The 72,089-nt window shown below is 40.0% G+C and overlaps 1 protein-coding gene across 1 annotated transcript; it reads left to right on the top strand.

The window, feature by feature from the left end:
- The first annotated feature begins 26,260 nt into the window (after nt 1-26,260).
- syt10 (synaptotagmin X) lies at nt 26,261-69,536 on the top strand. Its single transcript, XM_088923554.1, has 7 exons — nt 26,261-26,408; nt 42,015-42,372; nt 49,769-50,327; nt 63,752-63,872; nt 67,205-67,376; nt 67,998-68,127; nt 69,361-69,536. Exons 1-7 carry the CDS (start codon nt 26,261-26,263, stop codon nt 69,430-69,432), a joined length of 1,560 nt encoding a protein of 519 aa, XP_088779680.1. The 3' UTR covers nt 69,433-69,536.
- The last annotated feature ends 2,553 nt before the right edge of the window (nt 69,537-72,089 follow it).

Below are 72,089 nucleotides of genomic sequence, written 5' to 3'. Positions count from 1 at the left end.
TCCATGCAGTTTTATACTGGAGTTTTTATCTTGTTGTTCTACTAGGGGAATACAGTGAATGCAATGAACTCAGTGACCCTCTGGCACGGCTCAGATTAAAGACAAAAAGAAATACAGCCAAGTGAAGCTGAGTCAGTCTTCGCCTGTGGCTGGAGTGGGATATTCTTATACTGTACATTCAGAGATGGCACTTTTACAGAAATGGTCAAGACCATTCTCCATTCAAGACATCAGGGAATTTATTTTCTTAAACAGTCAGACTTAAACACCTATAGTAACAAGAAAGAGGCCACATTTTTAGCCTGTTACAGGGATCAGTGGTAGCAGAGAAAATGTTCAGTTCAATTCAAAATACTTTGATCATCCCCAGGGGGTCAATTTAAGCAGCACATGGTACAACACACAACACAAGACAAGAACAAAGACAAAACACAACAACAATAATAAAAAATTGCTAAGAAAAAAAAGTATACATAGATATAACAGCAAACAGACTATAGAAGTGACTGAAAGTAACAGTGTGTAGTATATACAATAGGAAGGTATTAGTACGTGCACATTTGTGAGGGAAACATGTCATGTCCAACAGATGTCATGTCGATAAGTCTTCGTTTGCAAGCCTGATGGCCTCTGGAATTAAGATAAATTTCCTTTTGTTTGTCCTGCCCTGTGGACAGCTGAAACGTCTTCCTGGGGCAAAAGTTCAAAAGACTGATGAAGGATGTGAGATGGGTATTTGATGAGGGCCCAGGCCTTCCTCAGGGTCTGCTGGGCATACAGCTGTGCCAGGGGTCAGAAAGGCTCCCCAGTGAACCAGCAGGTAAAACAAAAAATGAAAATACTTTCAATAAAACAGCTATAGAATGTTGAAAGAATTTGTGTGAGTATCGTGTCAGAGTGTCAGGTGTGGCAGGGTGTAGTGGGAGGCGCCGTGTGTAAAAAGTCAACGCCCCTGGTGAGGGGACTGAAGCACCGGTGAGGTTAGCAGGGACCAAAACTAATACAAAAAAAATGGAAAAAATGAACAAAAAGCAAAAAAAGAATGCCACTCTGCCGCATTACCTCCAGGCTGGGCTGACACTATTTAACAGGGTCCAGCCTGGGAAAAAAGCACAGTGGTGACCAGACTGGATTGACCCTGTTTAACGGGGTCCAGTCTGGTAGAGCAGGGCGCGCAAGGGAAGAGCAAAACATGAACTGAGCGTGGAACAATAATGCGTGAGTGTGCCTGCCCCAGTGAAAGTGCACTGTGGGACAGGCAAAAAGTATAGAAAAGGAAAAGAAAACCTTACGCGGGTGCAATCCCCTCTGGGACTGTCAGTGTAAACTCCTCCCGTCGGCGGGTGTCCATGTCACGCCCTCTGCAGCCAGAGGGCGCTCCTTCTCTGTCCTGTCCCTAGTTTCCGGTCTGCTGTCCTTCCTGTCCCTCTCTTTCCCTTGGGCTATATATTTCCGGGTCTTGCACTCTGTCCTGGCTCAGCATTGACGTTCGGATGTCCTGAGACCCGCCTAGCACCAGGGCGCCCCACGTCCGCTCCCTGAGAGCATAGGTTTCTATACGGCATTCCTGAACTCTTTGCACTAATGAGCCCGGGCCTTTTTCCCGTCTACGCACATGGGTCTTTTTCCGCTCTCCTGCTCCCCACAGTTAGTCCCTTTGGACGTCCGTGACAGTCCAGTGTGCCTTTATAGGAACCGCCTAGCTGGGGCTCATTAGCTGGAAGCTGGGACAGCTGGGACTACAAAGATGAGGCTCCGCCCTTCTCCCAGGGCTCCACCTCCACCCTGGGCACGCCCCCACATGATGTCACAAATTTTGGGGGGGATTCCAAAGAAACTCAGTTTCTCATACCATATAAGTGCTGCTGGGATTTCTTCACAATGACATCCGTGTTCTCTGTGAACTTAAGTTTATCGTCAGACTCAGTGCACAGATATTTGTAACTGCTGCTGCTATCTTTCAGGTGCCCTTCTTCAGAAGTTTTCTGCCAATTGTAAATTAAAGTGATCAAAAGTTAAAGGTGACTCTAATATATGCTTATTGCACATACTGCTTTGTCAGTGTTTTAAAGAAGACTGACAAGTTTTCAAATTGAATTATTACAAAAGTGGGTACATACTGAGAAAACAGATGTCAACACTTCCAAAGCCACAGCTGAAAATCTGTTTTGACATAATCACAAATAAGTGAATTATTTCTTTTCCCATAGTACACCATGGCTATTTACTTTTCCTAAAGAACTTTTTTAAACCTGGATTTTGTACATGATTTTGGTTCTCACAGTTTAACAAGTTTAAATTTAAATTTAAAATGACACCCAAAGGAAAAGACATTTAATGGGCTTTTATAAATAGCATGTGGGTTAGCAGTATGGTCTTACTGGAAATCTTTTTTAAAGAGAAATACAGTATGAAAGTTATTGTATTCTTTCTAAAAAATACAAATATAATTTTCTAAAATCCTAGACATTACTTCCTAGATATTACTAAAATAATAGACGTTATTTATATAAGCTAAAGATTAATCATTAATCAGTATTAACTGTACTCCTGTGTAGGACATGAAAGTTTATTTAAAGCCAGTCAAAATCAGAGACCTTAGACCATCATATTTACAATACATACAGTATACAGGTATGAGTATCAACAATTTCTTTAAAGCCTCCTGTTATAACTAACAATAAACTGTTATTGATAATGTTTAGTTTGGGAGAGAGGAAAGTACGAAACCGCATTGCTGCCACCAAGGAAAAAAAAATCCTCACCCTTATCTCGAAATTAGGAGAAAATTATCTCATCATTATGACTTAGTAATTTTCGCGTACTTTATGTGCTAATGCGATAGCACAATTGTCGTATCCTACCTATATCAAACAGGTATCTACGTCAGCAGAAATGTTGTGGTACTTTTTTTTCTCTTTATTTATTCCACGTTTATTCCACTCTGAAAAAAGAAAAAAAGTAACACAACATTTAGGCTGTGAAGCCCTCACAGCCAAAATGTGTTACTTTTCTTCTCTTTTTGAAATGGAATAAACCTTTATTTGTTTAATACTACAGCGCCACTGCTGGGGCATGAACCAGCCGGCTGAGCTTAAAGGTGATCTCCCCTCAGCCCAGCAGGTCCCTGCTATTCACAGGGATGCTTGTAATGATTCTGTTCATATTTGCTAAAAATTGCAAGATTTCATTATGACTAAACCCCAGTCGAAATCTGTACAAATTCTGCAGCGCTGGACACAATTATTAAACCGAAAGTGCCCGTTAAGTTCACTGTAGCTTCCACGTGCGCTTAGTGCACAATGTAATGGTTGTACTGTATATACATTGACGTAAGCATTGCTGTCTCGTAATTACGAGATAAGGGGGCGAATATTTTTTTTCCCTTGGTGGCAGCAATGCGCTTTTGTAGGAAAGAGCTTTCCGTTTAGTATTTTTAGTACTTTTACTTTTAGTACAAGTATTTTTAAAAATTATACCAAATTCTGTGGAACAGGCTGTTATGGCAATAAAGTATTGAATTTGAACTTCAACTAGCAATCTTTAACTGACGATGACTCAGTGAACTATAAGCGAACAGCAAATCTGAAGCATTGAAGTAGTTGTTATAGTAATTTATTAAATGGTCAAATATAACAACATCAATAACTTCTTAAACTAGGTAATATCAGAATTGTGAAAGAAGTTCAATGTAGCTAATTAACAATTATGTTCATTAACATTTACTCCATTTTTCTTATCCTCCACAGTTCCAGTTCACTCTTCTATTCTGTACTGGTTTCTCCCTCCAGAATAATTTTTGTGCATATCAATAAAAACAGAAATAAAGAGATGAATAAAGATGGGTTTCAGTGCTCCAGATGAGTTCAATTTATTCTTATTTAAGTGATGACAGTAACAAGAACCTGTATAGCAAAAACATGAGTCAAGGGTGTCTTCATATTTTTGGTTGACAACTCTTGTCCATACATTGAATTTAGCACCGGCCCGAGTTGAAAGGATTTTTGAAGCCAACACAGACCCAAGCTACTGGTGCCTTGCACGAGATCCTAGCTTGCTCCATAGTGATACTTAGGTTGCAGACGTTGTTGTATGTGTTTCTCACAGGCCCAAACCCACCAATTATTCGGGTATTCCCAGCTCCATTCTTCCATGGATTTTGTTCTAGACTCCTTCCTGACAAAACCTTGAATCTTGGATGCAAGACTAGGGAGATGTTCTTAATGTATTTTTCAAGGTGATGGCTGAATGTATCCATTCAGTCAGCCAGGTGGCAATGCTACTGATGCTGATCGATGATGTCACGCCTGACATCCCTCCATAGAGGGCGCTCCACTACTCCTGTTATTGTTTCTGTGATTAAGCTCCCCAGGTGTACCTTCTTAGGTGTATTATTTAAAGACTAGCTCCTCCAGTCCTCAGGGCTCATCATTAGGGTAAGGATGTCGCTTGGCACCAGGAAACCCTACGTCCGTCTCCTGAGGGCATAGGCCTTATCCCCGACACCTCCCGCCCGGGGTCTGGAGGATCTTGCCCCGTCACCCTTGGACCTCCATGTTTTGTCTGTCCGTGTGTTCCCCCCTCCTGGGGATTTTAACCTTGTCGCGTCCCAGGATGGATCACTCACCGCTGAACTCCTGGACTGTCTCCTGACTTGCCTTTGGACCCGTTTTGATTTGGATGCCATTCTTTGTCTCCCCCGTTCACTGTCTCACGGACTGTCACTATTATTTTGTGCACTATTAAACCCCTGTGTGTTTCCTTTTACCACGCCTCCTGTTTTCTCCAGCTGTCACCGCATCGCATAGGGTCTACTACAAGACCTGACACGGATCTCAGTCCGTGTTCATGACAGATGAGGCCCCAATCACAACTTCACCCAATCCCAGCTCAACTACAGTATGACCAGAGCACAGCCGCTTCCTGTGTGAAGTCACTCCTCAAAAGCAAGAATATAAAAATGTACAGTAACAACCACCCAATGTGTTCTTCTGGTGTGGTGAATACAAGCTTTCAAGGGATGGGCAAACTATTCTTTTTTTTTAATTTAAACATGATGACCTCTGTATAGTTTCCACTATTTTTTCTGTCCTTCCACATTCTATACTGAGGACACTTCCCAGCCTCAGAATGATAGTCACTGTTGCTTGCTGGGAGGAAAAAAGAAACCTTCTGGACCAAACCAATAACTAACAATAAACACATAAAATTAATTTTAACTACCTTTGCACATTTCACTAGTTTTAACTTTTCAGTTATAAAATAGATACAGTTTTGAAAGACAAATGTGGTTTTCACATTTACGTCACAGAGCACTGCTGCACATTTTTCTCTAGGACATACCAAAAACGCATTAGGATTTGTCCCATGAAAATACAGTACATTAGTAAGACTGCCAACTTGATTTCAGAATTGTGCATGCCTCTCTATGGCAGGAAAATACCAAGCATGTTCCAACCACTGTTCTAAAAAGAGATAAACCATGTGGTTGACCTTTAAATGTTGGGGTTGAATCACAGCGATTACATAACCTCAGATAAATGTGCACGTCTTATTTGCTGGGATGGAATGAGGCGTGACAGCTAGCCTGTCATTAGGCAAGTGCTGTGGGCACTAAGCACAGCAAAGTAAACTTTATAGAACATCCTCTCATAGCATTGCAAAACACAATTATCATTGCTGCATTTGTAAATGTTAAGAAACCCTTCCAGTAAGAAAACAATGCATAAAACATGAAAGATGCTCATATTTAATTGTAACAAACTAATATTTATTTTTGAGGGGCGTATTAAACATTGCCACTGCAAAACTTTCTGAGGTCCTTGGAAATAACAAATGCCTGAGAACTATAATTATATCGTTATTGTGTGATTTATATTACAGAACAGCCATCCATTAGCTTTTCTTTGCAAAAAGGTTTTTAAATTTTAGAAAGTATTTAGGTTTGCCAAACTTTTTTTTTTAATAAAGAAGGACACTGAAGAAGACATTTTTTTTTACCTGGGGTTAAAACTTTGATCGTTTCCTCCTGTGAACTATTCCGTGAACAAACTTATCTGCGGCGTTGCTAGGAGACTGAGCTATCTACTCACTAAGGCTTTTGCAGACATGCAGCAAAAGTGAACACTCGAGGGCAGATTTTCAACACATCCAAGCACACAGTCCAAAATGTGTTGCTCTGTCTGCTTCCCTGTCAAATAGCACAATTCAAAGTTGCGAAAACAAAAACATCTGAATTACTTCAACTTTCATATACTGTGTGTACACATTGGTTCAGTTACCAGAGCAGAGCTGTTGAACATCAAATTGTTAGTTTTGTGGCTCAATCTACTCTCCTTTTGCTGTTAACCACAGCTGTGTGAGACAAGCTTAAATTCAAAGATAAATCATATATTTTTTACATTATACTGTTGAACCGTGAAGGCAAACTTTATTGGAAAAATAGCTCAAGAAAAATAAAAGCTACCAGTTACCCTTTTTAATTTTCTTCAAATCTGAATTAATATTTGCTTTGTTTAATATAGTTACTGTTTGAATGAAATGATCCTCCTGTTCTTTTGCATGAATGTTCGATTGAGACCTTCAGACTAATTATTTTGTTCTAATATCTAACTCTTATAATAACTCTTTGATGAAGTGTTAGATTGCATTTAACAGTGGACCTGTGGTTAAAGAGAGCTATTGTTAAAGATACACATGGACACGTACTGTATGAGCAGAGTTAAAGTAATATGACTTGGTATGACTTGCTTTTGAGTTGGAGATGATTTTTTTTTTCATTTGTGAATTTTGTTGTTCAGTAAGTACAGTAAAGAGGTCAATTTTCTTTAAAGGTACAGTAGATTACATAGCATTTACTGTAAGTCTTCATAAGGAAACATTAATTGATCTGTTAAATCTTTTTGGTTTTCTCTTTATATTAATTTTTTAACAATAAAAAAATATGTAGCCTGTTTTTTACTTTTATTTCCTGGAGTGGTTTACTTTCAAAATATTTATCTGATTAATAATAATGAATGCACATATTTTGGAATTCTTGTAAGGAACTTCATTCTGCTTTGTATTTTGTGATTATAATTATGGGTTTATTTACACCGATCTAGTTTTTCCAGCAGCTTCTCTTTGCCTTCCTACTGAATGTTTGTAGTAATCCATTTAATTCTGTAAATGTACACTGTATAGTGCTTTCTATCCTGAAGAATCGCCTAGTGCCTCCATTTGTACGAAGAATGCCATGGAACGGCTTTGTTTGACGTGTTGGAATCTGTAATCAATGAGCAGTTGTGACCTTGATTTAACTTCCAGTTGTAAAACAGCAACTTCTACAGCACAGTATCCCATACTAGTTTACCATACTAGATCACCATGCTACTGTAGGGCACTGGCTTGGAAGGTCTGGTCCAGGGCCAGGAACAGGACCTGTTGATTCACTAACACCACTTACAGTACAGGAGAAGTCTGGATTGATCAACCCGCAGTGTGGTAATGCCAGTGTACAGTGTTCGCACAACTGCAATTTATCAACCTTGGTCTCAGATCTGCTTTCACTTGAATGAAGGAGAATACAACAGATTTGATTCTACTGTTCGCAATAAACCTTGCATGAATGCAATTGAATAATCAATTCTAAAATGTAGCAATCTCTCATAAAAAAGATAAAAAATAACTGAAACAATGGAAACAAGAGGCCAAAATGAATGTGTTTTCCTATGCTTGTAGTCCAGCATAAAGACACATTATTCTTATTAATTTATTTTTTTAATGAGCAATGTTTGTATAAGAATAATTGAAGTCATATTTTTACTTCCTGCCAGTACCCTGCTCATTAGATAAAAATTTCTACAACACAGGTTTAAACTTTTCAGGTGTAGATACTGCATGGTCTTCACAGCTATAAAATCTTTCAATTAATATTATTAATACAATGGAACAAGTAATATGTTTTCTCCATGGTGAAAAGAGAAGAAAGAAAACACAACATTTCGGCCGTGGAGCCTTCTTCAGGTGTGAGAAAGACAGGGCAGTAAGTAAAGCACACTTTTCTATTCTAAATGCATGCTTCTTCATCTAGTAATGCAGAGGTAGTAATGCAAAGCTTCACCCGCTTGCAGGAGTGGCATGCTGTCTGTTAAAGAAAGGTAAGAATTTAGCAAGCTTGAGGCAAATGGCAAATAACATTTTTTCAGTTCCGGAAAGCTGTTTAAGGTGGTCCTTGCACTTACACTAGTAGAACAAAAGTACAAACTTGGGGGAAGAACAGTGGCTTGAGGACTATACTGACTTCAAATAAGCTTTAAATGGCCAGTGTTTTTTATGGACTTTTTTTCTTATTGTCTGTCTGCATCCTTACACTAAATGGAGTTTATGACAAAAGATGACAACAATCAGGCTCCTGACAATCCATACCTCTCCCAGACTCTATAAATACCTACGAGACCCCTCTCTCTCTCTCTTGCACGTCTCTTGCCTCCCACCTCCACCTCTGCAGCTGCCCCTTGGTCACCCTGCAGGGGGGTCCTGGCCTCCTTGTCCTCTGGCCAGGAGGCCAGCCCTCAGCCAAGGGGGTTAAGCCACAACTTCACTCCATGACGCTTTATTCTTGGGTGTTTGTAATTCCTCGTGAACTTTTAATCAAGGTCTCCAAGCCGTTCTGCAAGAAACAGTCGGACAGCTGTCAATCAAGGGAACAGAACACAACACTGTGTGCCTAGATGCCTGTTAGTTTCCCCACTATCGAGCGTGATCTGTGGGGCTGTGGTACCGACTGGGCCAGACCTGGATCAAGGGGGCAGAGGAAGGACAAGGAGCTAAGGAAGAAGAGACAAAGCATTGCTACAGCTGGTCAGCTGTATACAGTCACAATTCATGTTCGCCCAGGAGCTCTGGTAAGGAAGGGGACAGTAGCCTCAGTCAGCAGGGAATTGGAACTGATTACACCACTGGACACAGGACAGAACTTGGAGGCAAGGGGAGACTTTACTGGAGAGCAGCAGAAGAAGGGAGGGAGGTTCACATATTGTCTTCCTGCCCACCGACCCTGTATCTGATGCAGAGAGACGAGTATGGGGGACAGGTTTTTTGGGAATAGAAGTGAAAGCTACTGGTAATTGAGGGACCAGAGGGTTGTGTCGCTTTCTTCTGGGTGGCGGACAGAGACACGCTGGGATATCAGACAGATATCAGACAGAGTTTGTTAGTGAGCGCTGTGGATTTGTTTTTTTCTCCTGGGTCTTTTGTATTGGGGACCGTGATTTTATTTACTGAGAACCACAATGTTCATGTGTGTTTCCTGAGTGTGCATGCCTTGTGGACACTACTTTTTTTCTGTTCTTTATGGGTGTAGATGGCGATAACTGATTGTAGTTCTTACTGAAATAAAAAGTATAATTATGCAGTATACCTGTCCTGTTCTGGTTTGTGGGTGCACTGTTGGCTGTAGGGAGTTCAATGAACCTGCTGCGGGGGAGAAGCCTTCTAGAACCCACAGATGTGCTGGTGGCGCAATGCCTGCAAGTCCTGGAGGTCATAAATATCTGTGAAGCCCCTACAGCAAGTTTTCACTAGCATGACACTAGCTTTTACTCTGCTAACTGATATGCCTTATCAGATGCTAATAATATTTCACATTAGAAAAAGCTGAAGATGTACCCGGTGAATTTGGAAAGACTTAATTGTAGTATGCAAAGGAACAATTTAAGGTTTATTCCATGCTGAAAAGAGAAGAAAGGAAACACAGCATTCACACCCGAAGAAAGCTCCACCGCCAAAACGTTGTGTTTCCTTTCTTCTCTTATAAGCCTGGAATAAACATTTACTTGTTCCTTTGCAGCCTGCACATACTGACAGCTCCCTTCTTGAACTACTTCATTTTAGTATTTTGTCAAAACATTAAGACAATGTTGTAAGTGTATGGCTATTCTATTATGTTTATGACTATTTTAATAAGACTCTTAAAGTTTTTTTTTCCCTCAATGCAAAATATGGTTATATTATGTTATGCCCTACTGAACTGTCAAAATTTACTTTAAACATAACAAATGATTGAATAATTCTGCCAATGAGATAGAAGCTGGATCAATAACAAAAAAAATCTTGTTTTCATTTAAAATAATTAAACAGAATTTATTATTACATTCACTGTATTTTTCCAATTACGTATCTTAGGAAAAAAAGCACAGAAATGAAATGCATGTGCCTTATGCTAGGCAGTTACTGAAGGTTATGTGAGGTAGCTTCTTCATTTTGTGTTCTTTCCAATGAAACAAAAAGGTCAGTGGAGCAGGAAAGCAAAAGTACATTATGCCCAAAGAAAATTTTTAATGCATTTTTTCTTAAATTACTTTTTGCACAATGCTTTAATTATATATCCTGCTGTTACTTCTGCTCTGATTCCTGAGTACCATTTTTGATTGTAATTGTAAACTCCTGTTATTATGCACACTGGTTACTATCAAGCATACAGTATGGGTGTCTTACAGTGCAATTCTCTAAATAAAGAGAAATAAGCATAAGTTAACAATGATAAGCAGGAGGAAGAAGACCAATGTTTTGGCAGTGGCATCCTCAATTTTTCAGGCTCCTTCAATAAAGAGAACCACAATGTTTAATGGGCCATACACTCCTCCTACAGCAGAATAAGGGTGTTTGCTTTCAAGATCTCATTTTACTCCAATATAATATAATGTGTGTTTGTTTGTACTGTAAATAAAAATGAAGTTTATTCGAACAATTTCTTCTGGTCTCCAGGATTTTTTTACCCTGTTTGCTCTCTGAGTCTTTTAATGTTAATGTTGAGAACAGACTTCTGTCCAATTGAAATGATGAAAAGTGAAGGTATTCATGATTTTAAATGCATTTTGGCTGTCTTTACACGGCCTCAATAGGAATAATAACTGAATTTCTTTTCAGCAACTGTGGGATGAGCTCAGCTCTGCTCCTGGCAGGATCTGATCACAGTCATTCACAGCTTAGAGCAAACATAACTGAGCAGTGAACTCCACTACAGCATGGGACTGTCTCGTGCTGAGGGAAAATTCAACACTGTCTAGGTTCCAGGGGTGTGAAATCATTCAGTAACAATTCATTCCTGCTACCTAGGCCATCTGTATGCTCCTTCTTCTTCTCTGCAGAATCTTCTGTGACTGATAGTGTTACGAAGCGTCTTTCAGGACCCTATGCAGACAGCACAATCCAGAAGGGGGTGAACAGACATGGGAAGGAGACAAGGAACTGGGCTGGTAGACGAACAGGGGGGCGTGACGAAGGTGCTCGGGGGGGGGGGGGTCCAGGCGAACAGTCCAAAGGGAATCCAGGGGAAAAATCAGGACAATGTCCAAAAGTGCAAAAACCAGGAAATGCACGAGGAGACAAAACAAAACACAGGATCCGGTGCAAGGATGGGGAATAAAAGGGGGAGCGGGACCAGGCGCTCCAGGTCTCGGACTCGGCTGGTTCATGATGCCGATAGGAGGTGAATGCCCCCCGAGCCGCGGACGTAGGGCGACCCCAAGGCAGAGCCAAGAACAGAGTGAGCATCTGGCTTTTAAAGGTGGGCTGGAACAGGGAGCAGGTGCAGAAAATCAACTAAAATGTGAAAGAGCCGGAGCGTCCTTAAGAGGGTGGAATTACAATCGTGACAGATAGACATCACCAATGTCAGGGGTGCCGTTCTGCTCTGCCTTGCCAAGATTCGATTATTATGCTCATGGGCTCAAAGGGGGCACAGAGCCAATCCCAGACAGTAGTAAACAACGCAGTACCATAATACCAGGTCTCATGCTGCTTTAGAATTGTTGAGGTTTTTCAAGGGGCTTACTGCTGACTTGTAAAAAGTGTTTAACCCCTGAATGACAGAGAGAGGTTTCAAATCAAAGCAGATGTGCTTGTCAGAAGACATAGTCATGCAGCCCTTTGGGTACAGAGGTGCATTGTCTTCTGAATTTTAAGTGGACGTTTTCTGAACATCAGGGTCCCGCTACTCAATAAAGCCAGCATCTGGAGTCATTAAACCCAGATGTTGCTGGACAACAGGCAGAGGAGACCCGAGGGAGGTGCGAGCTCCATGCTGACAAGGAACCAGACTGAGCAGGGAGTGCGCACACTGTGGGCAAATTGTTTGCTACTTGCTGACGAATGGCAGCAAACTGTGCATACTGGTGGTGTGATGCTATAGCAGTCTGTGTGCACACACAGCATAGTTCAGGCAGACACAGTGCAGGGTCGTTTTCCAGAATTAGCGAGGGTTGTAACCTGTGAGACACTGTAGTGAAGCACAAAGGGGTATCTGGAGGTGAGGGCCTAAGATAAGATCCACACTGTAGCCAATAAAAAGCCAATAAAACGGGAGATCCAAGAAACAAAGATATAAACAAACCAAGGTCATAAAACTGAAATAAGCAAAGGACGGGAGACAAGGGAAACAAATTCTTGAGGGGCTCAGAGTTCAAACACTATAACAGAACCCAGAGCACAGTCTGATCAGCCCTTAAAAATCCCCTGTATCACCCAGGAAGGATTAATAGTAATTGCCTCCAGGTGATCCAGGTCTCCTGTCAGTTGGTGTACATGGCAACCAGCGTTGAAAGACAGGTGAGTGGAGCAGAGGCCAGTGTCCACATGCAATCTCATCTATGTTATCTCACCCCACAGAGCAGCAGCCAGGGTGAGCCTGATATTGGAAAGCATTCCTTTGAAGACAAAGAAAATATAGCAAAGAACACTGAAGTAATGTTATCATAAAGCACGACGGAAACATGATACAATCAAATACCTTTATGTGATCATTAGATGTGATAGGAATCATTTGGTCTGAGTCCAAATGGAGATTTAAAGGCATTGCAATTATCTCTGGTGGTCAGTTCTTTATTTAACTGGATTTACATGCCTGCCTGTTCACTCTGTTGTTTGGGGGGAATGTGAGGGGCCTAAGACATTTGCAGATTGCATCTTGTCCAAGGACACTGTCAAAAATGTTCCCCACCGTTACTATGGTAAACTCTAATAGGTACAGTAAGTGATACACACATGGAATAAACCTGGAAAAAAAAGATGGCTCTTAATTTAAGTAAACCATAAATATTTTGAGTACATTTGTAAATCATATTATTTCTGCTGCATTTTATTATTGAAACTGGAGTAGAATTGGAGTAGAACAAGGCAAAACTTGTGCTAACACATACTGTAGAACTCGTTGACAACATGAGAACAAGTTTAGAAATAAAATATAGCTGAAATATACTGTACAGAAACAGACTGAAAATGTTCCTGCGTTCAGCTAATACATGTTCACATTTTTCTCTAAAGTATTCGCTTTGGAAATTTTTTGGATAGCATTTATATTCTCTGATAACATTAATGTGTGTCAAAAAACTAAAAGTAGTTCAAGTATAGTAGGTACAGTAGCTGTGTCAGCATGTGTAGACAACAAAGGAGCAAGTAAAGGTTTATTCCATGCTGAAAAGAGAACAAATTAAACATGTTTTAGCTGTGGAGCCTTCTTCGCACCAGAAGAAGGCTCTACTGTTGAAAAGTTGTGTTACTTTTCTCTTTTCAGCATAGAATAAACCTCTACTTTTTCCAAAAAGTTAAAAGGTCTATTAAGTATAAAAACAAACAAGATTAAAATCATAGAAATGTGGGACATGGGAAGTTGCGACCATGTTCAGCCAATAAATCTAATAAGGTTTCAGTAGAACAACAAAATAAAACTGTGTGCACACATCTTGTTTTTATTTTATTCAAAGACAAGACTAGATTTCATAAACAACCAACCCATTTTTTTTAAGATAGCATTCTATTTCAGAAACCAGAATATGTTCAACAGCAGGGCAGGAATGTTTACAAGAACAGTGCTTTATCTAAGACTATAGTCAATCAGGGAGGAATTTTACAGACAATATTTTTTAAGGCCCTGCTCTCACAAGTGCTTTGCTATTATTTGAATAGTGAAGGCAGCACTTAAGATAGTTGTTGATTTTAAACAAATCATTTTTTCCTTAAAATGTTGGGTTAGCTTCAGTGGATAGTTAAATGGGATTACCCCTGAAAACAATAAGTGTAATACTGTGCAATGCTTTTATGCACTGTGAAAGTTTAATGTCTTTGTAATGTTCAGTAAGACTTGCACAGGTTTACTGCTTTGTGCCAAATTGATTCATTGGCCTTAATGGGTCCTTTCAGGCTCACCACTTTATGGATGCTCGATCCAGGTTTTTTGTTTATGAAAGAAAAGGGATTGTCTGGCCTTGCTGCTGAACTTTAAGGGAAAGAATGAAGCAACAGGAGCAGGCAAGAGATGACGCAGAGACCAGCAAAGAAGGACTCGTTGGTCTCTGCAGTCAACAGCTGTTTTATCGCTACAGAATGGGCCTTTGATTCCTGGAACTGCAGCATCCAGCAGGGTGTCCAATGGTAAACTGTCTGTAAATGAAGGAGTTATTAAACAAAGCCTTTTCTATTGAAACTTTTACCTGCATAAAAGCATCCAAGAATGGAGAATTTTATGATGCTGTTGTGATCAGAAGTTAATTCTTCTCTATTAAAAGAATTCTGTAACAAAACCGACTTTTACTCATACTGTATGTGTCACTAGTAAGTTGTAGAAAATCCTAAGAATAATAATTCATCTTACCGTGTATACACTTTTTATGACATATCTTGTGAAATGGCAGGTTTTCCTTAAAATCTTATGTGGACTTGTCCTTTATTTTTTTACATCCATTGACTAATATCATAATTATCCCAGTACACCAGTGTGAGAATGTGAAATTTGAAATAATTTACCAATTAACCAATTAAGCTAAGCACGCCTAATGTGGCTATTTACAATTAATTAAAGGCCCTACAGTATAGTGCCTTCTGGTGGCACATTGCCTGTAACTGCAGTCCACATATCTTTTAATCATTTACCATTGCCATGTACAAGCAAAAGTTCACTTTAAAGTTTATCAGTAAAGAATGTATGAACTTATTTGATTCTTAATATCTTAATTTATAAATGAGTTCAAATTTTCAAAAAGTTACAAAACACTTCCATGTACAAGAAAATAAAAAAGGTAAGACCTAGGGAATCCCATTTCTCCAAACATCACAGATGTGAGTCTTCAGAACCAGACAGTTATGCCCAGTATCAGTCACGTCCATACACTCTACTACAGTATTTGCTAAAACTATGAAACATGGTGCGCTCTTGTGCCTGCTATGCAAATTTGTGGAGTGGTTTAATCAAACTCTCAAGAACATGTCAAGGAGATTTGTCTCGGGAACAGGAAAGGACTGGGACAGTTGGCTGTATCTAATTTTTGCACAGGAGAAGCACCATAATCATCAACAGGCTTCTCAGCGTTTGAGCTGCTACTGTACTGTATATGGCCGTATGCTGAGAGGCCTACTGGATGTGCTTTGGGAGACCTGGGAAGATCCACAGGAGAAAATGAGCCCCTCTGTAATGGATTACATCCTACACATGAGGGTTCACCTGGAAGGCTATACAGGCTATACAGAATTGATGGCTTCAGAAGTCCTACAGGAGGTACAGCGCACTCAAAAGGCAAGGTGTGGTCTGCAAACCAGAACAATAGGGTTACAACCCAGTCAAAGGGCCCTCCTGCTGCCATCTTCCCTGGAGAACAAACTGCTGGCTTCACAACAAGGGCCTTTTAAACTTCTAATGTAAATGGGGCCTATCAGTTACGAACTTCACAGGAAGTGGAGGAGGAGACGCAGATATACAATGTACAGTAAACCTGTTTAAGCCCTGAGAGGAGTCAGGACCAGTTGAAACCATACAACTAGTGCTCCACATCCAGGAAAATAAAGAACCGGAGGAAGAGTTTACCCTTAGCATGGGATATGCTATTCTGGATACATCAAAAAGGACAGAAGAAATACAAACTGGCCAAGTTCTTACACCAGTTCCAACATTTATTAGATATCAGCTAGAGCGTTTTACAGCCATTACTCACTGTATCCAACTTGAGGACCCCCACCTCAATCCAATCCTTCAATGGATGTCATATTCCTGAAGGCATGAGCACCGCTCTGAAGGAGGAGGTCAACACCTCAGCCTTGGAGTAATTGAACCATCTGTCAGTTTATGGAGCGGCTTAGTTGATTTTGTTCCAAAGAAGGATGGGAAGGATACATTCTGAATAAACTTTCAGAATTTGTGACCATGCATTGACAAACTATTAGATGGCTGGGGTAAAATGGCCAATCTAACTCACTATCTATCTAACTCCCTTACTGTAGATCTGGACAAAGGGGAGTAACCTGAGTAAGATCTAGGGTTGTGATGAACTTGGCTTTCCCTAATTTCTCCAGCAGCTCTCCATTGGATTGGCATCAAATCGAGACCCTCCTGAAGTCATTGCAAAAATGCCAGGACCCGTCGGTTTTGGGAATCAGAACGATGGGGCTGGGCCAGGGGCTCATGCTTTCTTCAATGACATCCAGCTCCAGCATCTTCTGAATTTCCATCCAGATTTCCTTGGGTTTTGCTTCAGGTATATAGAAGAACAGTACCCCCTCGATGTGATGCCGAATGAGATTAGTTCACCCCGGTAGGTCGGAGAAGAGATGTTAATTCCGATGTAATAGAGTGTGGGCTTCCTCAGTTTGTCTTGGGAAGAGGTGTGGAGAGAGTGTTACAGTTTCCCAGGCTGAAGCGGTATAGGCACAGGACAGTAAGGCATGGGCGCCCTCCTCCGTGGGGTTCTCTCGCCAAGGTTTCAGGAGATTGACGTGATAAATCCTCTCTTTCTTTTTATAGTTGTTCTTTTTATGATAGATCTTACAGGTCATCGGGCCAGTCCCCTCATGCACTTCATACAGACCCTGCCAGCACGCGTAAAGCTTGCACAGTGCAGGCAGCAGTAGCATTACACGGTCACCAGGTTGAAAGGTCCGAAGCTGAGTGCTGCGATCGTAATGCGTCTTCTGTCTGTCCTGTGCCTCTCTCAGAGGTTGTTCTACTATCGGTTTTAACTGGGACAGCCTCTCCTGAAACTTGTTCACGTAATCCAGGATGTTGGTAGAGGCGTTGTGCCTCCCAGGACTCTTGGGCAATATCAAGGTTCCCCCAGGGTTGCCTCCCATAGATTAACTCGAATAGGGAGAACCCCTAAGGGTTTTGGCACTTCCCGGATAGCGAACATAAGCAGGGGTAAGAGTAGGTCCCAGTCTTTTTTTTTTTCAGATTGAGAGACCTTCTTCAGCATCTGTTTAAGGGTTTTATTTATTAAACCTCTCCACCAAGCCATCGGTCTGCAGGTGATGCACGGAAGTCCTTAAGAATTTTGCTCGCATGAGGTCGGTGACTTCCTGCATTAGCCAGGAGGTAAATGGTGTTATCTGGTTGGTTAAAATTTCTTTAGGCAGCCCGATCAGGTCGAACAAGTTTACCATTTCCCTGGCGATACTTTTACTGACAGCCCTTCAAAGCGCAATGGCCTCTGGATATTGGGAGGCATAGACCGTGATGACTAAGATGTATCCGTGCCCCCAGGCCATTTTGGGTAAAGGTCCAATCACAGGGAGAGGCTGCAGCAGTTCTTGCAGGTGGGGCGTCTGTCACAATCGTAAACCCTTCCTCTTAAGGACGCTCCAGCCCTTCCTAGTTTATTATTTATCTCTTGCACCTGCCTCCGGTTCCAGCCCCCGTCCTGTAAAAGCCAGACATTCCTGCCAATCTGGGCTCAGCTTTGGAAGATGGATGCCCGGAAGCCCACCTACCTGAGAGTCCAGGAGTGACTCGATGGCATAGGCTTCACAACGGCGTCCTGACCATCTGGGTCCGGGACTGGGAGTGTCTGGTCCACTTACCTCCCTTTTATTCCCCAGACCCTTCGCCGGATCCTGCTCCGGCTTTTAACCTTGTTAGTCTGTGTCAGGATGGATCACCCAGCTTTGGACATTGGCTTTCCCTGGATAATCTTACGGACTCCCTTGGACTGTTTGCCCTGGACACTCCCCCCCGAACACCAGCGCACCTTGGACATCTTCCCTGTTCTTCTTCCAGCCCCTATTCTAGTCTTTTTTCCCCGTGTTTGTCTCACTCCCTTCCAGATTTTGCTGTCTGCATAGGGTCCTGAAAGACGCTTCGTGACAGCGTCAATGCTTTTAGCTGACAGTCATGGCAAGCTGTACAGTATCGCCTGACGTCAGCATATACCCCGGGCCAGCAGAATCTTTTCAAGACCCTCTCGCACGTCTTATCTACCCCGAGATGCCCCCCCAGCAGATGTGAGAGAGCCAGCCGAAGTACAAACTGACAGTGCTTCTGCAGAACCAGAAGTCGATCCTGATTTGGGCTGTTGCCCAAGGTCGTTCTGGATGATGAAAGAATTTGGATGTTTCTGACAGTCTTCGTCAGGTTGTCTGTTCAGTTCGACTACCTGGACTCTGGAATGGGTAAGTGTAGGGTCTTCTGCTTGATCTCAGGGAAAATCCGCTGTAAAAATCCCCATCTGCCAGTCGTCGAGGGGGTCCATGCAGGCTGAGGAATGCTCAGATCTCCTAGTTCTAAAAGAAGAAGGAGAGGAGGATTCACTCTTAGGATCAGTTTGAGTGGCCAACCCCTTACCACCTTGTTTTCCTAATGCACAGACCGCGACCTTAGTCTTTACCTTCTTTTTCTTTTCAGCCAATGCTCGCTTCTTTGAAAAGGTGTCACTGTCATTGCATTTCCGAGGGCAGTTGGAGGCAAAAAGCTCCTTAAATTGGGGAAAGTTTCTCCCCGGAATAAGGGGGTGTGGTAGCCCTGGTACGAAGGCAGCCTGGATGTCCCTGAGATCTTATGCGGATTCACAAGTGAGCTGTGGGGTAGTTCTTTTGCTCCCCGTGGATGCAGCCTAGGGTAATCTGGTGAAGTTCCTCGATCTGATGAGACAGAAAAACCCCTGTGGACACCAGACAGAGAGCACTTCCTGAGTCGACCAGGGCATGCAGGGCTTGCCCATTTAAGATATACCGTTTCAACCAGAGGGGCTCGGTCCATGAGCAGGCAGCCACCCAGAGGCTCACTTATAGAGGCATGAACGATGTTGCAGTCTATGTTCATGTCCTCCGAGAGACATTGGTCTGCCTCATGTCCCTCTGAGTCACACCTGGAACAGCTGGGTGGCTTGTGAGCTCCCCCTGCAGTGTGACTCTGGAACAATATGGCCATCCAGGGCTTGGGGCGGACCCCGCAGCTTCTTTGAGCTTCTGTCTTCTTCTTATCCTGGCGAGTTCCCAGATGGATAGTAGAGACGCTCTCCTTGGCGATGTTCACAGCGGAAAGATGTCTCTCCGGAATGTCCACGAAATCATCCATGTTCTGGGAGTCGTGTTGAGAGACTGACTGCCGTACCTGTGGGGGTAATCGCCACAGATATGTATCCAGGATGATGTGCTCCACTGTCTTATTTTGGGTGAAGGTGTCCAGTTCAAACCACTTCTTGGCCAAATAGATTAGGTTGAACATCTGTGAATGGGTAGAGAGTTGGGGATCATATCGCCACTCGTGGAACTGCTGGGCTCGGACATGAGTCATAACCCCCTCCCGGGCTAGATTTTCGGCTTTAAGTCAGTCGTAGTCAGGCAAAAGAGCCGTCCAGGTCTGATTCCTAATATGCCTTCTGAGCCTCACCACACAGGGAAAGGGCTGCGATGCTGGCCCACAGGTTATGGTCCCACTGCGGCAGCTCTGCCGTCCTCCCAAATGCCCGTAAGTATGCCTCCATGTCATCCTCAGGTGTCATATTCTGCAAGACGTGACTTGGCTGGACCTGTACCTCTGTCGGTACTGGTGTGATGGGCGCAGTTATGGGAGGAGGGGCCATAATCTTCTCTCCCATCTGCCGGCACAGATCCTGCACAGCAGTCACTCGGTCCTGCAGGTAGCGGGTCTGTACTGCAGCTGACTCCTGGAGTGTGGAGAGCTGTGCCTGTAATGTGTCTTGACCTTGCCGTTGTAATTCATTGGCCTCCCTCTGGACAGTGACAGACACCGTGAGGGTTTGAACTGCTTCCTCCAGCAGACTCAGATAGTCTGTCATGCTGACTACTGGTTAAGACAGCCCCGCATCAAATGGGACAGAGTGGGTTTCTTTGGGCTGCCTTTTCTCCAATGTGTAGTCTCAGAGAGGTATTTTTTCTAGCCCTCAACTACTGACTAATTGTGAGAGACTCTAGGGCGCTAATCACGATGTAGTATGGACGTCTGCTGTCACCCGGGTTCTGAGGCAAACACAAGGGGAATCGCGTGAGAATGTTTTATAGGGTTTTCTAACGAGGACCCAGGTGGTGCTGATTCACATTCTCACGCGAAACAAGTTAGAGAGGGGCAGCTAGAAGGCCCTCTAGTGGTGGTAGTTCAGGTGGGTAGCTGCGTCAGCATGCGTAGGCTGCAAAGGCTGCACCACTTCTAGTGGTGGTACCATGGAAAACTTTTCACACTGTCACTAGACCTTGACTCCTCTAGATAGATGGAGGTTGAGAACTCCTGTGAGAGTGATGTAATCCTGTCGGTGTACAACTCCACAGCTTGCTTTTTTTTATTCAGGCTGTACCACATTTTTATAGATATAGCGATAGATTATTGTTTTTTTGTGTGTAAGCATTTTGTTTTCATTTTTTTTTGTATTGAGGGATTCAATTAAATAGATATTATTTGGCATTATATGTTGGGAATGTGTTTATTTTTAGGATTCCTCTGACAACACAAGTAAAACACAGGTTCTTTTATCAGACAGATGTACTGATAGGGTTGAACAATAATCTGTAAAAGACTAAAAATTGTGATGTAGAATGATCAAATTTGCATTGCCTGAAAATGATTTGTTGTTTTTACACTGTTATTTACTGAAATTGATTATCATTAGATGGATGTGGATTTTATAATGTTCTCAATTGCTCACATAATGAAACTGCACAAGAATTTGCCATTTTCCTTCTCAAATTAGCTACTGTACCTGGCTTCGAACAGTATGTCACTTATTCAAGTGAGGGTCACAGCAATCTAGATCTCAGAAGCACAGGGAGCAAGATGGAACAGAGAACGTGGGACTTCTGTCTAAACCCTATGAGATGCCACTGCCGGGCCACAGAGAAACGGACACTTTGCTTAGCTAGTTAGATATAACCAACATGTCTTTCTGGGAGGTGAGAGGGAACTGGAGCGGCCAGCAAAAACCCACGCACCCACAAAAACATGTAAACTCCACACGGAAGGCTGGATTCAAACCCAGGACTCATTATCTGGCAACAGCGCTAGCCATCACACCACTGTGCTGCCCTAAAATTAAAAAAGAAATGCCTGGTTTATCTATTGATTTATTTTATTGATCCTATTAAAAAAATTCTTACTGTTCTTCTTAGAGCTATGAGATCAACACGATGCAGCATGCTGTTAATTAAACCCAAGACAAGAGACATACAAGATGCCATGTAATTTGTAGTTGGAAAAAATAATATTTCACTTATTTATATAGCTGAGGATATCAGAATATGTAACACTGTAAATTTATTAAATGATTTGTTTAAAAAAATACTTTCAAAGAAGATTACTGTACAGTACTTGTTAAGAGTCACTTAAATCTATAGAAAACATTGTGCTACTTTTATTAGTTCTGTAATGTATACCAACAGATAGAGCACATGGCATATCTTATTTGTTAGTAAAAGAATGAAAAACAAATCTGCTTAGTTGATTTCTAGGGCATGCCTACCGCAGTGTAATCCGTGTTGATGTTACATTCTCCCTTGCATCCATGCCCAGGGTTTTCAACTCCCACACAAACACCAGAAAGCGAATCAATAGCCAAGTGCTTCACACCACTCTTGTAAGAAGCCATGCAAAAGTAAATTAACTGTGCCTAAAAAATAATCTAATGTCAGTAACAAAGTCCTAAAATTAAAGCTAGCGATAAATCTAAACTGCTGTCCTCCTTGCTATTTTATTCAGAAGACAGAAGACATCATTGATCTGAAACATCTGTGTGCTACTTCTGACCTTAAATAGGTAGACATAATGACACCTATTCTAAAGTGTAGTGTTCATGATCAATTCATCCGTTTTGAGAAAGCAGCTTCTTCCTGGGGAGAGCCATGCCCATCTTTGGCCTGTCCTGGGACTGCAACTGGGATGGGAAGCCAGACCACATTGGGAGGAAATTAATGCAAAATACAGACTCACACTTAGGACAACACCTTTTTACACTACAGTGTTCCCATCACTATACTGGGACATACAATCCCACACAGACTGCAGGGTGAGCACCCCCTACTGGCCCCACTTACAACACTTCCAGCAGCAAACTTTCTCAGGAAGTCTCCCATCCAGGTACTGGCCAGGCTCACGCCTGCTGAGCTTAAGTGGGATATTACTTGTGAGCTGCAGGGTGATATGGCTGCTGGCTGTTTTTGTATCAGTTCTTAGTAAGGTACAGTACAGTATGTTTCTGAGAGTTGCTTTTGTTCTATACACACTTAACTTTAAGCAGGATGTCTCTTTCTACAAACCAGGCTGGGTCATCTCATAATTTTAGCATTTGATACTTGTTAGCATTTGAAAAAAGGAATTGGTTATTACTATTAAAACCAATTATGTGGTTATTAGGTTAGTGCTGTAAGAAAAGAAATCCAAGATCAATCAATATGATCATAATACAGTATATACAGTACATGACCATATACCAAAGCCAGAAGAAGACTGATCAGCATGAGCAATGTTGTGATTCCTAATTACAACACACCAACTGTGAAATGGGTTTAAAGTCAGATTTCCGGCAGCGTGATATCCCAAATTTGCCATTTAATCTGACAAGTGTAACACTTCTTTTAATCTTTATTCTAATAAACTTCCAGTAGTGTTAGACTTTGGTCCACATACAGCAAGGACTGATAAAAATGGTGGAGTTTTCCCTTTTTTGTTGACTCTGTATTTTTTTCTAATCAAAAGTGTTACATCAAATCTGGAGAGAGAAAAGTCTGAAGAAAGCAACATTCTCAGTTCCTGACAGTTTGTTTAATGTAAAGTCCTACTGAGCAAACAGTCAGAAAGTGATTAATGCTGATTACATTTTCACAGCATTAAACTTTCCATTGTGAATCAAATAACTACATGTGATGTGTAAACTCCAACATCAGTGAGGTGGAGTATGCCAAGGAAGATTTTGTAGAATATTAAAAGATGGACAATTGGCAGTATTGGCAGTTTAAGAAAGGTTACAAACAAAAGGACTCCATCTATTCTGTAGTAGCTAAATGGTCACAGCATCTCGTGGACCAATTCTTAAAAGAGGACAGTGTAAAAGCTACAGCACTGTGGCTGGGTTGCATGTTCCTGATTCCCATTGTAACGGGAGCCTGTCCTGACTGCCGTGTAGTGTGTAGTTTAGGACCCTGTGCAGACGGTAAAATCCAGAAGTGACTGGAAAAGGACTACGTGGAAAACACGGATAGGAATGGTAGGGATGGCGAACAGGGGGCGGTGCAGACAGTGATTCAGGTGCATGGGGGAGCGCAGGCGAGCAAGTCCAGAAAAGGGAAGTCCAAAACGGGAAACTAGGGTGCAGTCCAGGGTCCAAGTGCCGGGAGATCCATCCAAGACATACGATTAAAACCAGGAACAGGATCAGGGACAGGCACAAGGAAATTAAAAACAGAATGACGAGGCCAGGCGCTCTGAGCCCCGGACTCAACTGGTCTGGATGCCGATCAGAAGCCTGTGCCCTCAAGCCGCGGACGTAGGGCGACTTGATGCTAGGCGGGCCTCTGGGAGTTCATCTCCCAATACAGAGCCCTGAGCTTCCGGAGAACCGGGTTTAAATAATGGACAGAACAAGGGGCAGGTGAACGTGATAATGAAAAAACACAAAAGGGACGGAGTGCCCTCTAGAGGAGCGATGACGATCGTGTCACCTATAACCTTTCATCGAAAGAAGTGTTTCCTGTTCTCAGTTATAAATTCACCTTTGCACAGTTTCCAGTTGTGCCCTCTGGTTAGTATTTCACTGTTGATTGTGCAGAGGGCCAGTGGCTTGAATTTGTCAATGTCTTTGGAGATTTTCAATGCTTGCATCTGGTGCCCTTGTAATCCTCTCTGTTCAAGAAAAGTTTCCGCTCCTTCAGCTTGTTGGTGTCAATCAAAGTCAACCAGGTTACTATTCTCTGGACTGATTTCATACCACTAATATCTATTTTATAACATACTACAGTACATCATTTTCATCTGCACCTTTGTAGTATCAGAGTTTTCACTCCTAGTACAGGGAAAATGGTTTTATTTTTTAATCGATTTCTACTCAAACATAAAATGATTTACTCTAATAACTGATTCCTCATTTCCACCATTCCTAAATTTGAGACCATTGAGTAAGGTATCAGATTTACAGAGCTGTGGTTCCAAGTTTGGAAGAGAGAAACATACTGACATAGGATTAAAGAAATTACAGTATCTGCAGTCTCTAAATCAATATTTCCATTACAAATTCCAAATAGGTTGAGTAAATCAATTTTAAAAATGTGAACATATATATATGACATATATAAAATCCACTTCAACAAATTATTTTTTCCACGTGCTTAAAAATTAGATGTGTCTTTCTTCAGAAGAGCTCTGTTTTTTGAGAAACTTTGACATGTCTGTTTTACAAATAACTGGTTGAATATGTGTGACTCAGAACATCACATGTCCATGAGTAAAGAACATTTCCCAGGTTCTGAATTTTTAAATAATTTCAAAACATTCCCCCCCATGTAAAGCACAGAGAATTAAAAATTGTAGATGAGGTACTGATGCTGCGACTCCACAACCAAATGAACAAAACAGTACATCTCAAGCATGACATTATTTTTTCTGCTACTTATTATTTGGTTCGCTCATTTTGAAAATAGTAAATAAAACCTCATTCCTGGGCTTGATTCCAACCTTTAAGATCACTTTATTAGCCATATACAAACTCTTGCGTTAAGAATTTCTTTTCACATACCTCAGCTTACTCTCCATAAGACAAACAGGGAGAGAAGCTTGGGGTTAGAGCGCAGGGTCAGCCACTTATACGGTGCCCCTGGAGCAGTTGGGGTTAAGGGCCTTGCTTAGGGGCCCAAGGGAGTTGGATTCCTCTGCCAGCCGCGGGATATGAACCAGCAACCTTCCAACCACAGATCCTGAGCCACAGATCCACTGCTCCACCTTATACTGCGAAGTATAAACCAATCTTAGCACCTTCTGCGTGGAGCTTGCATGTTCTCTTTGTGGATGAATGGTTACACTGAATACTCTGGTTTCATGTATGTGTGTCCACCCTGGCGTCCTGCCCCCATTGTCTGCTCCTGTAGGCGAGTCTCAAGCTGCCCACATGCCTGTATTGGTCTATGCAGCTTTGGGACAATAAATGGCCAAAACCTCCCACTACAGTTACATATAATAAAATACAAATCAACCTAATATTTATGACCAAAAATGGGTGAAACTTTTGGTCACACCTGAATGACAAAATCGTTAAGAAGATGGACTATTAGGATGGTTCTTATTATTCTAAACAAGGTACTTAATCTCCTTTTGCTAGGTCCTTTGGAAGAGATGCAAAAGCAAGATCCTGTTGTGTCTCTGGATCTGTACTTTAGGTGCTGAAATGCAGTTCATATACTGACTTCTGTCAGTTTGCCGGGACAAATATAATCTGCTATTGGTCTATTATATAGTAAATCTTCCAGTAAGCAGAGCAAACTGATACAACTCAAAACCTGAACCAATTGCTTCAAGCTGCTTGAAATAACGAATACATACAGTATTAATAGTAAAATTAGGAACATCATGAAGTTATTAATCTTCAGATGTCTCTTTTTTCCTCTTGCTTTAAAAGACGCATTGTAGTGTTTCAATTGTTGGACATAATTAGGAAAAGCATTTAAAAAGCACACTGGACTTTTTTTTTAGTTCCCATTTAAAGAAGTTAATTATAGGCGTTATTCTTGAAAACATCTCACAGATGATTCACCCATTATTCCACTGTTAACTACACCACCTGTCTCCCTCTCAGCCTCGGCTGTGTTCCTATTGGACAGTGGCGCTATGGAAGCGTGGATGGTCTTTGTTCAAAAGCAGCTGCTGCGCCAGAACACGCGGGGAGTCGGTCTGGTTCCATGGTCAATAAGAGCATGACTGTGTTGAACGCGTCTTCCCAGACAGCGCTGCAGCGTTCAGCAGTGCAGATGATGCCTTGTTAAGCACTCCTCACAGATCCTCCACAAAGCCATGGCTTAAAGGGAGAGGGAGATGGGTTCCCAAACGGAGGACGGTATCAGCCTGTGTAAAAAGGCTTTGCAGATCGTTACTGAACTTTGCCTCGGAGGGCAAGTAGATCGGGAAAAATGCACAGATATCTTCCCCCTGGAGAGAACCATACCAGGTAAAAGCAGCACAGGTAAATTGGTCTCCGCTCTTTGCTTTTACTTACTTTCTAGCTTGTGCTGTGCCCGTGTTTTATCAATGTACTACCTGATGACAGTGCACGCTGAACTCAGATGTGTGGGATGTAGCGCTACTAATAGAGCAATAGGCTGTGTGGGCGTTTATTTCGCCTTTGCAACCAGTATGGTCCCGAGACTGAATAGAGAAGTAAGTAGAAGCGAAGTCCCTGTAAGGGTTTGTATTAACTTTGTTTTATGCAAAATACTAAAACCTGTTAAAAGGGACCCACCACGTATGAACGCACGAGATAAAAGATAACGACAGTATGTAGTGGTTAATGCTTTGATTTGATGTCGAGTACCATGCTTAGCCGTGAGACAGCGCGTTAATTTGATCTGTACTCCAGGTGTACATTTTTCAAATGTGTACGAATTTTATCTCGTTAGCATTGTACTCTGTAACTGCGGTGTTGCCTGTTTTTCCGTTAATGTAGTCAGAAGCGCAGTTTCCTTTCGGATTCAGTTTAAACCCTTAGAGGGACAGCTTCCCACCTGTAGCTTTTTAGCTGTATTGCAACAGGTTGCCTCTTGCCGAGAACAGTAATTCCTTTACAGTGCTCTGTTGCGAACTGAATGCTGTTTTACAAGGTAACGCTGATACCTCGCGATCAGGATTTTAAATGCGCTGTGCATGTAATATTACCAGAGACATTTTTATTTTCTATAAAAACGATAATGTTGGAGATCGTAAGAGTCAAAATATCCTTTGAAATTCTCAATGACTCTTTAAAACAAGACATTGTCAATCGTCAATCTATATACTGTACATTTGGTGCTGTTACGGAAGGTAGCGATGGCAGTGAAGGATATTCGTAAATTATATACAGTACACTAAAATGTTGCCCTTCGCACGACTGGTTTAATCTGGGAAAAAGCTTCAGTGCAAAAGATGTCTGGTCTCAGTGAAAAAATATGTGAATGAATTTTTGTTTTCATTCATACAAATGCATCCTTGTGTCAGTGGGCAGTTGAAAGGGAAACAATGCCTTCAGCATGATGGTATTGCATGGAATTCGCCATAAGCTTTGGATCATTATCCTCTCAACCTTGGCTCCTAAATCTTATTTTTATGGTTCACAGTTTGAAACGGCATTTCTAAAGATGAAATGCATACATATTTTCTGTACCAAAATATTTGTCCAGATGAAATAATTAAAATAGCACTTTTATAATAGTTCATAATATCTAATGGATTTTTTAAAACGTATGTGCATGATTAAAATAACGATTTAACTATAATCAATGTGTACGATACTGAAGGACTGAAAGATTCATCTTGAAACGGAAAACAAACGAATACTGTACGACTTGGTCATAACTTCATGGAACCAACAGTGCATGGTTATTTTGCACAGGAAATTAATGTGCATATATAAAATACATTAAACTTGCATAATCCTGCAAGTAGTAGAACGCAAAACATAAGTTAATTTCATACCGTACATTGAAATTTATACTGGGAGGTACAGTATCAGTTTGCTTTTTTGCTCAGTTTCAGAAAAATATTAAATGGTAAAAATTAATAGTATCTTTTATTAAACCCAGAATTGTATTTTCATCAGTATGTATATTGTGTAGGTATTGAAAAAACTTTTTAATCTCTTTAAATCTACTCTGAGCTATTGATTAATAGAATAATTAAATAATTTATATGTAAGCTGAACATAAAAATATAATGCTACTATTGCTTTTACTGTACTTGTTATTGGGGGAAGGGGGAAAGGGATTTAAATAGAGATCACTCTAAAATAAAAATAGCTGTGATCTACAAAAAAAACCGAAAACAAATCTTTACTTCTCACTGCAAAAAGAAATGCAATAGCCTTGAGGTTTTCTTGTGGTTTAAATAGATTATTTTTAAAATGTGGCTTTACAATGGTTCATAGTGTACAGTAAATACACACATTATGTGTACATTCATACTATATATGCGTGCTTCCTGTGTTTTTCCTCTATAGAATGTGATGAGCTTCACGTGTAGTGCATATATTCTGTATGTCCGGTTTTTAAAGAGGCTCTGCTGGCACAATGAGACTGTAAGAAGTGTCCACCCAAAAGGACATTGCTATTCATTCTGAATGTGTGTTATTATTCCTTCCATAACCGAGTGAATATTGTATGTGAATAATGTATAGACGCTGGTCACGTCTGACATCATGGGTCCAGTGTGAATATAATTCTGCTGCCTGTTGCTGTCCGCTTACAATTTGGCTTTCTAATAAAGGATTGGCAAGAAACATAGTTGTTGGGCAGCCAGTGAGCTTATGAAATGAGTCACACCAAGGACAGAACCTGAGCCAGCTCTGTTTGAGTAGCAGTGTCATCATAAAAGCTGTTGCCAGAAGATGACACATCTGCTCTGTAGGCAGGTGACATTGCAGCATGAAGCAGCTGTCTCACAGTCCTTGATGATGATTGAATCTGTCCTTTCACTTCTGTTCCAACCTGCCCATCTCAGCTTGCACTACACCAGTCATGAGCTGCCTGTGTTTTAAGGAAGGTGTCTGAGGCAAACGGGTTATGGGGGAATGGTACCTGCCATCACTACACGCAGGTTTCATACAGTACCTGTACCTCTGATGTACTGTAGGATAGTGTAACCACATGTGAAACCTCTGACTTCATTATTCCCATAATCACTGCTTTCCATCTGGTTTACTGTACATTAAGTAGGAATATAATAATTTACTGCATGTTAAAAGTGATAATCTTTACAAGGTACAAGAAGTACCGCCGATTCTCATAGCAATAAAGGGTGGCATCTGTGATTTGGAAAAAATGCTATAACTTTCTTCCCAGAAAGACTAAAGAAACCTGACCAGAAACATGACAAGTTTGTTTCATGTACTGTAAGTGTGCACCCTTTCACTGAATTGTTGTTTCTCAGTTTGCGAAAAGAGGACTTTAGAATTCACGATTTCCTTCTTAAAAAGACACCAGAACAAACCAAACTTTAACAGCTAATTTATTAGATTTGACATTGTGTTGAATGTAAGCAATTAACTTTCACACTCTTCCAGTAAAGACTAACAGTGTTTACTGCAGTTCACATGTTACAATCATTGGAACAAAAGTGTTAAAGGTGTGAGACATTAAATGAATTGAGTTAGTTTCATACAATAAATACTGTAATTCTTAAGAAAGGAATTGGCTTGAAATGCCTTGAGTCCCCAAAACAGCTGCATACTTTAGAATGATAATTCTTACAATGAAAACTTTACATCCAGTCATTATTGCACTGTATTCCACAGAAATGAAAGAGTTACGTGATGGCACTTCTATTAACAATACCATTTGTGTGTACCGGTATGTGTGTGGGGGATGGTGTTTTTAATTGCATGAAGATATTTTCTAAAGCTTGGTGTAGATTTATAGAAAGGAGTTTTTTTTTTCAATTATAAGTGTGTAGTATCCTCTCACGAGGCACCAGTAATGTAGGGGTTTGTGCATTTACTGTGACAATTTTTAATAGTAGCAGTAAGTCACAAAATGATTCTTTTGATGGTATTAGAATCCAGCCTTGCGGGATAACTCGAACACCGCACACACATGGGTACTAATACACGAGAATACATTTATTAATACATAGAATGTGCATATAAACATAACCGATCTTATCGTGAGGGTTAGCAGAATACAACAGGTATATATTCAATCACGAAGAGTTACACATACCAAGAGGGACATACGTTCAGTATATCATTCATATAGACCGTTTTGTAAATGAACTTGGTTACAACTTCTACACTAGATACTCAAAACAAGTACATCACTCATAGGAATTAAATTGATATCAACTCAGGTTGAGGTAACAATTGAATTATCGAGCGGTAATGCAGAATGTTGAATACTCATCCGTCTGTGGGGTCAGATCTCCTACAGGCACAAAGAAGCAGTGGCAGGCTTGTCCAATCAGCGCTCTCTGGCTCGGTGCCAAGCAGTGCTCGGTGTGGCTTGCGACGTGCTCATAGAAGACTCGCTAGTTAGTGCTGGGGGAACTAGCAGAGTTTGTGAACAGGAGAAAAGACTGTGGGTCCAGCAGGTCAGGAAGAGGACCGGTTCGTTCCTGATGAAGCACTAGTCCTGAATACTGATTCAGCTGTCCACAGTTCCGACCTGTTCACAAGGCTTGCTGCTGATGCTAACCTCGGGTGGATCCTTTGGTTACCGCTGGCAACCTCCTCTCTCGACTCTTAGAACAAAGGAAAGTTCTGCAATTGGACACACTGGCCGTTACGTGGTGGTCCGGGCTGAGTCTGGGGATGTTTAAGAGGTGCTCTGAGGCTGCATGTCCTGCAGGCGCGCTGCAAGAATGTCCTGCGCTTGGGAACTGTGTTCCCTTGGGAACTGTTCTGTGCTTCCCAACTGTCCTGCCCTGCGGGCCGTTCTGCCCTTCGGAACCGTCCTGCGATGCGCTTCGTTCTGTGTTGCCTGTTTTTACCTGGAGGAACTGCAGGTCGTTCATTGGTTGAAAGTTTCATGGGCATCAGAGACCCACGTGGGGTTAACCTGCCCTACCAGTTCCTGATTGGCTGGTGATGTGTAACTATACCCTCTGACCTTAGGGTTGTAAACCAACTTTGAATAACACTTTCCCTTGGAATCTCAGACTTTTAGGCGCCAGATGACCATTTATTAAGGTTGCTGGAGAATCTCAGGAATTGGGGAGCTGTTCCTTATCAGGACACTCTATCAGCTAGGGAAAAACCTTAATTGTGAACTGTATCAGGCACCACTGAGATGAAGGAGAGAGGGACTGTATTAATTCCTGTATTATTAAGACCTGCCGCTACAAGTGATAAATTAACAGTTTGTCAGTAGAAAGCATACAACCATTATTTCATGGTTTTGTTTGTCCTAAGATCTTTAAAATAGATTCAGAATGTACACAGCATGCTTTTTTAGGAACAGATTTCACATAATACTACTTAAACATGATAATCTTGTTAAAATGTCTGGTGCTTTCCTTTTCTTTCCTGTCCTTCATGCGTGATTCCATTGCTGAGTCTTCTCTAGTGCATCCAAAACCGGTCTTGCCACTAACCAGATTAATACTATCTGTGAGCCACAGTACTAGTTGTTTGATCTTCAATTCAAAGCACAAAATTGTATCTTTGAACAAGCCCTGTCATAAATGCAATTTAATTTAAAGATATATCTTCTTATCCCAATGAACCTAAACTGTCAAGATTAAACATATTGCACCCTTTTTAAAAAAATCTTGTTTAGCAGCTCTCATTTCATCACAAAGTTAATTGAGTTATCTCTAGTTCAGTGGATTAAGGTATGTCAAGAAGTAAATGATTTCTCATACAACTTCAATTTTGTTTTCATTGGTTGTTCTTTTGGCTGCTTATAGGGATGCTGCATTTTAAAATTCAACATATTAAACTTCATTAATAATAGAACATTTTAATTTTATATGATGTTTATATTTGAGTAGCACCCAAGAGCACTCTACAACATGAAACCAACAAAGGAAAGTGTAATTTACAATCTGTTGTGCAAAGAGAAATTCATAAACCCAAGTCTTCAGCTTCATTTTAAAGGATTATGTTGTTTCCAAGTTTTTATTCGTTGTTGGAACTCAATTTCAAAGCTGAAGAGCACAAATGAAGGTTTCAGTCATAGTTGACTTTAGCCACAATCTTTGGTAGGGGCAACATTGGATTACACCTACATCTGGGGAAGAAAACAGCAAGCAGTCTGGGCGTTTGATCTTGCCCAATGAAAATGGATGCAGGTAGAGGTGTCTGAGAAAGAAAAACTAATCAGAAAGACCTACAATCATCTTTTGCTATTCAGGGCCGATGGAAGTGGACGTAATGATACTGCCAAGAAGAAATCCCCTCTTGGAGTGAGAATTTTATAGCTTTTTAGTTGTGAGGTTTAAACTACAAATAAATCAGTTGGAGCTGTAACACTGGATAAGCAAGAAAAAGCTGTTCAGTTATTAGTGGTGCTTGAAAGAAATTCACAGCTGGCACTCCTAAGCCTGCCCCTGGAGAGCTACAGTGATTCAATGATGATGGGCCTGGTGTGCCTATGTGGTGTACTCTCCCACAGAATAGCCTTTGGTTCAGGGGATGGAGCAAAATTACTGAAGGCTATGGAGAGTGGTGCATTTTTTTTTCTGCAGTGAGAAACACATAAAGAAAAACTGTGCCTCCAGTCAGACAGCAGGTTGTCATGGTGTTTGAGGTTGTGATGCGAGACCCATCTGTTGCCCATCTTCACTAATATTGCAGCGCTGTAGAAATCTGGGGAACTTCATGGCAGATCATCTTCTACACAACCTAGACTTACCTTTGTGCAAACCCTATGTAATAATAAACCTTTATTTAACCAGACAGGTCAAATAAGAACAAATTTGTATTTATAATGGTGACCCTATGAATGCAGTTATATAGCGGGGGAGGGTGTTCACTGCAGCAATCTCATAGTTTTTTTGTGAAGTCTCTTGTAATAAAGCTGATATTGGAATTCAGCTTCTATCACAATATAATTGCTATGATTCTACTCCAAAAGTAATGGAAATTACACCGCTTTTAAGCAAAATATTTCTAGCAGAGGAGCAGTGCTGTTCATGTGGGACTATGCTATTGTAAAGTGACACCTACTGGTCCACCTGCTGTAGGACACTCACAGAGACATCCTGGTTGTCCTTGCAGCTCTGGCCCTGTACTGACCGAGCCCAGCTCTGCTTCGCTTCTGAAATCAATGAGATCAGTCTACAAGGTGTTAAAGCTGCTGCATCTGTAATGAACGTTTTTAAAAAACAATCTACTTGCAAGTGCAGCTCTGCATTCTGTTTATTTTTTGGGAGTGGCAGGTGAACAATGGAATGCATTTAGGAATATCGTGAAATAAGGACCTCCCCAGAACATTATATTTTCTTTGACCAAGGCGTTAAAAATTGGGCATATTTGAGGTTCCTTTTGCAGAAGGAGACTCGGAGACAGACGCTGAACATAAGGACGAGACTTATGACAGCAAGGTGATTCATACTCCCTGTGATGGAAGTGTGCCACATAAGAACAGGTGTGAGCTGTGACATTGATTCCTTTGTTACTGCAGGCCGACACAACAGGACTGTGCCGGGAATAAAAGAGGGACAGCTATAATGAAGTGGTCATTTTCTAGCGCACTAGTTATGTTCTACTTTTAACTGAGAATTCCTCAAGAAAAATCATAAGAATCCATGAATGAAGAATTATCATAAAGCACAATGCCACTCTCAGCAGCAAAGAAATCTATTATATACTGTAAAAGTACTTTTTGCAAATATCTAGATTATGAACATTATTTTTTACAAATATAATGTTTCTGAGCATTTTAGGATTGAACACAAGCAGCTGAAATATTTTCTGTGAGCCTTTTCTCTCTGTTGAGTGATTAATGTAATTATGTTGCTCTGAAGACAAAGGAAATGAAATTTCTAGAGCAAAACTGGGTTTGCGCAATCTGGCATTTGAATTATTAACCTCTAAAATACCAGTGGAACCCAGTGCCTGTTTTGTAAAAGACACCTAATACTGTACATTTGTTCTATTATACTGTTAATGCTCAGTAATCTATTTGCACTATAAACGTTTTCTCTAACCTTAGGCTTCTCCTTTTAAATCAGGAAATCATTGAGAAAAATATTGGTTACATGTAGGAGATGAATAGTAACCAGTGTGGAAGTTGGCCCCCCTACAGACAGCACAAATGATGAAACCCACCTCATTCGTTAGTGCTACGTTTGTGCCATTGAAAGTAGCATTTGTGCTGCTTTCATTTCCAAGATATAGCGCCTTGTTTTTTTGGGGTCGTGACATCACTCAGCCCCCCTACAACATCATAGGGGGACCGGACCGGTCTCATTGCTTAGTGCTGCGTTTGTGCCTGTTTGTGCCATTGAAAGTAACTTCCCAACTGCTTTTGTTCCCGAGATATAGCGCCTTGGTTTTTTGGATGTTTACGTGACCATGCATGGTGACATTGACCTCCAGTGACCCCATCTGCCGAGTTCAAGGTGCTATATCTCAGGAACGAAAGCAGCAGGGAAGTTACTTTCAATGGCACAAACCGGCACAAATGCAGAACTAATGAATGAGACTGGTCTGTTGTAGGGGGGCTGGGCAAGGTCACCCCCCGAATAAACAAGGTGCTATATCTCTGGAATGAAAGTTGTACAAATGCTACTTTCACCGGCACAAATGCAGCACTTACGAATGAGGTGGGTGTTGTCGTTTGTGCTGTCTGTGGGGGGGCGGGAGCACCTTTATTTCTATTAAAAATGAAAAATGTATGAAAATCTTGAAATTAGGATAAAAGTATTCAGAGTCCTCAAAAGGCAGTGAAAAGTAACCTAGTAGATTTCATCAAAGCAGCAAAACATGAACCAGAAGACACAAGTGAAAACTGTGGAAGTGCATTAAGACCTGAGAACACGAAGCCCTACAGCGCTCTGTGTTAGAAGTACAGTGGAACAAGCTACTGTATCCAGTGGTATCCTGGTTTCTTTCAAGAAATGGCTTGATGAGATTCCCATACGAGCTAGATGGGCCAGATGGCCCTCTTTCATTTGTAACGGGAGCTTCTGCACCTACTGTATATTGAAAGAATGCAACCTTGATCCAACGGCTTGCAGATCAAGATGGCTGACAGTCTCATTTTTCAGCTGGCTTCTTCGGGTGGTTTATGTTCCGTCCACCTGCTCTTCCACTGAGGACTTGCTTTCCAGAGCCCTGTTTACAGAGCAGGGAGGATACAGGAATCCTGGCGGGGCTTCATGACAACCAGAGCAGCTCCGGCACTGCAGGAGTCCCACCTTCTCCCTGTCGGTGCCAATCTCCCATTACAGCACCCAGGCGCCATGGCAGGGAGAATGGAACTGTGGAACCCAGGAAATTCAGACATTTCATTTCTACATTTCAGTTATGTGTACTGTAATAATGGATTTAGGATGAGATGAAATTTTACAAAGCTGTTTAAATGTAAAGCATATAAACTGATAATTTCACTTCTACAGGTACAGTACATGAAAGACATTTTACTCCACCTAGGTGTTTGAAAAGTATAGTCATTTACAGCACATGGAAGACATTGCTGCTGCATCAATATTCAGTCTGGCTGCAGCACAAAATTAAGACTTCTTGATCTTAATATATAGTGATTCATGCATAGATCAAGTCCATCTTCTATTACTTGGTTACCTTTAGGGCTTAAATGTCACTGTAGGTGTGTCTTTTCGGATGGGCTAGATTGTGTCATTTTGTTTGCAATATGCATTTTAAGTAGACTTTTTCCTCTTTTTGTCTTTATTATTATGTTTAGAGTGTTAAACGTCTTAACCAAAACAAGAATGATTTGTCTCTCCTGAACAAGTCAGAAATGGAAAAAACACTTTACTGTTCCTGTAATTAACACAATTGTGGTCATTCTCATTTTGGCTGTCATCTGTTGGTAAGAGTTTATTTATAAAAATAGCCTAAAATCTGAATTCCATCTTGACTATGCAACCGAGATTGGACCAACCTGATAGACTTCTACAAAGATTTCTACAAAGTTCTGATTTCTGCAGAACTGAAATATTAGCACCTCGGCCATGTCATTCATTCACATTGATTGGATTCCTAAGTTCTTTATTTAGGTGAGCATGTTGGAAGAAGGGCGGCATAGTGAAACAGTGGTTTGCATTGATGCCTCACAGCACTGGGGCCCTACTGTAGGTTTAATTCCTGGGGTGATTGTCAGGGACAGTTCTTTCCGGGCCCTATGCGGACGACACGATCCGAAAGGTGAAGAAACAATAGGGAAAAATAACATGCAGGAGTCGGTCAGGAGACAGGGGGGCGTGTCCATGCAGTGCCAGTGTCCAGGGGGAGTGAATCCAGGCGAACAATCCAAGGGTAAATCCAGAGGGGGAATCCAAGACAGGCAGTATAGTCCAAAACCAGGGGATCCATCCGTAGTTAAAACCAGAACCGGGTCGGGACCGGCGGGGCAGGGAATCAGGAACAGGAAACTAAAACCATAACGGAGCCAGACGCGGCAGGACCCCGGGCTCTCACGACACGGAAATCAATGAGAAGACCTGAGCAATCGCCTGCGTCTGGCTTTAAGGTGGAACTAAAGAGGGGCTGGAATAAGGAACAGGTGTGGGGAATGGGACAGAACGAGGAAGGGCTGGAGCGCCCTTAAGAGGAGGAGTAACGATCGTGACAGTGATGTCTGTGTGGTGGTTGCGTGGGTTTCCTCCAGGTGCACCGGTTTCCTCCCACAGTCCAAAGACCTGTTAGTAGGTTAATTGGCTTCTGGGAAAATTGGCACTGGTGTGATTGCGTGTGTCTGTCCGTGTGTCTCCTGTGATAGCCTGGCATCCCATCCAGAGTGTACCCATTGCTTGCCAGGTTAGGCTTCGACTTCCTTGTGATGCTGTGCTGGAAAAGGTGTTTTAGAAAATGGATATATGTTGTGATTTGTGCTGTCTTTTTACACAGGCATACAGTACAATGGAACTGTTAACCAAAGTTACTGCAATTCAAATCCAAATTAAAGACATTTAAAATCACACCACCAAAAGCCAGAGTAGGAAAAATAAAACTGTGAAAGCAAGTTACAACTTAACATCTTTTAAATCATATACCCATTAAACTACTGTCTGCTTGTACTTTCTCACCTGCAACAGGCAGGGAAAGTGTAATAATGACAATGTTTATCCCTTTCTAAACTTAGAACTTTCAAATTAAATTCAAGAATTTTTTTAAAAAGAAATTGTGTGGTGTTTATAAAAATTGTAAATTAGTGGAAAAGCATGCAAATCTTGAGGGTCTTTCTAAAAGGTGAGTCTTCAAAGATTTAGATCATTTGTCCTGAGGTGCTCTGTAGTTATACTACCTTATGTGTCATAACAACTGTATTTAATCATTTATAGTTTTGTCATTTTTGTAGTGCAGATCTGGACAGTAATAGTTGAAGAGAGTCATCAAGGGAGAAAGATGCATCTTTCAGGAATATTAATTTTAATAATCCAGATAAGACTGTCAGATACTGTATATCTGGACAGGGATGATTCAAAGTAGGTTCTGTTATTCTTTTTTAAGTAACAAATTAGCATTGATAAAACAGCATTAGTTAAAAGTTTTATGTACAGAAATATCTTTAATCTCCTCCCTGTCCTTGTCTCCAAAGAAAAATCATCCGCAGACACAAGTGAAATTCAAGCCATGAATATGTAAAATGGAACCTCATTGCATTGTGTAAAATACATACAGCTAAAGAAAATAACTGTTTTGGGTTGCACCCTGTATTTCAGTTAAATGGTTTTCATGCTGTATAAATAAATTGTATTAATCTTCAAGATTTCCTAGCTCAATGAATATTTTTTTTGGAAAACTTCTTAGGCAGTTTTCACCTCATGCTGCTTCCCCACCTTCTTTTACAAGAATTTGAAGGCCGACAGGTATACAAGAACAGAGCTAGCTCTGCCAGTTCTTTCAGCTGAACTATTGTAATTTTAAAATATTGTGGCCACTGTAATGCACCAATCCATAGGAAGAAAAATGCATGCATGCTCACATGTAGAAGAGATAATAAGGACAGCTTGTTCGGCTGAAAAGATGTGACTTTGTACGTTAATTTTACTGAGGAGTGTACATGTCACATTCACAAAGGAACCTCATATTATGCCTGTAAGAACATTTCATATGGTCAGCCAGAATAGCTTTATGGGTTATTCCTAACAAGAATTTTTTTCGTCAAGAAAACGCCTCTTATTTCCACTCGAAAGAATTGCTTCCTGATTATGGTTTGAGAAAAAAAATGGCACTTAGCAGGAATGCAGTTTTCTTAAGAACCGTTTGAATATCAAACCAAAAGAAATAGAATCTGTTATTGACAGTGAATGGTTGCTTTTGCAGTGATACATTTTGTAGACATAAATTCAGAAATTGTCTCAAATTATGTATTATAGTAAATGTATGCAGATTTGTTTTAATTTCCAGACTTAGGAGCTTTGGTATATTTGTTGAGATAAATGTTTGGCTGATTTGAACTTTCACATTCTGTAGTATTGAATATTCTGTACATGTACAAAAGAAATAACACACAGCAAACCCACCATCAGTTTGTAATGAGTAATACCGTACATGGCATTCTACATTTGAATACAAATAACTATGTATGACATTTTGAAGTATAATTTAGATGCATACAGTATGTGCATTAGGTGGATTTACTAGCTCTACCCTCACTATATACTTTTCACTTGGCATCCTATATATATATACAGTATAGCGCTTTTCTGGACACTGCACTCAAAGCTCTTTACAGGTAATGGGGATCCCCTCCACCACCACCAGTGTGCAGCCCCACCTGGATGATACGATGGCAGCCAGAGTGGGCCAGTACACTCACCACACACCAGCTCTCAGTGGGGAGGAGAACAGAGTGATGAAGCCAGTTCAGAGATGGGGATTATTAGGAGGCCATGATTGGTAAAGGCTAGGGGGAAATTTGGCCAGGACACTGGGGTGACACCCCTACTGTTTTTTAAGAGACATTGGTTTTATGTCTCATCCGAAGGTCAGTGTCTTTTGTTATAGTATAGTGTCCCCATCACTGTACTGGGTCATTAGGACCCACACAGACTGCATGGTGTGTTCCCCCTATATATTTGCACAAATTTCTCCCTTACTCTAAGAAACAGTAGAATGCTCTCCCAGTGTCTCATTCTTGCAATGAAGCATTGGGCTTTCCTGTAGCCATTTTCCATTCCTTTGTAAAGGCCTGGTACCTTTTGCCTGTCTTTCAGACTGACCTGCTGTTTATTCACTTCTAAGGATAATTTGACTTACATGCTGGTATAAGATCATTCTGTACACATGGAGTCAGAAACTGTGTGCATGCCAATGTAAAGGAAGCAGGAAGTCATAGTACAGTTCACTGAAGGTTTGAAATGAGTTTTAAATTGAGCTGGAATTCTGGAGAGTGCCCAAGAAGACACACGCAAGGTGTTTTCCCGGTGGTGCTCTGAATCCAAGCAGGTTTGCAGGACGTTTTATGGTCTGAGTACAGCTCTGGTCACCTCTGTTATAATCATGAATGGGTGTTTAGAAGTGACATATGCAATAAAACTATACAGGATGTTTTTACACACGGTACGTTGTCTATTTCTAATTCGGTTATCTCTGCCTTTCAGTTATTTCTGAAATGTCAACAGGTGTCTGTTACTTAAAATGCACTCGGACCAGGTCAGGAATGAACCCGTGTCATGGCAGGCTCTACACCAAAACTGCACTTCATTTTGGCAGGAAACTGGCTTTGTGAAAGATATTTTGTGCAATTGCAAATGGCCAGAAAATGCTGTGTAAATGTGCATAAACAATCTATAGAAGTGTTTGACAGGGTTTCCATTAGCTGATTTGCCCCATTACTCCTCTGTCCAGGAGTCGCAGGAGTGTCCTTTTTCCCTCACAGTGATGGATTTGGTACTTGGGTGGGTCAGGTGCTTAGTGTTGCCTGAAATGCTTCTTTTAATCAGGTGTTCAGTAGCACTAACCCCCCTGCTAGCTAGTAACGGCTAATAAGTAGTCATCCATCCGTCCATTTTCCATGTGCTTTATCCAATACCTGGTCACGGAGGAGTCAGAGTCTATCCCAGCAAGCAACGGGTGCTGGGCAGGATTCACACTGGATAGGATGCCAGTCAGTCTGTGGGGGGCACTCACACACACACCAGGGCCAGTTTTCCCTGAAGCCAATTCAAATACCAGTATGTGTTTGGACTGTGGGAGGAAAGCGGAGCGCCCAGATGAAACGCGAGGAGAACATGCACACTCCGTGCAGAGAGCACTCTAGGAATTGAACCCAGGGCCCCAGTGCAGCAAGACGGCATTGCTAACTACTTTGTCACTCTTCTGCCCCATGAGTTATCATATTAAAGCTCTAATTTTAATCCAATATTTCTGGAATCAGTATACATTTACAGATTCAATGCGAGAATGTATAATCAAGAGATTATTTAGATGCAGAAATGGTTTTACTCAGTATTTTTTTTACCACCATTTAAAAATCAGAGCCTTTACTCTAGAGAGCTTAGAAAAAAAATATTTGTAGGTTCTATTTTATTTATTTCCACAATTTCATTCCATGCTTATTTCATTCCACTTGATATTTCAATCCCTCCTGGCACAAATATTTAATTGAATTTCACTGACTGCATTACTTTGTGTGACTGAAAGCCTGAAGAATGTGCACCTGTGATTGCTAACAAAAGGGAGGGGGAGGTTATGAATTCGTATTCTGCTGTAGTCTAGACTCCTGTGCTTTCTAATTAGATTATTCTAACTTCATCTGGTTTCTCCACTTAAATGTCTGATAATTGGATATTTAGTGAGATTTCTTTCCTACATTTCCTATATTTTTTACGGCTTTTTATTAAGTATAGTACATACCCTGAGTAGAATTGTTAAATGTAACTTTACTTCCTGGCTCACCCTGTACCCATGTGGGAGGAATGAGGAAGTGCAGTCGGACTCATCTGATCTGCCTGGCCATTGAGCCATTCATTTCATATGCTGTCGGCTCCATGGCGACATACAGGAGGGTGAATGCCTATTGGAGGAGATGCGTGTCCCTCAGTGATGTCATCATGAACCTACAGGAATTTGCTGGGAGCTACACGAGCCCTAGCTAACTAATCCCAGCCCAGCCTGGCAGTGCTGAGCCTGCTGTGCACTGCTGTTTTTTTATAAAATGACAGTTGTTGCTAAGACTATCTGCACAATTTTGCAAATGCTTGTCCATACTTCACAAAAAACGTAAGATTTTTTAACACTTTTTGGTAATGTTATTTAAAGAAGGTGACTTTGATCTTCACTGCACTGAAATTCGTATCTGCCTAGTTTTTACTAAATTTCTGTACACTTAATTTTTTACAATTTCATATTCATAACTTGGTATATTGTATGATCACATTATTTTCATTGTATTATTGTACTGTAAAACATTTAACAATAAGGCTAGACTCCAGATTTTGTTTTGGTATTATCTATTTCAATCAGAATTGCAGAGAACTCATACTGTAAATCGTAAACAAAAAATAAACTAAGGTTCTTAAAGTTCTAGTACAATAAATAAAAATACTGAACTGCAAAAGAATACTTCAACAATAAAGTATTCAGCCTCTTACATTCTATAAGCCTAAACTGATTTTGGTACAGAAGATGTCAGAATTGTACTAATTTGCATAATTTCCTCATTCTTTTTTTATTCAAGAGCATTTTTACAATAGAAGTTAATGGTTTTATGTACACTGGGATAATTTCTCAAAGCTCTCATTAAAGGCAAAGTCCATGAAAAGACAAAACCTTAATTACTGCCTTACCACTGACACCACTGTAATGAAGCAAAATTAAATGATCTTTATTAAACTGCCTTAGATTTTGATATTGCTTGCTTTCGATATCTGAAATCTCTTCTTTCTCACAGCTGCTTTTCCTCTCTCCTTCTCTCTCTCTTTCGTGTTTGTCTGTCATGCTGGTTGCTTACTTCTGCTCTCTGGTTGTTTGTAGACATCTCAGTCAGTCTCCTTGCTGTAGTCGTCAGTTTCTGTGGGCTTGCCCTGTTGGTAGTCTCTCTCTTTGTCTTTTGGAAGCTGTGTTGGCCATGCTGGAGGAACAAAGCTCTCACGTCTCATGCCAATAACGTCCCTCAGAATATCCCCAGTGCCCCTCCAGAGGTGGTGGAAACTGAAGAAAAAAAGGAGATAAAAGAAAATGGGAAGAGCTCGGTGAAGCTTCTGGAGGCAGCCATGAAGATTAGTCAGACCTCCCCAGACATTCCAGCTGAAGTCCAGACAGCTCTGAAAGAACACCTCATCAAACATGCCAGGATACAGAGGCAGATCACAGAACCGACCTCCTCATCCAGGTAAAGCAAAAAGAGGATACGCCTTTATGATTGGTGCTAATAGCTAAAGGCTTATGTGTCCCCTACTGCAGAGAAAAACAGCACAAGCCAGAACCTTTCCCCACCTTGAATTTATTTAATATCAAATCAAATCAGATCAAAGTTTATTTATCAAATGCACAAAAATACAGCGTGCAGCAGTAGTTGCTGGCAATGAAATGTCTTTTCTGCGAGCTCACAAAATTCACCAAAGTCACAAGAATCACAAAAATCACTAAGTTAAAGTTACGAAAATAAGGTTACTTTACATGATAATAGATAATAATGTAATAGAAATTGAATAAAACTCAATATGAATAGAACTGCTATGTGTCCATGGTGTATGCAATATATTATGCCCAAGTAGTGCAGTATGCTGAATACAATGAAAACTGTATGTCCCTATAGCCATTACAGATGATTTGCTAAAGGAGCTGCAGGTTGGCTGTTTAGCAGTCTTATTGCCTGGAGGTAGAAGCTGTTCCGTAATCTGTTGGACTTTGACTGAATGCTTCGGTACCGTTTACCAGAGGGTAGGAGAGAAAACAGTTTGTGACTGGGATGACTGGGGTCCTTGAGAATTGTTTTCTTCAAGTTTGCACCGTTGAAAACACCCGCAATGATGAATGCCCCTCAGGATGTGTATTCTTGTGTCTGTTAAGGTGACTTAACTTAATATGCAACTTGTCTTTACCAAATTAGTTTTGTGGTGTCAGGCATTTAGGGAGTTTGTCTGTGTGATGTTGGGTTGGGTGGCCTGTGGCTGAGCTACCTTATAGACTCCGAGACGCGTAGGTTGAATTGAACACTTTATTTTAACAATTACAAAAGAAGAAATAACCCCAGAATTCTGTCATACATGTCTGTTAAATGTACTTCTCCCACCCACCAACTTTCATAACCAATCATAATGAAAGTGCTGCCAAAATCCCCGCTGTACCTTGTTAGTCTACCTGTGATGTACAGTCCTGAATCTGGCGCTTGAAGGGCTCAGCAGCTGAAATGTTTTTTCGTTCTGCTTTTCAGAACAAAATTAACCTTTACGTTTTCCTTGGCAGTAGATAGTGTTAACTTGCACAGTTTTGGATCACTTCTTCAAGCACTTTGACCTATGCACTGTCATGCTCTGTGATTGGTCATTTCATCTAATTTTAAGCACTTGTAGCCTCCACATCGGTTTAGTTTTAAATGTCATATGATTCTGAAAGCCAATAATAGGAAGATGCTTTGGAGTTGGTGCCCTGCTTTTTCCTTAATGACTAATCATGGCAACCATTTCCTTCTCTCCCACTGGATATGGGAGGTGTACCAAGCTGCTGTACCAAAGCTCACACCACCACACATAGTCGGGGCACCTTTGAAGCATGTGTGGTTGAGTTCTGTCCTTGTCCTGACACCAAAGCCCTCTTGCATTCTAGGAAATGGGAAAGAAGTACAGTGAATAGTGAAATGATGCAGATGTCTCAGTTAAACTTCTGGGGCTAGTGTGTGAATGCCAGCACAGAGTCAAGCTCAGTTACAAATTGGTGATTCCAAATGGGTGAGTAAATGTGACAGAATAACAGCACGATGGATATTTTGAAGTCAGAATGGGTGAAGAGAGGTGTGAAATGAAACTTCCAATGAATGGAGAAAATTTAAAAGAACAGTAGTCTGTCGTTAAGAGAAGGGAGAATGTGTGATCCTTGCTGCAGAATAATTTTGGTTTCGGTAGTCTTTCTGATGTATGAGTTCGGAAAACCGTCTTTGAGAACACAGACGGAGAGATTAGAGTGATCTGATTGGCCTCTCTTTCTGTCCCCTGCTCCCGCCTCTCACTCCTCCTCCCTCCCAGCCTTTGTTCTCCCGCTACTTTACCTTTGCCTACTGCCTTGTCTCCCTCACACCTGAAGAAGGCTCCACGGCCAAAACGTTGTGTTCTCTTTCTTCTTTTTTTCAGCATGGAATAAACCTATTACTTGTTCCTTTGCAGCCTACACATGCTGACGCAGCTACCCCCTGAACTACCATCTCTATTATGCCCATTTGGTATTGAAAGTACAACTTACCTGTGAGGATAACTCCTGGTGACCTATCTTTGTAATGATTGCCGTTTGGCCCCCGATGTTTATGTTTCTTTCGGGTTATAGCCTGTTATGCTCGGTTTCACTAGGATGGGTGGTGACAAGTGGTGGTAGGAGTGGGATGTGGCAGTGTCCAGGTTACTTATCTGTGTGCAAAGGTAGAACCAGTGTATTAGATATATCCCTAAGGGTGACAGGGTAAAGAGGTGAGATTCTGCCTTGCCATTTGATTGTAACTTTTTGGCAATGAAGTATCAGCTACCCCGGAAACGTCTTCCTCGAGCCTTACACTCAAAGATCATTAAATTTAATTACAAATGCCGCTACTGACTGCAGAGATAAAAATGATAGGATTTTATGTCCTCACTGTGCATTTTTAAAAATGTTCTTTAAAAATGTGTCTCACTCTGAGGACTATTTTATATGTGACTTTTTAAAGTTTGACTTGTAGATTTTGTCCCAAGTACTTGAAAAGAGAAGCACTCTGCTCTGTTAAGTATAGCATACTTTAGTAACAGGAAAAACTATCCTGTTGCTGCTCCTTTGTGTGATCCTTATAATCTTGTTAATGCCAGAGGCACTATAAAAAGTATGTGAATTACGGAGCCATGGCAACAGTAGTAAACTACCCCAATAATTAAATAATCAGTTACTTGTCTACATATTCTGTGACTTGGTATTTAACAAGCACCATGTAATTAGTAACATGGCTAAGTGGAACTGATGTGTTTTTGAGTTTCAAGTCTCACTGGGACCAAGCAAACAGCTGTACTTTGCCTCCTGAAAGAACCATTATTGACACTTAGTTTAGCCTGTCTTTATGTACTGTGTTGTTGGTTACTTACCCCAATTTAGTAAGAACTACAGTACATGTACAGTCTCTGCTTAAAAAGACAAAGATAGACAGTTTCCCACAGCCATTTTAAACTAAAGAATTGTTGCATTTCCAAATGAAAATATTCCATCACCCCTTATTTAACTTCAAAGAGGATTGTAACTAGGACATTACTTGAAAGTGTGTATGCAAATTCTGCTTCCAACGGTATACCAGTAAATAAAGGCAAGAATGCCTGCGATTCTAGTACTTTTCCCATCTTCTTACGCTTGTCAGAAGAATACGTTTGCAGAGATTTGTCTCACCTCGCTGAGGTTTTGTCTGCTTGTTATAAAGAGTTCTTTGGGCAAGCATCATAACCATCACAGTGCAAACCCATTCACGGTTTCCTTACCACTGAGACCCAAATACAGTTGTCATACAAATATCAAACATTGGGGCCTAAACTTCATTGTCACTGGTGAAGGTGGTTGCTTCCTCTCTGTGATTTGTTTTGCTCTCTGGTTCATAGCAGTTTTATCAACTTCAATTTGAAGTCCTTGCTTACCATAAAATAATGGTAAAACATGTAAATATAAGACAGTGTTTAGCATATAGATTAGCATAAAGTATTTTTGACTAGATGTGCTTTAAACAATTTTTAGTGTATAAATATATACAGTAATACTTATGCTTGACTCACAGCAGGAATACCTCCTCACAATTCACTTCATGAAGCAGGTGTTTATTATTATTTGTCTTAGAAGGCAGATAGACCCACTAGGTAAATACCAGTGGGTATAGAAAGTCACCACCCCCTTTCAAAATTTGTACCTTCTGTTGTATGGCACTCTGAAAATTAAAACAAATTAAATTAGGCTTGTTCCATTTTTATTTACACACAGTAACCCACATTAGCCAAGAGAAATTAAAATTCTAAAACGTTAATTAATTAATTTTCCAACAGTAAAATAACTTTTTTAGATAAGTGAACACAAAAGGGGTACTATACCCACTATTTGTACCAAAGTAAAGTAATAAAAAACTGACAAAAGTATATTGTAAATGTTCTACCAAAAGGCTTGCTGTCACGATTGCAAACCCCTCCTCTTAAGGGCGCTCCAGCCCTTCTTCGTTTCCCTCATTCCCCGCACCTGTTCCTTGTTCCTTCAGTTCACCCTTAAAAGCCAGATGCTCACTTCACTCGAGGCTCTGCATCTGGTTTCCATATCGTGTGAGCCCGGTACCTGGATGCACCTGGCTCCGTTATGTTTTTAAGTTTCTATGCCCGTTCCTGTTGCCCCTGCCGGTTCTGACCCGGTTCCTGTTTTTAATCCCTTGTTTTGGATGGATCACCTGGCCATGGACTTTTTGCTCGTTTTTGGATTCGCCTTTGGACTTATTCTTTGCATTGTTTGCCTCGGCCACACCTTCCCCGAACACCAGCACACCAAGGACACGGCCCCTGTCTTCATTCCCGTCTCCGCATGACTTTTCCCCCCGTGTTTTCTCACTCATCCCCGGATTGTGTCGTCCGCATAGGGTCCAGAAAGAACTGTTCGTGACACTTTTTTCATGTTATAATTTTCATAAACTTCATTGCTTTAGTATGTAGTCACAGAAGCACATTGTTGCCTATAATGACAAAAAAAATCATGTGGTATCTTATTATCACAAGAAATTTGTCTTTTTATTACAAGATAGAACATCAGCTGATTATTGCAAGATACCAATGATCATTTGAGTCTATGAACAACAGTATTCCACTGTCAGCAACCGAGAGCTCAGCTGGAACTGTGGGTTTAGTGTTTGTGACAGTGTCCAACACTGCAGAATGTGCACTTACTTGGGATTTGTTCATGATGAAATCTTATAATTTGAACCAACAGTAATGTGAGCACAATCATTATAACCATGAGGACACTCATACTTATCCGTACATAAGGAAGGGTACTGTGAAATTGCTTCCAGTGCCTAAAAATGGAAGTCAACTAATGATAATGTATATTGCATTACAATTGTACTATCACGTAATAATCACTTAAAGGATGGGATAATGTATTATCTCGTAAGATAATTATTTTGTTATTGCAAAATAACAGAAGATAAATATTTTTTTCTTGATAGCAGCAATGTACTTTTTAGTTTAAGTTGTGTAGTTGAAAGACATTTCAGTGCACTGCAGATTTGTTCTTTCAAGCCAGATAACAGATGTCCCTATTTTAATGAATAAGGAGCATGTCTTAACCGCTTAGGACAATTACTACCAGCTAGGGTATATTTGCCTGCTTCCAGTAGGTGTAGTTTTGTTGCTGTGAAATGGGTATGGACACCAGCCAACCTCCAAAAAATGCAAGGAGGGATTAGCAGTTTTTATAGAAACAGTGAAGGAAGTCTAAACATTGCAGTTTATGAAACAGGGGACATATTTTTTCTCCATCTGCCTAATAGGAAGACTAAGGGTATATATTCTCTCAGTGGAGTGACCTGGGTCTGAAGACTCACTTATGTGATTATTGTAACATGTCTTGAGCTTGATTCTGTACCATCATACAGTTTATCTAAAATCTATTAATATGTCATATCATGTTATAAAGAATGATATATTATCTGTTTTATTTTTGAATTCTTGCCTTTATTTTATTTGAGAATTTTGACAGTAAATATACATTTCTTCCTTTATATATCGTAAATATATATACATATACATTATATATACAGTATATATGTATAACATTATGGTGCAGAATTTTACCCACTTAAATGTCAGCTTTGCATGACCCTTTAATTGGATCATTTAGACATGTGACCTGCAGAGGGTCCATTATAAAGGTATCATTTAAATGGGCGATGCAACAGAAAAGCTGCATATTAGTTCCCATAACTCAGATCCAGTATTTTAAATTCAGCACTGTACTTGTTCAACTGTGATTTTTAAACCATTAAAATATAAAGTTAATGGCTCAAGACACTGCATCTAACAGTTAGTGGAAACAGGTGTTAGTTGCTAGGAAACAGAAGAACATAAAAAAAACTAAGGTTTGTGGAAAGACTTCACTTTCATTAACAGAATGAGGGGAAAAAAGCACACAGCAGCTCCAGTGGTTTAATTATTTTAATCAAACATTTTATAGCCTGTTCTTTAATCTCAATATTTTAAAGTAAGCATGATATATTGAATTACAACTAAAGAAAACTGTTTTTTAAAAAAAAGTAATCTAAAAATAAACTTAAACAGTTAATTTCATTCAGTGTTTAATTTTGCAGTGAATTGTGATTTAAGTATATGTACAGTATAAGATAGATACTTTATTGATCCCGTGAGGGAAATTGCAGTGCAACAGTAGCTTAACACAGTCAACACAGCACAGTGTAACGAAATGATACAATAATACACAATACAGTACAGTTAGTGAGAAGTGCACTAAGAGTAACTCACAGTCCAGAATATACAAAGAACAAACCAGAACAGTACACAAAAAGTTGTATTGCACAATATAAATATAAATGTATTGCACAAGTCCCTGGCATATATTGCACAAAAAGCCAGAGAGTTTACTGTTTAGTCAAAAAACAGGTTAATGTCAATGTTGCCCCTGTCCAGACACACAGTGCACATGTTGTACAGTCTTATGGCAGAAGGCAAGAATGACCTCCTGTAGCGCTCCCTGTCTTACCGTGGTTGGATCAGCCTGTTGCTAAACGTGCTCTTCATTCTCACAAGCATGTCATAGAGGGGATGGGAGACGTTGTCCATGATGGCCATTAATTTGGACACCATTCTCCTCTCAGCCACTACCTCCAGGGGGTCCAGGTCAGACCCAATGACAGAGCTTGCTCTCCTGATGAGCTTGTTCAGTCTGTTAGCATCCCCTGCTCTAATCCCAGGGCCCCAGCACACCACCGAGTAGAAAATGGCGCTCGCCACCACCGACTGATAGAACATGTGTAGCATTTTACTACACACATTGAAGGACCTGAGCCTCCTCAAGAAGTAAAGTCAGCTCTAACCCTTCATGTTGGTGGCCTCGGTGTTCTTAGTCCATTCCAGTCTATCATCCATGCACACTCCCAGGCACTTGTATGAGTCCACTGTCTCCATGCTACTCCCATGGATGTAGACAGGAGTAGGTTGGACCCTTTTCGTCCTGAAATCTATCACCAGCTCCTTCGTCTTTGCCACATTCAATTGCAGGTGGTTCTCCCCACACCACTCCTGCAATTGAATGTGGCAAAGATGAATGAGCTGGTGATAGATTTTTAGGAGGAAGGGGTCCAACCTATAAGCAGCACAGAACTGTATAAAGTTGCCAAAAACTGGCACAGTGTTCAGCTTTTTTATTTTTATCACAAAAATGGTTCGTTTTGACTTATAAATAGCAGAAAAATGTAATTTTATGAGTCTTTAGGATTAGGATGTACAAAGCTTTTAGGGTTTGATTCAGGCTTTGGGTTTGGTCTTTTTAAGAGCAGTGTTAATTCTTCTTTTCCTTTGTAACAGGCATAACTCCTTCCGCAGACACCTGCCTCGCCAAATGCATGTGTCAAGTGTAGATTTCAGCATGGACAGTGTGCAGATGAGACAGACTTCTACCAGCATCGGCCGAATTAAGCCAGAACTCTATAAGCAGAAGTCAGTTGATTCTGAAGATAACAACCAGGAAAATGTCCAAACCTGTGGAAAACTGAACTTTGCTCTCCAATACGATTATGAGAATGAGATGCTTATCGTTAAAATTATCAAAGCACTGGAGCTGCCTGCCAAGGACTTCACAGGGACCTCAGACCCCTATGTCAAGATGTATCTGCTTCCAGACCGGAAAAAGAAGTTTCAAACTCGGGTTCACCGAAAAACTCTCAACCCAGTCTTTGACGAGACCTTTCAGTTTCCTGTGGAATATGATCAGCTGTGCAACAGGAAACTGCACTTCAGCGTGTACGACTTTGACAGGTTCACAAGTCACGACATGATCGGGGAGGTTATCGTGGACAATCTCTTTGAGGTGTCGGATCTCTCCAGGGAAGCAATAATGTGGAAGGACATTAACTGTGCCACCACCGTGAGTATACCCTTTCATGTCTGAAAAAAACTCATCTGAATACCAAAACACCTGCAGTTTTCAAGTTTAAAGGTTGTAAAAGTAAACCTAGGTGAACATGCTTAACAACTTCAGCCTTTCTTGTTTTAAATCTCATTTTGCACAGACTTTTCTTGATGTAGGAAAATTCATAATTCATCACCTCCTTTCACCTCAACTACCCTGTACAGACAGATGCTTTTCAGAAAAAAAGCATTAATCTAATACAGGAACAATTAAAGGTTTATTCCATGCTGAAAAGAGAAGAAGAAACATAACGTTTCAGCTGTGGAGCGTTCTTCAGGCATTGATGACATGGAATAAACCTTTACTTGTTCCTTTGCAGCCTACGCATGCTGATGCAGCTACCTGCTTAATCTAATACAGCCTTGCTTATGACCATGCCAACACGTTCACTGGCCACTCACACTCCTAGACTCGCAGTTTTCCAGCTTCCTGATTTTAATTCAGGGCAATTTAGGTGAACTGCAGCTGGGTTTCCTTCCTTGGTCTCTTCTCTGTAGCAGAAAACTCTTTTAACCACAATCCAGGACCACACACCCAGCCCTCGGTGACACCCTGAGCTTCACAGGCTCTTACGGGGAGTTGTTATCCATAATGATATCCATAATCCATGTAACCCCAAACCAGGTACCTTTGACTTATGAACACACATACTGCTATAAACCATAAACCATTAACTGTAGCCATACAACCCGTACCAGATCTGTACCCCCATTAGACTTTCCTTATAAAACACTTGTTGTTTTCACTTTTGTGTAGTGCCCTCTGGGATTATTGTTAATAGCGTCTGCCCTCCCAGGATGAAAGGCATACGTCCTTTCACCAGGAAAGTGAGTGATCCTGAGACTGTTCCCTGCACCACCTCTGTGCATCCCGAGGGCTCCTACAAACCCCACCTCTCAAGCTCAATGCCCCCTTTTGGGGAGAGAAGACTAAACGCTGTAACTGCTAATAACCATTAATTATAGTACCCTGACTAATTTAACCCTAAATTTCTTTAAATAGTAATTGAAGTGGAAACCTACTTGGCTGATCACGTTTGGCCAGGGTTGCTACCTGTAATCTATACCTGCTTACCTGAAGTGGCAACAGCTACTACTTTAACCTACTTTTCTCTGTTGCCGTGGGAAACCTCGCTAATCCTAGTGGCTATCAGCTTGGCTGCCACCCAAGAGCTATGCCTCCATGCTAACAAGAGGGTGAGAGCAGACATCCTTACCTTGGGAGCTAACCATTGGTCTTCCTCGGAGACTGCTCTCCAGGGGGTATATCTGTCTCAGTCCCAACTACAAAGGCTGCTGATGAGCTGCAACTGTGGGCTACACTGCTTATACATACAAATGTGTTCACTTCACTCATGTGCACGTATTTGCCCAATCTCTCTAATACTCTTAACACAACCAGTTGGCCTGGTTATATTGTTCCATAGATGTCCCAACCAAAAAACTAGCTTCACAACAAAGGTTGCCCTGTTACAGACCTCCACAGTATTTTCCTCAGATGTTTTTTCTTCAATAGCTAATATATATTAATAATAATTTCTTAAACTTTTCTGGACACTCCACTCAAAGCACTTAACAAGTAATGGGAACTCCCCTTCACCACCACCAATGAGTGCAAAGTGATAAAGGCGATTCATAGATGGGGATTATTAGGAGGTCATGATTGGTCAAGGCCAGGAAACCAGAATAATACCCCAACTCCATTCGAGCAATTTGTGATTACCTCAGTTTTATGTCTCATCCAAAGGACAGAGCCTTTTTTACAGTATAGCGTCCCCATCACTATACTGGGGTATTAGGAACCACACAGGGTGAGCGCCCCCTACTGGCCCCACTATCACCTCTTGGAGCAGGAACCTTAGCTTTCTCAGAAGACAGATAAATACTTTATTGATCCCGTGAGGGAAATTGCAGTGCAACAGCAGCTTAGCACAGCCAATACAGCACAGTGTAACGAAATTATACAATAATACAATACATATAATACAATCAGTACAGTCAGTGAGAAGTTCACTAAGAAGAGTTACTTACAGTCCAGAATCTACAAAGAACAAACCAGAACAATACACAAAAAGTTGTATTGCACATTATAAATATATTGCTCAAGTCCCTGGCATATATTGCACAAAAAACAGCTGTAAATGGGAAAAGCCAGATGTAAGCAGAGAGTTTACTGTTTAGTCCAAAAACTGGTTAATGTCAATGTTGTCCCTGTCCAGACACACAGTGCACATGTTGTACAGTCTTATGGCAGAAGGCAAGAATGACCTCCTGTAGCGCTCCCTGTCTTACCGTGGTTGGATCAGCCTATTGCTGAACGTGCTCTTCATTCTCACAAGCATGTCATAGAGGGGATGGGAGACGTTGTCCATAATGGCCTCTAGTTTGGACGCCATTCTCCTCTCAGCCACTACCTCCAGGGAGTCCAGGTCAGACCCAATGACAGAGCTTTCTCTTTTGATGAGCTTGTTCAGCCTGTTAGAATCCACTGCTCTAATCCCAGAGCCCCAGCATACCACCACGTACAAAAATGGTGCTCGCCACAACCGACTGATAGAACATACTGTATGTAGCATCTTACTACACACATTGAGGGACCTGAGCCTCCTCAAGAAGTAAAGTCAGCTCTGACCCTTCTTGTAGATGGCCTCTGTGTTCTTAGACCATTCCAGTCTATCATCCATGCGCACTCCCAGGCACTTGTATGAGTCCACTGTCTCCATGCTACTCCCATGGAAGTAGACAGGAGTAGGTTGGACCCTTTTTCTCCTGAAATCTATCACCAGCTCCTTCATCTTTGCCACGTTTAATTACAGGTGGTTCTCCCCACACCACTCCACAAAGCTGCTGACCAGTCCTCTGTACCATTCCTCCTGCCCACCCTCAATATATCTCACAATTGCAGAGTCATCTGAGAAGTTCTGCAGGAGGCAGGACTTTGAGTTGTATTTAAAGTCTGAAGTATAGAGGGTGAAGAGGAACAGAGAAAGAACTGTCCCCTGAGGAGCCCTTGTGTTACTCACTGCCTGTTCAGACACAGTTCTGCAGTCTCACAAACTTTGGTCTGCCTGTCAGGTAGTCAGTGATCCATGAGGTCATGGAGGCACCCACTTACATCTCCTCCAGCTTCCTTCCTAGCAATAGGGGCTGGATAGTATTGAAGGCACTGGAGAAGTTGAAAAACGTAATCCTCACAGTGCTGCCAGCCTTGTCCAGATGTGAGTAGGCCCTTTGCAACATGTAGATGATTGCATCTTCCACACCAACACTGGGTTGGTAGGCGAACTGTAGGATGTCCAGTAATGAACTGACCAGGGGTCACAGGTGGGACAAGACCAGCCTCTCCAGTGTCTTCATGACATGAGAAGTCAGCACAACTGGTCTGTAGTCATTGAGGACAGAGGGGCGTCCTTTCTTTGGTACCGGGACCAGGCATGATGCCTCCCCAGGTCTATCATCTAGGTACTGGCTGCAGGAGCTGAGTCTGATACTGCTTAACCCTTCTGTTGGCTGTCAGCTCAGCTGCCACCCGAGAGCTATACCTCTGTACCGGCTCACACCTGCTTAACTTCAGTGGGCTGCCAGTTGTGAATTGCAGAGTTTATATACTGTAGCTGCTGACAATGTATCGTATGGGCAGTTACCTACAGTACAATATGTATTCCTTTCATTTTTTTAACTACCATTCACATTTTAAGAACAAGATCATTTTAAGCAGGATTATTATGGAAAAAACCCAGCTTTAATGGGTGTAATTGTGTACTTTTTACACAAATTGAATCTGTGTGATTGTGTATTATGCCTTGATAAAATGTCATGCCTGTGCAGTGTACCTTTGTAATATGTTCACAGACCACAATCACCATTCTTCTAGAAAGTCATTCACTTAAGGACCATGCAGAAGCATTAGGCCCATTTTAGTGAACCTGACTAACGATCCTCAAGAGTGGATAGAGACTGTCACAGCAAATTTCTAGAAATAAAAAAGCCACATTTTTGGTTAATGACTAAGGCGCAGCTGCACTTATCATTAATGTCAAAGAATATAAATTAGGGAGTTTTAATGTTTTTTTCCCACCATAATAATATATGGTATCCAACTTAAGAATTCATAATTGTTGCATTTACATATTCTTTTTGTTTTAGATATAATTTTGATTCCTGAAATCCATTATTCTGTTTAAATAATTTATCATCACTTTAGCAATTAAGAAAGCTGTTTCACTGTTTTTTTTTAGTGTGTTGTTCGATTTTGTAACTACTTAAAACCATTAGAGGCTTTGCATCATTTATATTAACTTTTATTTTGGACATATTAAAAATAAATATTTTATAAATTAAAGTATGTTAACGTACACATTGTATTTTGCATATTTTAAAATATAATTTACAAACATACTGCACTACACTGTGATTTTTTTTCTAAATACTGTATTACCGTGGCTTTTTGGTTTAAAAAGACTTTTTACAGAATGTAAAAATGCAAATAGATTTGGTGGGGGAAAAAATTTTGAAAAAGAATGAACACAAATCAATAAACTTACACAGGTTCTAATTAAGAGATTATGTTGTAAAGAGACTACTGTACTTTCTTATTAAGACTTCTAATTTTATATATGAATCAAAGTACAGAATTTATTCAGCTTCTTAAAACTGAATCTGATCCCGACACACTGTAGTATGATGCCACTGTGCTATTAGACCATTTGCAGAGAAAAACACAAAAATAAAGAAATTATTTTAAAAATGAATTTTGGTTATCTGTAAACTAATTTTAAGACACCTCTGTATCAATATTAGGCCAACTGTATTAATCTCTTTTCTCTACATTATATTACCTGTGATCTTCCCTTGATGGTATTGTGTGTCATATAGTAATGATACATTACAGAGTGGCCTCCACCAGACTAAACCAACTAAAGGTTACATGTTGTTCAACTCAGTGCAAAGCAAATAAGACTGAAAATGAATGACTCACTCAGGACCTTACAGGAAGGCAGCAATAATCTTTTCCTTCTCACTTCTTGTTCAACTGTAATCGAAAAGCATCACACTCTGCATCACACTTTGCCTTTCAAGCTTCTGGTTTACTTCGTGAATACAGAGCAGACATACTGCTGTTTAAACTGGAATTGAGCAGCTGTGAAGTAATTCAAGAGGTGAATATACAGCCTATAGATTGCAGGTTCAGTACCTGGCTGTCTCTGGAGTGGGCATACAGTATGTCACATCACTCTCAAAAAAAGATTTCAGAGGATTAAAAAAAACTGCGTGCATCAGACTGGAGAGGATTCAAAACCATTTCTAATCATTTGAGGCTTCATCAGTCCACTGTCAAAAAGAGAGTCTACAAATAGAAAATATTCAACATCACAGTGACCACTCGTCCTAAGAGTAACCTGGAAAATTATCCGGGGAAGTTGCAAACAACCACAGAGTAAAATTTAAGGATCTGTAGGCTCTCCACTAATCAGGAAAAGACTAAATGGTTTTATAGGAGGTTAGCCAGGAAGAAACATTTTTCTCTATTAAAAAGAACATTGGCAGAGAGCACCTGGATGATCTACAAGTCTACTGGAAGATTGTTACCTGAACAGATGAGTCAGAAGTTGAATTATTTGACAATAATTTTTCCAACAGAAAAACTTAATCTTGACTTTCAAGCATGGTAGTGCCTCAGGTCCCAAATGGTTTGTTATCTTTGATGGAACCTTGAATTTGGCATTTTATCATCTCGAATAAATAAATCCTGGAGGAAAATGTCTGGCCATCCATTTGTCATCTGAAGCTGAGCCATGCAGTAAGACAATGACTCTAAACAAACAGATCTACAGCAAAATGGATGAAGAAGAAAAAATGACACATTTTGGATTAATCAAGTCAGAGTCTGGATGCAAACCACATTGAAATGCTATGTCAGGACCTAAAGCAAACTCTTCACGCTAAGAAACCTTCAGAATGTCACCGACTTTAACAAATTCTGTAAAGAACAAAGGGCATGAGCCAAAATTTATAAAAGCTCCTGTGAGAGTCCGATAAACAGTTAAAGTAAAGACCAGTTGAAGCCGTTGCTTCTGAAGGACATTCCTCCAGATACTGAATCTAAGAATTGTTCATGGGAGGATATATACTGTTGGGTCATTTATTGTAGCTAATTAATCAAAATATCCTGACCAAACTAAAAATGGTCTAGAAAACTAGAAATATTAGAATGATCTTAATCTTATATTAACTGCCATGCATATCTAGTTACATTTTTTTACATTTTAGGTCTAAAATACACAAGAGACTAACCTAGGGTTGCTCTCATACAGTTTTACTCAGCGCTGTAGCTTGCTGTCAAAGGCAAGAACAGGCAACAAACTGTGTGTGTTTTTCACTTTTCAGATGCATAAAATTGGAGAAACGTGCTATTGACAATTAATACAATTCAGATTGTAACTGCTGCCCTTTGACAAAAGGTATTTTACTTTCTCAAAATCTATTTCAGATTTAAAAAGCTTTTTTTTTAGTATATGTTTTATTAAAATTTTATACAGAAGGGCATTACACGGGAGCAATTACAGTAAGTGAAATACCTTGCTTGGACAATAGCAGTGTCTTTCCTGAGATTTGAACCAACACATTTTCAGTTATAAAGGTTAATCACGAGCTGTCTTTTTTATTTTTTCTCTATTTTAAGCCCTTTTTATTTTTTTCAGATCTTTATGAGATGAATTAAATTTGAAATTGGTATGAACCCATTAATGAGTGTGTTTCAGGGCTGCCCTCATTCAGATGTGTAACCAGTTGGACTTAAATAGACACAGGGATTGTGTTCCCACTGGTTATCATGAATTGATTACCAGTTAAGAGCTGTTTACTATAAAGAAAGGGAGCAAATTCTTAAGTAGCATGTAAAAGAGGGAATGCATAAACGTCTGTGTGCTGATGATATTGAATTGTTGCACTTTAACTGGAGTATACTGTATTTTAAATCAAGGACTCAATGCAGAAAAAAAGTCCGAACCAGCATGCAGATCAGTCACAGGCACCAATTAGCACTGGGAATTAAGGGCCAAGTTGGAACAACAAAATAGCACAGACAGGGAACACATACTCCAGGACCAGAACTATAGCTCTAAAAAAATTGATTGTTCTGGAAATGAGTGACTAGGAAGCGTCATAGCATATATCATTTGCATGGCATGCTGGTCACTCAGTATGTAATGGACTGCAATGTATCGCCTAGAGCAGCTTTGTTTCCACATTTTTGTTGTAAGTGACAGGAAATGAAATGCAGCATGCCAGGCTCTGGGGCCTTCAGCTGAGTGATGATGGTGGACAGGGTCTGTAACTGTAGAAATCCCTGAGGGGAAATCAACACCAGTCGTCACTTCTGACATATTTCCCATAAAGTGTGAAAATCCTTCAGCTGCGTCCTGTTAAAACTTAAGGGTAAACAAAAGTGAAGTCAGAGTCAACCTTGTAGACGCAGATCTGAGTTAAAATGACTGAAAAATTAAGGTTTAGTTGAGAGCAATTTATATTAAAACTTTTTGTCAGCTGTTTGCTCGTGTAGTGTTGACACTTGTTTTACATGTACACTCTTTTCTTGACTTGCATATGTAAGGCTTCCATTTCATTCTTGTGTATGTAAGTCAGAAGCAACTCTGTTTATATTCATATATAATATTTTGCTTAATGAAACATCTTTTCAAAACCATATTAGAATACCTAAGCACCAAATATATTATTCACTTAAAAACAATATACAATAAATAATGAAATATTGGGGAGAATTACCTTTTAACAAGTTAATACTCTACTGTACATTTTATTACCCCCCACTGTACTGTTCAGCAATGAAAAACAAAGTACACTGTAGATAATAAAATTAAAATTAAGAAATTTCCCTCCTTTGTACAGCTGAATTATTAATATTCTGCTCAAGGTCAATCACGCATCCCTTACCAGTACCACTATACTTAAAATCACTTGGTGGCTTCCCTGACATGATTGCAGTAGTGTTTCAGATTTCAGAAAGAACACTAAGAATGCCACACGTGTGCTGAAACAAAGCAGGACAGAGTATGAAATGGGTGCAAAGGAACAAGTAAAGGTTTATTCCTGCAAAGAGAAGAAAGGAAACAACGTTTTGGCTGTGGAGCTTCCTTCAGGTGTGTGAAATGTGTATGAAATCGGTGGCTGGTGGATGCTGATGGTGGCTGTATTACATTTACTCCACACTATTCCTCTGTGGAAGGAACATGCCGCGTTGCCTGATCTTTACTGTACATATCTAACAAACTTTCCGTTTTCACGCTCGGGCTGGGAGAGGTTTGAAGGCCGTGGCTGCCATTAGAGAATTGCGTTAGCATTCCTCCTGAGCCCGCGAGGACCAGGTCAGCTGCCTGTCGTTTGCCTTTCTCCCCTTCAGTCATTCACCCAGTCATCCAATCAGCCCTCCAATCAGGCACTACACTTAATCCCCGAGAGCCCACTGGATCAGTGCTCTGACATTGAGCTACCTAGGGTAGTTCAGTCAACAGCCTGCTTTAGGAAACCTGCTTTCATTGAAATCCTTAATCTCAGTGATTTCATCCAACTTTGGCTTCCTGATCATCACCTGCTGTCAGCACTGATCCAGTGGTGAGCTTCCCTCGTCAGCCTCAACTCGCCAGGCTTTCCTTTTCAGTCCTGTCTCAGCAGTCTGCTTCCCTGCTTGTCTGTCTTTGCCAGCCAACATACCTCCTCCTCTCACCCTCAGGTCCTTCCAGAGCTCCACGGAGAAACCTGAGTCCTGCAGCGAGGTCTAAATCTGTCCTTTCCACCTCGGTAGTTTGCAGCAACCAGCTGCAGCGTGAAACCACTAACTCAATAGTTTTGTAATGTGATCTACAGTATGAGAGATTTTATGTAAAGTGGGATTTGTGTACGTCAAGTCATACATATCTTGAGGAGCGTCAAGATGTAATGCAAAGCCTATTAGAAAGCCCACAAATGATATTTTATTTCCATAAGCCGGGCTTGACATGATCACATTTTGTTCTGGTTTCTGTTCAGTTTTTTTCACTGATATTGGGCTTGGTTGTGTAGTAGCTCTCAGGATAACTGTGTGTACTATGGACATAGTGCTCTTCCTGACAATAGGAAAGTTTCAGAGATTTTGAGAGCAGTGTGTTTCTTGGAAAAAAACAATACACGGACCATAAAAGAGGTTGCTTTAGCAGAGCGGTTGACTCCATATCTTATTTTCTGTTTTCTATAGTTGAACATAAGTAGTGTCTTAGGTTTTAGTTATCTTCCTATTACTTATTACTAATGGAATTTCTAACTTTGAAAATAATGTATTTTTTTAAGTGTTTGCAACTACTTCATAAAATGTATGCAAATATTACAATATATTCTAAGTTAAAAAGCTCAAATTAATACTTTATAATAAATGAACAGAAATATAAAATATTACACTAAATCTATAAGCCAAATATGCCAAATACTGTTTCCCCAGTTTTGAGAAGGATACTCAAGCTATGACCATTATCCGTACCTACTGTATATTAACATCTGGCCCTACTCACTGCTTAAGATCTTGATCATCATAGTGTATAGTGTCACAGGCTTCTCCTTAGCATTGTGCCTAAGGTATGTTACAGACTGTACATATTTACAGTATGTAGTAAAAATAGCTTATTTTTTGGCAGGGACATTGCATTTGTATAAGATTTTCAAACACAACAGAAATCAAATCCAGTTTTTCAGTCAAGGATTTGTGAATTGGGTTCACATTTGGTATAGATTATATACTGAGTGGCATGACAAATGCAGCAGATCAGTGTTGGAGCAAATCAGTCAGTTGTGTTTTTAATACTTCATGTTATACAGTTACAGATGGAAAGTAAACAGATTTGTAAAGTATGATTTTTTTTTCTCTGACCATTATTATTTATAGATTATTTTAACATTGCTGTATGTCTAGAATTAGGAGCAAAGATTTTTTTTGTCATGAAACTGAAAAGGGTAAGTTTAAAGGAAAAATTAAATCTTTGAAGTTAGTATTATAGAGCACAACATAACAGCTGTTATTCAAGATGTTGTTTATGGCATGAAAGAAATAAAAGGTTCTGTGTGAAAATTTTGTGTTAGAGTGAAATCAGTTTTGTGACTTTCCAAAAAAAAGCAATCCTAGATCTGGACGTGTGAGATGAGCTGGCAGCTTTGCAACCTCTGCAGCTGGAGCTATAGGGACTCAGGTAGCTCATGAAGCCTGCTCACATGGAAAACCAAAATTATGTAGTAGGAGAATGTGAAGTTCTTCTTTCTACGACAAACCAAACCAACTGTACCCTACACAGCCTGACACCAGCTATTGCTATTTCTATTACTAAACTCTAGTTTAAGTAATCTAAGTCTAACTTTTAGTCTAAGTTAAAATCTTGTGAAAGTGTGACTCTTAGCCCTTCACCAATGATCTAATTCACTAATTCACTCACTACATGTGAACCTATTTAAATGCAATAGAGACCCAAATGGCATTTACTGGAATTACTGGCCAGCCACACTGGGGATATCTGAAAAATGAAGGACTCCAAGCTATCTTGTTCCCTTTTTTGAGAATTTGAAGAAAACTGCAGAACAAAACGTGAGGGTATTGCAGAATCATAAGCAATATTATATGCTATTACAGTATTTGCATCTTTCAATAGTTAAAATATACTGATGGAAAAAAGAAACGCAACACCTCCTCCTCCACACTCTGGTCCCCCATCTGTGTGAAACAGGCTGAAGAGTGACCCATCCGTGAAGAGGACCTGATGCCACTGCTGACGAGTCCATCGCAGCCTCTGTCTGGCCCAAGCCAGTTGGGTGTGACTTCTAGGAGGTGTGAGCAAAGGGCCTCTGACAGGTCGCCTTGCTCTAAGGCCAGCAGCATGGAGCCTCACTGTCCTGTCACTGATGTGGGCATTGTGTCTGCTGGCAGTTTCAGCAGCAGTACGGGTGGCAGATCTGAAACGATCTCTCAGATGGACCAGTCTGATGTGTCGGTCCTGCTGTGGTGTGGTCACTCGAGGGCGACCGGGTCTTGGACGGTCATCTGTCCCGCCGGTCTGCTGAAACCTTCTCTGCAGTCAGGACACATGACATGCCTGCCTGCAGCATGCCAGTGACCCTCTCCCTTGCTTGTGGTGACATTTTTCTTGCAGTGACCTAACCTTTGAATTAAGGACTTTTTAAAGGTGACCTGATCAGGACCTCGTTGGGTAAAAGTGCACCTAACGAGCTTTCATGTGATTGGCAAGTTGCAATGCCTCACTGCACAAGCTGTATTGCTGGTCAGAGGGCTTGAAACAAATTGACAACTTTTTGTGAAAGTACATAAGCTATAACTATAGTATTCTCATTCCAGATAATATTGCGTTTCTTTTTTCCATCAGTATATACAGTATAATGGACCGAAAATGATGCTCAACCTACAGTATCAATTAATTTCAGTAATACTCTGAAAGATAAAATGTAGATTGTAGCTCAGGCTACTGTCACGTTCGCAAACCCCTCCTCTTAAGGACGCTCCAGCCCTTCCTTGTTTTCTACTCATCCACCGCACCTGCTCCCTGTTCCAACCCCCTTTTCAGTTCTCCTTAAAAGCCAGGCGCTCACTCTATTCTGGGCTCGTCTCTAGTTTCCATACCAGGCGAGTCCAGGACCTAGAAGCACCTGGCCCCGTTAAGGTTTTAAGTTCCTGTATTTGTTCCCGTTCCTGTTCTCATGCCGGTCCCGACCCGGTTCCTGTTTTTATCCTGTTCGTCTTGGATGGATCGCCCGGCTTTGGACTTTTGCTCTGTCATGGATTCCCCTTTTTGATTCCTCTCTGGACTGTTCGGCTTGGCCACACCTCCCCCAACCACCAGCACACCATGGACACGCCCGCCTGTTTTCATCCCCGTATTCTGCATGCCTTTTTTCCTCGTGTTTTCTCACTCAACCCTGGATCGTGTTGTCTGCATAGGGTCTGGAAAAAAACGCTTTCGTTACAGCTACAATCTTGACTTGACTTGTTTCATCACAACATTGGTGTTAATAGAACAATAATGTTAGTAAAAGATTAAGCTAAGAAAGGGAATATGTCTTGTAGCAAAGTCTGCTTTGGTTTGTAAATTAATTTGCACTTTGTTTTAATTTGTGGAATACAGCATGCCTTGTACTATAAAAGTAATATACCAAGTGCTGGAATTCTGTTGTTTCTTGCTTACTTTATCAATGAGTATTCCCAGAAGTGTGTACTTTCAGGGAGAATGTAATTGCATGTAATTACAGCATCAATAACCTTGTCTCACTTGCTTCCTTACCAGAATCACTCAAGCCCTCAGATTACTTCATACTACTTGCAACAGGGCCATCTAATTCGTCAAGAATAGTATTTTAAGTCCAAAACATCTCTACTATAAAATGTTGAAGTATGTAGCTGTGTCAGCATGCGTAGGCTTCAAAGGAGCAAGTAAAGGTTTATTCCATGCTGAAAAGAGAACAAATGAAACAAAGTTTTGGCTGTCATGACCTGAAGAAGGCTCCACAGCTAAAACGTTGTGTTTCTTTTCTTCTCTTTTCAGCATGGAATAAACCTTTACTTGTTCCTTTACATTTCTACTATAAATAAACAGTACTAGCTTGCCAGTCTTTTCATGGTGTGGTGATGATGATCAATCTTTGATAAAGTGTACACTCTTTTACCTTACATTTTCTAATAACTCCAAAGAATCAGCTTCTTTAACAGTTCTTGAAATGCATGCATACCTTAACTGGATGCTTATTTTGTCTTAAGTTGAATTATTCAAATTATGCTTTCTACGGACTTACTACAAGTTGGTTTCAGAGAGAAATGACCACAGGAAAATATAACACAGATAGTACAAATATAAGGCTTAAGACATTATGAAATCCAGTTTATGATACTGATTTGTATTTTACATATGACAATATTATGTAACCATTACAAGTGCTAACATACAAATTTATTTTGATTCAAAATGCGGTACCTAGCAATTTATTTATGTAAGACTCGCACCCAGGATTCCCTTTTCCCATTTTGAGGTATCTCTCTCGGGTCTTTCCCACCTCCCCATCTACACCCTTGCAGCAGGTCCCCAGCTCAGTCCCCAGAATAGTGACGGGGGTCTAGGTAGCTTATCCTCAGGGGTGGGCCGTATTCCCTCAGCTAGGTGAATCAGGCTAAATATTCTCTGCACATTTCACCCCTCTATCATACTCATCAGGGTCAATACCAACTACTGCAATACAAACTGAACACTTCATAAAGGACAACAACACAAATTTAGTTTTATATAAAAGAAAATATACAGTATGATATCATTTTCAATATTAACTTTATATTATTTCTTCCAGGAAAGTGTTGATTTGGGGGAAATCATGTATTCTTTGTGCTACCTTCCGACTGCTGGGAGAATGACCTTGACAGTCATTAAATGCAGAAACCTCAAGGCGATGGATATCACCGGCTCTTCAGGTATTCCCCATGAGACACTAACTTATTTCAAGGACAAAAAGATTTCTTATTTCTTGTCAATAGCTAAAGTAAGACATAAACATAACACATTTTTCATCTGTGTGTTTTTATCGTTGTAGAGAGGTGTGAAATGAAACCTACCATTTTTCATCTGTTTTTATTCTGGTCAATTAGTGAAGATTAAAGATCTCTCCAGGCCCATTGTTTCTCATTTCACCTCTGACGGCCATGACCACTCTAATCTCTCCGTCTGTGTTCTCAAAGACTGTTTTCCGAACTCATACTGTACATCAGAAAGACTACAGAAACCAGAATTATCCTACAGCTAGGATCACACCTTCCCCCTTCTCTTAACGACAGACTACTTTTCTTCTAAATTCTCTCTATTCATTGAAGGTTTCATTTCATACCTCTCTTCACCTATCCAGACTTCACACCTCCTGATTGGCCACTCTTTCTGTCCCCTGCTCCCGCCCCTCGCTCCTCCTCTGTCCCAGCTTTTGTTCTCCCGCTACATTACCTTTGCTTACTGCCCTGTCTTTCTCACACCTAAAGAAGACTCCACGGCAGAAACGCTATGTTTTCGTTCTTCTTTTTTCAGCATGGAATAAACCTATTACTTGTTCCCATATAGGAATATTACACTGATTCTCTAGTATATGACTATCTAATATTCAGGACCATAGCGGTTTAATGAAATTCACTTTGGGATATTGATTTTTGTTTTTCTTGTATCAATATTACGTACCAATTGATAGTGCTAACATGAATTTATTTTTATTCAAAACCTGGTTCCCAGTTCTTGAATTCATTTTCACAGCTGGAGTTGATGAGGTACCACGTTGTGCAACAGACTTGTACTGACAGGTTTTCTTTAGAAAATGTTGTTTTGCCAGTATCTGCCATGCTTATTTGTCTCACACTTGTGCATTTCGCTTTCACATCCCTCCCTCCACCCCATCTTTGCTCTTGCAGCATCTCCTTAGCTCAACATAGCTATTGTTTTAATTAGTGGCCATTTGGGTCAGAACAGAACTGAAAGCAGTAAATGTCTTGCTGTCTTTGGCATCTTTAAATTTTAAGTTATCCCACTTTTACTGATCTGCTACCAAAAGAACATATTTTCAATCAAAATTTAAATAGTATCTAAATATGCTGATAACGTTTATTTTAAACAGGATTGATCAATACCTTATGGATGCTAGTAGTACAGGCTACTAGCGTATGTAAACTGTACATCTGCAATACACTCAGTTTTCAGAAAAGCTGTCCTGTGGGATTATGTCTCATTTGTCTTGTAGAGGCTGGACAGGCCTGTGCCTGTTCACCATTCACTGAGCTCTGGATGCCACTTCATCCTAGCGATATTAACTGGGGCTCAAGTCTGGCAAGCTGGTCATTCACTGCATGATTGTCACATTCTAATAACACAAGAAAGGCAGTTTAATAGGAGCTACATAAGATAAGATCACTGCATTGGCCATACACAATTTCTTGTATTAGGAATTTGTCTTTTTGCATACCCAGTCAAATGGTCAGTTAGCACATTGTTCTGCATGTCTGTGCCTGTCTAGAGCAGGTGAGTCCTCCAAATTCTTCTCTATACATACCCATTACACAAAAGTTTTTTTTTTCTTTTGATAAAAGGGGCATATTTGATCTTTTATGCATCTACAGTATCATTTTAGATTTTCACAAGCCTTGACATTCAACAGTTTAAATCACTTAGTCACTCTTATCCAATCCAATCTATCACCTCGACGAGTGCTTATGAAAGAGTCAAAATCACTCAAGTGGTGCCACAGTTAGTAGTGAATAACCAATTTAATTAAATGATGCCAAAAAACATTTAATCAATATCCAAAATCCTTCTGTTTTAATTTCCTAAAAACATGCTAGCATGCAAACAGTGGTATCTTAATGTTCATCAGACATTTGTTTCTAGGCTATTAAAATCTGCACTATCGATAAAGCCTTCAAATGTTAAGCAATAAGCAAGACGATTTCATCCTGTTTTGCCAATACAAATTGAAATAACACCATTGTTAGAAAATGGTCCATCGTGATTTATCCATTAACAATGACATTGAACAGCTGTTTGATTCAGCTTCAAAGAATTAACACCAGGTTGTTAGGAAGTAACCATTGTGAATTGGAATCACTGTGAAATTTCCTAGCAAACTGAAATTTAGGAAAGAATCATACTTTTATATGCATTTGGGTCTACCTTTATGTACATATTTAACTAAAAGATCTTTTGAGTTATGTAATTATCCTGAATTCTTGCTTTATATTTAAAGATATGTCAGAAATGCTTGGCAATAACAATTACAGTATATGGTGACAAAAACAAACTTAAAAGCTATTTGATTTCTAATGTGATAATTATTACTTACATATGTATAAGTTTTTTCCTAAAACAAATCCCTTTTTAGCCTTTATTTGTCATCCTGTTTAAAGCTGTTTACCAATTGTTTTTTTTGTCAAATCCATTTATCTTTTTAACAAATTGCTTCAATGACAATACATGGCATATCTTGTGTCTGTGCACTCTGAAATTATTTCCAGGAGCTGAAATTGTGTAGTAAAAGAAAGGCAATAAATATTTTGTGACTGTTGAGTGTTAGGACTCAGTGAAATGGCAATGAATGAGTATTAATTTGTTATGCATAACTGTGTTCCAAATTCTAATTCATTCACAATCATTTTTTTAAATAGCTGTTGAAATATCAGTCCATATGTTATTAGAAAGCAACCTATTCCTAGTAAGAGTCATGACACCACAGACTGTCTCAAAAAACAGAACTCAAGGTGGAATTATACCATCTGTAAGTTAATTGTATACATCTGAAGACATTATACAATTTTAGCTATACAGAGAAATGAAATCTTAAGTAGGGTGCACAGCTGTTCCCAGCTCCAGTAACTGCCAGCTGCCACTATTGTGAGCCTGGGATCTCTGGTTGGCCATCTTGGTAAGGTGGAAAACTTTGAGAGTAGTAACGCCCTGCAACAACTCCGCCCCTCATGGCATCACAGCATATTATCATACTGTATATTGCATTCCTTCAGTATTACAACTAGATTTTGATCGTATAAGGTTAAGCTATGAGTGGGTTTTAATAATTTTTACACTAGAATTAAAATTGTTAGAATCAACATAAGAGTTTGCAGTGCGTAGTAGCATACAGTATTTTTAAATTCCTTTGCAGTATTGTTTGGTCTATCTTTAAGAATTAAACAAGCTGCAGCTCCATAAATTGTGTTCCATGTTTACTTTGTGCAGTATAGACTCTGTTTCCATGCAGGCTATGTCTGGTTCGTTTTTTCAGACCCTTATGTTAAAGTGTCGTTGCTATGCGATGGCCGCAGATTAAAAAAACGGAAAACAACAACAAAGAAGAGCACTCTCAACCCTGTTTACAACGAGGCCATCATCTTTGACATCCCTCCAGAGAATGTGGAGCAAGTGAGCCTCTCCATCATGGTGATGGACTATGATCGGTAAGTGTGGTACTAAGCATGAACTTACATTTATGGCTGACTTGCAGTAGAATTACACAAAAGTTATTGTTTCATTTGTGCAGGTGCAAAACAAATATGACTCAATACAAAACACCACATTCTAAATGTATTGAATATTTGAATAGGTAAGAAAAAAAATCTAAAAAATGCCTATTCTGTTTAGGGATAGTTGATTTCACTTCTCATCTTTTCATTTGTCATTAGTAACTTACAAAAGATGTCTTTCATAATGTTAGGTTGTACTGCTAGTCAGTGTTTTCACAATAACTTTTTTTTTATACAATCCATAATATAGCTGGTTTATTTCTAATTGTCATGTTAATGAATATGGAAGGCAAGATATTGTTTACGTAAAATTTCAAAATATTTGCATGCAAGCATCTGCTCTTTAGGTTCATGCTGCACCTTGAAGGATAACAACAAACTTGTTCATTGCTTTCTATAGCTAAGACATGATCTTTATTTGCTGGTACTGCATTAAGATGTTCTATGGAATGAGTAAGAAAACACTCTGCTTTTCACTGCTACTCATCAAATTCATGTAGTGCTTTTAAATTGTTCCTAATATCAGTGAGGATCTTCTGTGGTGTTTCTTTACAGGGTTGGCCACAATGAGGTGATAGGGGTGTGTCGAACAGGCCCGGAGGCTGAAGGCCTCGGTCGAGATCATTGGAATGAAATGTTGGCCTATCCTCGCAAACCAATAACTCACTGGCATGCACTGATGGAGGTAAAAGATTTTTCTCTTTAATTGGAAATACGAATAAGCCATTTACTGTATGCATCAGAGCTTGTTCTAAATTCATATAAGAACTGTTTGTTAAACGTATACCCAGGCAAAATTCAAGGACCTTATTAGTGTCTAATGCACTTTGTGTTCTTTATGGAGCATCATATCATAAAGTGCTTTATAGTCAATGAAGAAAATAAGATATCTTCACAGAATATTATCTGAAAATGGCATCTTGCAGAATTTCAATCTATCCTTTTTTTGGTAAAGAAAGTTGCATAGTTGAAGCCGATCCAATCAGTTGAAGCCGTACAGTACCTGTACACTCAATATGAAACTAGTCGTATGACGCTACATTTACCGGAGGTTTCGAAATTTGGCAGACGTTTTGAAATGTTTCTTTGTGTCTCTTCTTTATAGTTTAGAACTTGGCTTTCACTATTCAAAATATGGGTAACAATTCATGTGCTTCGTAGTACTGAATTTTAATAAAAAGAACATTCTTAAGAAGATGTACAGTCCGGATGTATAATTCCTTAGTGAATTCAGGTTGGGGCTTTAAACACAGGAAAAGGAAATTAAATATCTGTTCCCTGTTGACTGTTCAAAAAACTAAACAACCCACAAAGCTGTAATTACATTTGTTTTCTGTTCCATTGTGTTGAGAGCCAAAAACTGAGAAAACTGAGAGCTCTTCAAAATTAACGCTAACACCTAAACTGGTATATTTATTCTCTTCTGAATCTATTAGAACATTTTCAATTCCTACAGTACCACACTTTTCAGATGTATACATTTCCCTTATTTCTTTTGGAATTGTATTAGAAAAAAAATGGTTACAATATACACTATATGTAAGTGTAAAGTGAATATTTAATCAAATATGAGACTGGTTTCTTGGTAATTCTTTGTGCTGTGCTTCCTTCTTGTCTTGTTATAAATGAAACATTTAACTTTTGAAAAGAATGAAGTACAGTGCTAATGATAGCCTTTGAGCAATCTTCAGCGCTAGATTGATTTAATCTAAACGTGCACTGTAGACGAGTGTTGGTTGGAAATAAAAACTTCCTTTCATCTCAACAAATATTTCTGGATTACTGTAGATGAGATCATTTCATTTCTAAAGGCCCTTATTAAGTTGATCACATGTCAGCAACAGTTATGTGTGAAATGTCAATTAGTTGAATTATTGTCGGAATGCAATTTTATTTTTGTATTATCTTTTTCCCACAGTGGCCTGGAAGAGCAACTAGCTTTGACAGTCAAGGATCCTGCCCCTCTCCCAAACCACCTCTGACACCATGAAACTCCATCTACTGCATCACTTTCAGAAAAATAATAACCAGGAATTTCAGATGGGAATTTATTGTTTAATTTTGCATGTTGCAGCAAATGTTATTATTGTTAAGATACTGAGTATCAGTCTTCACTAATTAAAAGGTAATTACTGAAACCAGAGAATGAAAATGGCATAATCTTAGCTTTAGTCAGGTATCAAGATTGATTTATAGAGCATTCTCATGCTGTTACACACAATAGCCTATTGCGTTAATATATAGCTTCATGAACGCTTAGACATGGTAAAATAAGCATTCATACAGTCTTTAAATACAATCTGATAATGCCAGAAAGTACTATTGTGCAAGCAAAAAAAATTACACTGCATCTTTGGGGTGGGGAGATTCTTTGTTAGTAATACAGTACAAGCTGATTAGGCCATCCTGCATACATTTAGTAAAATTTTATTACAATTTTAGATTTGTCATGCAGATGCCTCTTCTTCACATATTTTTTCAACTGTTTTAATTTTTGGCCTCTTGCTGACAAATACTGTTGCTGTGATTTTTAGTTTTTTTTTAACGAATTACTAGTAAACTTTACGGAAGCTTATTAGCACCACAATGAAAAAAAAATTAACTTGTTTATACGCGAAAAGAAGAGGAGTGTGACGATATTCTGCTGTTGTTAAAATCAATGCAACTTTGCACAGGACAATATTATTGCATATACAGTACAATGCAATACAGTATTAATATAGTTGGCAACATTGTTCACAAATTAACTATTGTGTTTAAACGCAATAATTTTCTCGTATAAACGAGATACTTTTCTTGTATAAATGAGATACTATCTTGTATAAACTAGTTTTTTTTTCTCTATGGTGCTAATAAGCTTCCGTAAAACTTGCAGGGCATTATCTAAAAAGAGATATGTGTACAGGGAGATACCTCCAGAAAGACTGAAGGCACCACTCTGGCCTTATAGCTCTTCAAGGCTGATCTTCTCTTCAGAAGGGGTGTGCAGAATGAGTGAATAGTCGAAACTGAAATAAAGACATTGAGGCTACAGGTAAATATATTGCTGCTTAAGAAGGGGTTCTGCTTTTCAAAGATGGGAGAAAACTGAGATTTTGTGTAATGAGTTTCCATTTATAACATTTAATGTAGTTATGTAGCTTTATCAAAATTTGTTATGATAGTAACAAATTTCCTCAAGCAGGGGTTGTGGTGCTGCGGTTTCACATAGATTTTTAAGAATTTGCATTGTCATTTTGGATAACTATAGAGAAAAATATCAACATTTTATTTGCCAAATGTAATAGTACTGTATATTTAATGGTGTGTTAAAAGCTAGAATACAACAATGCATAAAGTAAATGATCCCACATAACATCTGAAATGTTATACTTATAGGTACACTGATAAAGATCTTGGCATTTTCTAAAGTTGATCAGAAAATGCATTTTAGGCTTTTCCTTTGATATCCTCTTCATTCAAAAATGATCAAAGCTATCCTCTTAACGTTTAGAATAGTTTCACCAAGCAAGTTTCCAGGGCTGAATCCCAATCCAAAAGTCCTGAAAACCATCTAAGGCAGATACTGTTAACATTTAAACAATGTTCAATATGGAGTGCTCAGGGTGTAAATCGTTCATCACTAGTTGACTGCTCTTTCTGAAGATCACACAGTGTACAGTTTGATGAGGTAGTTGGCATTCATGGGTTAGTACTGAAGTTCTGCTTGCTTCTTCCATGTTGGACTTGGTTGACGTCTCTTGCACATTAATTTATCTGGAGTAAGCAATATGAGCAGGTTGGGAACTAAAAGCAATAGAAGCCAAATGTAGCGGGGCGTTTTATTCATTAAGATAAACTAAATTATTTCCTTCAGCGGGGAATTCAGAATTATCCTGTTCCAGGTGCTGTCCAAGTGTTCAAAGGATTGTGGGGTCAATTGATCAACACGTCAGAGACCTAGAGGGCCTTGAGATCATGTACACTAAACAGACCACTCTTACATTGGTGCTGTGATCCTAATGAAATTTAAGCCAGCTGGAGAAAGCAATGATACTAGAACACATTTGCTTTGCATAGCTATCTTGAGTTAGGGCCGATCACTGGAATTGTATGCAGTACCTTAGGAGTGCACTGGAGATTAAACAGAATGAAAACCTACAGTACATATTTCTAATGGCCTTTAGGTGACATTGCAGTCATGCCTTGAAATTGAAAAGATTTATATGAAAATCTATCTGGGTGTCTGCAAAAAAGCAACGTACCCAAGGAGCTGATTTTGACAGAACCTCATTTAAGTAGGTGGGGATCTCATTAAATCTGCATACCATCTTTAATTCCTGCTTCCATTAGCCAAACAACAAAAACACAAACTGTTAAAACAAGCATACCAGCCCATTATATTATACCACCAATGTATATTATTGGACCTGCTGCAATGTGTTGAAAACAATGATAATTTCACATTATTTTCATGCTTTAATTCGTACCTAGATTCACCCCTAGTATATTTCAGTGCAGTTATGTTTTAGTAAATATCTATTTCTACCTAACTGATGCTTTGGGTAGTTTGCCTAATTAATGAATATGCTTAGCAACAGCTGTTCAGGTGAAGTCAGGCAGCATCGTTTTAATTAATTATAGCCTTATGATTTTTTTTTTTGGCTC

This window comes from Atractosteus spatula, chromosome 8, assembly GCF_055471065.1.
Source record: "Atractosteus spatula isolate fAtrSpa1 chromosome 8, fAtrSpa1.hap1, whole genome shotgun sequence".
NCBI lineage: Eukaryota > Metazoa > Chordata > Actinopteri > Semionotiformes > Lepisosteidae > Atractosteus > Atractosteus spatula.
Note: the sequence above shows the minus strand (reverse complement) of the source record. Positions and strands in the feature narration are given on the sequence as shown.

Coding starts and splice junctions, on each gene's coding strand:
- syt10 (XM_088923554.1), top strand. CDS start 26,261: ATGGGTTCCCAAACGGAGGACGGTATCAGCCTGTGTAAAAAGGCTTTG. Junction 26,409..42,014: donor ACCAGGTAAAAGCAGCACAG/GTAAATTGGTCT, acceptor GGTTGTTTGTAG/ACATCTCAGTCAGTCTCCTT. Junction 50,328..63,751: donor ACATTAACTGTGCCACCACC/GTGAGTATACCC, acceptor TATTTCTTCCAG/GAAAGTGTTGATTTGGGGGA.